General features: G+C 44.5%; 1 long non-coding RNA gene across 1 annotated transcript; it reads left to right on the top strand.

Moving 5' to 3' along the window:
- The first annotated feature begins 15,429 nt into the window (after nt 1-15,429).
- Nucleotides 15,430-57,353, top strand: LOC117365212. Its single transcript, XR_004540382.1, has 3 exons — nt 15,430-16,121; nt 36,979-37,110; nt 57,051-57,353. It is a non-coding gene; the product is annotated as an uncharacterized LOC117365212 (long non-coding RNA).
- The last annotated feature ends 14,736 nt before the right edge of the window (nt 57,354-72,089 follow it).

Raw genomic sequence — 72,089 nt, 5'->3', positions numbered from 1 at the left:
ACTGCTGCTAGGAAAAAGAAAAAAACATTTTAAATTAGCAGCAACCTCAAGGTCACTTAGAGCAAACTTTGTCCATGTTCCATTCAGGCTGACCTGGACCACATGTCTGCCACCTGGGTCCCACTGCACTCGGAGGAGTGGGCACTGCGGTGCAGAAGTCAGGTGCAGGCTAGATTTGTCTTCTTTTGTCTGCACTGTTGTGTCCTGGCATTCAGAGGCAAGGGGCAAATTCCGAAAATCATTAGTCATGTCTAGGACAGAGAAAAATGCACATTTAGGGTTAAATTTCACAGTAATGTCAGAGCAAGAGGCAGCCACTGGCACTACAGGCTTTGAAATCTTAGTTAGGGCCTGAGAGTGTATAGTGAGCCTAACAGAGCCCTCTGATTTAGCAAATGACCCAGTTGGAGAGCCACATGCTAAAGAGATAGGTCCACTCCGACCCCTCTCCTCCATCTTAGGCACCAGTTCTGTTGCTGGAGGAAGTACTGGATGCTGTGTTTGTGGTTCAGGATCTTTGCCCTCAAACAAAATTTTTGTGTACCTTTTCTCACAATCTTGTTCCCAAACTGAAACATCTGCAGCCTCTGAGTGAGGTACACTATGATCATGCTTCTGCACTGGCAGGCAACACTGTGTGGCTAACTGCACAGGAATAACCTCGTGAACCAAAGGTTTAGAAGCATTTAGAATTCCTGTACCTAATGCAAGACCAGCCACCTCAACTATTTCTTTGCCTGTATTCTCACTCATGCTGGCAGTAGTTTCTACAATGTCTTTCATTTGTTCCTTTTGTGGGATAGACACACACTTTGAAGCTTTGTCAATTAGACCCTGAATCTCAAAAATTTCCATATTTTTCTGATCTCCATTAGGAGGCGCTCTATCTGTGAAACTGATTCTAGCCCCTGTATCAATCAAAGTTAATTTATCCTGACCCTTTATGGTAGTATTACCATTGGGGCTGTCGGAAGTGTCCAAAATCAAAGGTGCAACATACCTCAAGCTGAATTCTGAGTCTGACATCTTTCCCTTATCTTGCGTCTCCAAAAGTGAGTCCACAGGTAAGCGAAAGGAGTCTGGCTGAGCTGTGAAGGCCTGAGTCACCTTGGCATTCGGACAAAGAGAGTCAGGACATCCCTATGGACTAGCACTGTTGTTCCTAGCTGTCAAATCACTTTTTACCCTGTCCAATTCTATCTGCATTGTGTGCCGATCCTGTTCCCATTTCCTTTTCTCTTTCTCTAATGCTTCTGTCTGTGCTCTGAGCTCATGGAAAGGAATGTAAGTGGAGGAATTTCTGTAACTATCTCTGCCATGCCCTCTATTTCCTGTGTGAGGTGTGTTCTTGTATTGGGGTGCTCCCTCAGCACGCCACCTTCTAGCTTCTGAGACTGAAATAATTTGAGCTGGCTGGGTCTTCCACACAGACCCAATCCTGAGCAGTAAAGTGTCAAAAGGCGTAGTTTTAGGGTCCTCCGAGAACAACAGAAGGTGTTTAGTAATCTCGGGAGATAATAATTCTAATAGGAATTCTTTATGTTCTCTCTGGCCATAATCTGAGGAAATGGGCCAATGTTCCTGTTCGTTAAGTACCGCGTTGATTACCCACACTCTATATGCAAACTGCTCTGGTGTATCCCTTGGCAGGGGTGAAAGAGTTCTAAGTACTTGCAAAGAAGTGCAGTGAAATAGTTGTTCGATGCCCATCTTTACAAATTGGTATGGATGAGCAAGAGATCCAAATTTATAATAATGTGGACCCAGGGCTAGGTGCATAAGCTTATCAAAATCTGCATTGTTCCTTTTGTATTTCTCTAGACCCCAGTGAATCAGTATGTCAATAGCCCATTTGCACCATTCATTTATGTTAAAAGGCATAGGGCCCACTTTCTCCACTATTCTTTCAATGTCACTATCTTTCATATGTCCCTGCAGCACTACAGTTACTGGAGCTGTGTCACTTATAGGGGTACTATTGGTATTGCTCTGGCCTGGTAATGAATTTTCCTCACTTTCGTTTGTCGGGTCTTCTTCCTGTTCTACATCTGTAGCTAGTTTACCCTTTCTCTGACCTGCTACAAAAATGGTTTTCTGTTTCTCTATAAACTGACTACATGGATTATATGGTGATGGTGGCACAGGTGCAGACGGCAGAATCTGTAAGGCACATTTTGACTTTAAATACTTTAATTCTGCCTTGGCCTCTTCTAATTGTTCATTTACAGTTAAAAAGGTATTTGTGGCCTGAACAATTTGAGTTCTTAGCATGGATATATTAATTTGTGCCTCATCTAAGTCTTTGGACAGCTGATGGCACTGAGTGTTCAAGTCAGTATTATCTTGTCTTAGGCTAATAAGTCCTCTACATAAGCCCTGAATGAAAAGGCATTTGCGTTTATCTGTTTTCTTTCTAAACTCCTGAGAATGAGAAACCATTTGTTTCTGAATATCGTGCCATGTGTTTTCTGGAAAATTACCCTCATATGGACCCCCTTTCTTGTCAAAATATTTGTGTACAATATCTGTGAGTTCTTGAAAATCAAAAGGGTTCATATTTGAGGCTGCAGAAGTCTGCCTTGGTTCGTGGGCCTTGCTCATATATTTCATGAGAGAGTATGGGCTTCTAAATGTCCCTGTCTGTGTGTAGCCTTTGAGATTGAAATGCTCCCACTTATGAAGGAGGGAGAGTTTAGTTAATAGGTGGAAAATCGAGGTAAAGCGTGTTAGGCAAGAGTCATTGGCATAAATAATACACTTATGCCCACACTTGCCCACACTGGTTACTACCTGAAATTTACAGGCAGAAGTTTAGCAGGATAAAATATAGAAGAGCAGAGGTATCAGCTGCCAGTTCCAGTCCAGTGTGCACTGGGCTTTTCACCAGGGCAGAGACTGACAATAAATAGAATTAAAAGCACAAGGTAAAAAAAGTAAAAGTTAGTACAGATGTGGCGTGTCTTAATTGAGTAACTGTTTTCACTTTGAACCCTGCTTTTCTTCAGAGCAGCTCAAATATTCTTACATGCAACACCCTAGCAAGCATATAATAGCAAATCATACAATGCAAACTGGCACAGGTAAACTACAAAGACTTTTGATAGTAAAATCTCACCAAATATAAAACCCAAAATATTACTGAAACTTTTCACAATTGTGTCATCCAGTCTAAAACAATTTAAGGGTTCCAAAAGGACTTTTGATTTCTATCTCACTCTGTCTATCAATCAAAAATTGAAATAAAATCTCACCAAGTATAAAACCCCACAATATTACTGGAACTTTTCAACAGTGTGTCATCCAGTCTAACGTACAATCAATCTAAGGGTTTTCCAAGGACTTTTGATTTCTATATCACTCTGTCTATACATAATCCTATTGCACAGTGCATTAAAAAAAAACTTAAATTCTACTTACCCAAATGAAATCATCAGGAAGGACCGAGACAAAGCCCCCAAAATGTCAGTTTGAAAGTGGTCCCCACAATATTAGGTGGTAGGGGTTAAGTGAAATGCGCACTGACAGACGCCAGGTCTCAGGTTCAGTTCCTTCACAGAAGTTTCATTAGGGATAGAATCAAATAAGAAGCACAGCCAGGGGTGATTATATAAAGAATATATTATAGAAATAGTCTTACAGAAAAGTAATATTTATAAGCATTACAATTAAGCAGAGAGCATTACACTTAAGCAGAGAGCAAGCAGTCTCACTGCCTTACAGAGGTCAGAGACAGAGAGGGACATAGAAGCTTGCAGTTCTAGGAAGCTTCGTGTTCCATAGATAAAGGGAAGGATAGACAGAGAGAGGGGGAGCCAAAATGTCAAGCCAAGAGCCAAGAGATAGCTAGATAGAAAGAGAGAGAGAGGGCCAAGACCCCTCTCCTGATAGCTCCATAGAAAAAGAGAGAGAGATATGTGTGTTGCAGAGAGCAGGCTTTTATACCTTGACTCAATATAGAAACCTGTATGCCCCAGTATCTTTCTGTTTAGAATTTGTAAACTGTTTGAAACAATGGTTAATTTAATTGCTAAGGAGGGTGAGATACCTGTAAGCATGGTGATGGGATTAAGTCTCTGGCTTGATCTGTGCACCATTGTCCTAAGCACCCTCTTAATCAGACATTAACACCTTTTAGCTAGCCATGATTCAATCAGGGCTACTTGAAACTTAAAATATATCAATCAGGGCTACTTAAAACAGTTTCCCTGCACTAAGGGTCTATCTGCCTTCCCATGCCAGGGTCAGATTGATATAATCTCCCAGAGGCCTCTAGGCTGACAGCTTTCACCCCCAATGTAGGGCGTGCATCTCCTCAGCATCTCCTCAGTTCTAGTTTTTCCATGGAGCTGAGAAGCAATCGTTTTTCGGTTCTGTGCGAGTGTTGAACTAGTTCATTTTTCAATTTGCCTTCTCTGCCGCGGCTTTCGTTTCATTTTGTTTCTCGAGCGTTATTGCATTAAAAAAACCCACATATTCTTTTTTGCCTTCTACAACGGGACCTGTTTCACTGCCTAAACTCACGGACTTCGATTTGTCTGCGGCCATCTTTACTTCGATGTCCCATCCGTTCACAGGATTCAAGAAGTGTACGCGGTGCCAACATGCGATCTCCATCACTGATCCCCATCATTGATGTATTCAGTGTCTGGGACCAGATCACTGTATGGAGTTGATACTCTCGCTATGTTACACTTCAGAAGAGATCTCTGAAGAAGTGTCAGGTGCAGCAAGAAAAAATATTCAGAGGCATGAATCTAACCTCAGACAAGCCATCTACCTCGACCTCAACTTCGAGTAAATCTTCCTTGATGGTAAAAGCCTCGCTCTTGTCCTCGACTCCGATCTCAGCCTTGACTAAGCTATCCTCGATGGCCAAGTCCTTGACCTCGGGGAAGTCATCAAAGACATCACCGGACGGGACTCTGTCCAAGTTGATGTCTCCTCATTCAGGTATGCTCCCTAAGAAGCCATCAGTCCTTCAAGCAGAGTCTCCGGCCATTCAGGAAGACAGCCAGGCTCTGCCGGCCACTCAGAGACTCTATGCACACTGTTCTTCCAGGTTAAGAGACCCTTCTTCATCGACGTTTTCCTCGCTGGAATGTACAACATCACCAAACATACTAACTCAATTGGTATCGGTGCCTATTTTTCAGGAAATGCTGGAATCTCTCCTGCAAAAGGAGTTTGTTAATATGCTGTCCAAGTTAACTCCGACCTCGTCTCTGTTGCCTGCAGTCAAGCCTGAGCACTCGCCTACTGTGCAAGGAGCCGAGTCCTTGAGAGTGTCTCGAGACCAACGTGAGCACACGACTAACATACAAGGAGTCCAGTCTTTGAGATTGTCTCAATCTCGATCTTTGAGTCATTCTTCCTATCATAGATCCCAGTCACCGAGGTCTCGAATACCAGCTCTACTACACCGTCAGTCATCGAAGCATGCATCAAGGCAAGTCTCGATGTCACCTCATCAGATTCGAGGCTCTTCTGAGCATCGTCATTCAAGGCAGAAGCAACAGGATTTTTCACGTTCCAGTTCTTCGAGGTGCAAATTGTCCTTGCCAAAACATTGTTCCTCGAGGCGCTCCTCCTCTTGAGACCATCAAGTCTCAATGCCTCGTTCACCATCGCATTGAGGTTCTTCGAGGCCACACACCCCTTTGTCGAGGCAATCTCCAAAGGAGTCTCATCTTCAGCTGGTGCATGGTTCTCGTGGATCAAAACCATCTTCTCCAGCTCATTCCTCTCAAAGGAAATGTTCTGCTTCTCCAGATCCTTCTTGAAGCAGGTATTCTTCTACGTCCATACCACCTGAATCAGATCTTCAGTACCAGTATTCACGTGAGGCTTCCCCTTCTTTTTCTGCTCTTCAGAAATCTCATCCATCTTCTGCTCAGGAAGATCATGCCTCGGTTGATATGGTATCCTTCACAATATTCCTTTGCCAGATGAGTAAAGATCTGGACATTTCTTTGGAGTCCAACTCCAAATACTCTAAAGAAAAGTTGGAGGAGCTTGAAATGCCTCATCCTCCTAGGGACTCTCTCAGATTACCCATGAATGTCATTCTGGACCATACTTTTGAGCGTAATTTAGATACACTATCTTCCATTCCTGCGTTGCCAACCAAGTTGGAATCTCGCTACAAAACAGTTCCTTGTAAAGGATTCGAGAAACCACAACTATCCCATCAATCTCTTGTGGTTGAATCATCTTTGAAAAGATCTCATCCTTCTAAAGTCTACACAGTAGTTCCACCAGGCCGGGAGGGACGCTCCATGGATAAATTCGGTTGTAGACTGTATCAAAATTCAATGGTGATGAATCGAATTCTGAATTACAACTTTTGTCTTCACCAAATATAAGAACATAAGAATTGCCGCTGCTGGGTCAGACCAGTGGTCCATTGTGCCCAGCAGTCCGCTCACGTGGTGGCCCTTAGGTCAAAGACCAGTGCTCTAACTGAGTCTAACCTTACCTGCATACGTTGTGGTTCAGCAGGAACTTGTCTAACTTTGTCTTGAATCCCTGTACATGGTTTCCCCCTATAACAGCCTCCGGAAGAGCGTTCCAGTTTTCTACCACTCTCTGGGTGAAGAAGAACTTCCTTACATTTGTACGGAATCTATCCCCTTTTAACTTTAGAGCATGCCCTCTCGTTCTTTCTACCTTGGAGAGGGTGAACAACCTGTCTTTATCTACTAAGTCTATTCCTTTCATTATCTTGAATGTCTCGATCATGTCCCCTCTCAGTCTCCTCTTTTCAAGGGAGAAGAGGCTCAGTTTCTCTAATCTCTCACTGTACAGCAACTCCTCCAGCCCCTTAACCATTTTAGTCATATCTTAAGTATTGGGTTAAGACCATGCCCTCTTTCTTCCAGTACTTACCTCCGCATCGTCTGCCTGATTTTCAACACATGCATCCGACACTCATCCAACAGCGCATTCATATTGTTCAAGCAACATGTCCTCAAGGGTCACTGCTTTTTCAGTAGCAATGCGATGGCTTGGCTGCATATTTTAGACATGGCCCCAAATCTGCAAGATAGGCTGGCAAAATATTAAATGCCGAGACAATGAACTTTTTGATGAGTCCATAGAAGCGGCTACCAAACACTTGTCTGAACATGAAAAATCATTTGCTGCTCACATTCGTCCAAAGCCTAAAACTCTGGCTACTAGGGGTTTCAAACCTTCTACTTCTTACCAAAGGTGTTATCAGCAAAAAACACCGTATGCTAGCCCACTCTCAAGAAACCACCACAACAACAGTGTCAGCGGAAGCCTTAGACTCCAACTGTGGCCAAGTCCACACAGTATTTTTGACCGACTCAGCCAGAGCATAACCAGCATATCTCTGCCTCTGTCTTCCCCTCTTCCCATCGGAGGTCATCTCCAATTTTTTTCATTAACGATGGGAACTGATCACCTCAGATCTTTGGGTCTTGTCAATCATCAAGGAGGGTTACTCCCTTCACTTCCATCAGATTCCACCAGGTCACCCTCCAAGAGAGTGCCCTTCTAGTTCTTCACAGACCTCTCTTCTTCTTCACGAAGTACAAGCTCTGCTGGTCCTCAATGCCATTAAGACAGTTCCTCTGGACCAGCAAAACATGAGATTTTATTCCCGTAATTTCCTTGTTCCAAAAAGACGGGGGGGGGGGGGAGGGGTGTCTGCGACCCATATTGGATCTCAGAATTCTCAACAAATTTCTCGTGAAAGAAAAATTTTGGATGCTGTCACTGGCATTCTTGTATCCCCTTCTGGATCACAATTGGTTATGTTCGCTGGATCTCAAAGAAGCTTACACTCACATTCCTTTTCATCCAGCATCTCGCAAGTGTCTGATTTCGGGTGAAAAATCAGCATTATCAGTACAGAGTGCTACCTTTCGGCCTGACCTCTTCTCCCAGAGTTTTCACCAAATACCTGGTAGTGCTGACAGCAGCTTTGTGAAGCCAAGGTCTCCAGCTTTTCCTGTATCTGGATGACTGGCTTATCAAAGACCCAACATGCAAGGGGGTTACTGTAGTGACACAACAGACTATCTGGTTCCTGCAAAGTCTGGGATTCGAAGTCAACTTTCCAAAATCACAACTGCAGCCCTCTCAGACTCTGCTGTTTATTGGAGCGGTACTGGACACTGTGCAACTCAAAGCATTCCTTCCTCAACAACGTCAGGATGTGCTTCTGCAACTTTGCCACAAAGTGTCGACCCTCACTTCACTATCATTGAGACACAAGATAGTTCTCCTAGGTCACATGGCCTCTACAGTTCACGTGACTCCTTTTACCAGACTTCACCTCAGAATTCCTCAGTGGACCCTGGCATCTCAGTGGGCGCAGGCTTTCAACCCACTCTCTCAGCACATTACAATGACTCCTTCTCTTCGGCAGTCTCTTCACTGGTGGATGCTTTCGTCCAATCTCTTGAGAGGTTTGCTGTTCCAAACACCCCCTCATCAAAAGGTTCTCACAACAGATTCTTCAACTTACACTTGGGAGGTTCATCTAGATGGCCTTCGGACTCAAGGGCATTGGTCCACCGAGGATTATTAACATCACAACAATCTGTTGGAACTCAGAGCAATCTTCAATGCTCTCAAAGCTATTCAGCACCTTCTTCATGATCAGGTAGCACTCATTCGTACAGACAATCAAGTCGCCATATACTACGTCAATAAGCAGGGATACACAGGGTCTCTTCCTCTGTACGAAGAAGCTCAGAAGGTTTGGAATTGGGCAATTCTTCACAACACTTTTCTGAAAGAAGTATACATTCAAGAGGAGCAGCATGTTCTAGCAGACAAATTGAGTTGTCTCCTGCTACCTCACGAATGGACACTCAATTCTCCTTCTCTCCATCACATTTTTTCTCAGTGGGGGACTCCTCAGATAGACCTGTTTGCGTCTCCACAGTTATGCCCCAGTTATGCTCCAGGATCTGCTCTCCTCATCGGCTGGAGGCAGATGCCTTTTTCCTGGAATGGACGAACAAATTTCCTCCATTTCCTGAGTTTCCTCCATTTCCTCTAACTTTCAGGACACTTGTCAAACTCAAACAAGAACATGCCACCATGATTCTGATAGCTCCTCGGTGGCCCAGACAACCTTGGCAGTGTTCCCTCTAAGCTGAGCAGGTGTCCTCCAGCTGCATTGCTACCACTAGGGGGTGGAATATTTTCAGTCGCTAAGGACAGGTATGTTCCCTGGAGTCCTGCAGAACTTGCCTGTCCCTCACAATTGAAAAATGTGACAGTAAAACAGCACCCTCTATTGGTGAGACTGTGGGTGGAGGACTCCTGCTCAGCTTAGAGGGAACAGTGCTTCAACTCAGCAGCAGGGAGCCACTACTACTAACAGTTTTTCCGTTTCTGCTTATACAGTCAGAGTTCTCTTCTTCATCCCATCCTGCAGTCTCTACATCTGACAGCTTGGTATCTCTCGACTTAACTTCAAAACTGCAGTTTTCTCAATCTGTCAAGGACATTTTAGATGCTTCATGAAAACCTACCACCAGGCAATGTTACAACCAAAAGTGGACTAGGTTTTCTGCTTGGTGCCATCTTCATCACAAGGAGCCTCAGTCTACCTCCTTATCTTCAGTTCTGGATTACCTTCTTCATTTGTCTAAATCTGGCCTCAACTCAACCTCCATTAGAGTCAATCTCAGTGCAATTGCTGCTTTTCATCAGCCGTTGGAGGGAAAAACCTTTAACTGCTCATCCTGTGGTTTCCAGATTTATGAAAGGACTTTTCAATGTCAAACCACCTCTCAAACTGCCTCCAGTAGTTTGGGATCTCAATATTATTCTTGCTAAGTTGATGAAGCCTCCATTTGAACCAATGTCTTCAGCTCATTTAAAATATATCACTTGGAAAGTGGTCTTCCTTATTGCTCTCACGTCTGCTCAAAGAGTCAGTGAGCTACAAGCTTTAGTAGCGAATCCACCTTTCACAGTATTCCATCATGACAAGGTGGTACTCCAAACTCATCCTAAATTCTTACCGAAAGTTGTTACAGAATTTCATCTCAATCAATTGTACTTCCAGTATTTTTTCCAAAGCCTCATTCTCATCCTTGTGAAACAGCTTTTCATACTCTGGACTGCAAGCGTGCTTTAGCTTTTTACTTGCAAAGGACTAAGCCACATAGATCTTCACCTCAACTCTTTGTTTCCTTCGATCCAAACAAGTTGGGTCATCCAGTTTCCAAGAGAACACTCTCCAATTGGATGGCAGCTTGCATTTCTTTTTGCTATGCTCAGGCTGGGCTGCATCTACAGGGTCGAGTCACAGCCCACAAAGTTAGAGCCATGGTGGCTTCTATAGCTTTCCTTAGATCTACTCTTATTGAAGAAATCTGCAAGGCTGCCACTTGGTCCTCGGTTCATACATTCACCTCTCATTACTGTCTGGATTCCTCTTCCAGACGGGATGGCCACTTTGGCCAGGCAGTTTTACAAAATTTATTCTGCTGAATTGCCAACTCTCCCACCATCCCATTCTGGTTAGCTTGACGGTCACCCATATGTGAGAATATGCTGCCTACTTGTCCTGGGATAAAGCATAGTTACTTACCATAACAGGTGTTATCCAAGGACAGCAGGCAGATATTCTCACAACCCACCCACCTCCCCTGTTGGCTTCTTAGCTAGCTATCTGAACTGAGGAGACGTTGAGGAGACGTGTGCCCTACTTTGGGCGGGAAGGCACTCGCTCATGCTAGGTGCGACAGTCGCAAACTTTCTAAAAGTTCTCCAAGCAAGTCTGCTTGTGAAGCTGTCCGCATCGGGGCTCTGTGGATGACGCCACCCATATGTGAAAATATCTGCCTGCTTTTCCTGGATAACACCTGTTACAGTAAGTAACTATGCTTAATAGTAGTTGCATCTTCCAAAAATTTCCAATTTCCTCAGTTTTGTTTCTTCTTCAGTAATCCCTTCCATTTGTCACATTCGCAATCACTTGATCCAAGGAAGTGGGTTAAATGCAGTAAGGATATATGAGGCTGAGGAAAGAGAGAGAGAGAGGGAGCGTGAGAGTTGGAGACATAAAGCTGCTAGATAAATGAGAGGTGAAAATAGAAGATTGAAGCCTGGAGGGTAAAAAAAAGGAGAGTAAGGGATAAACTCTAGATATGAGTATATGAAAAGGCAGCAAAGAGAGAAATGGAAAAAAAAAGAAGAAAACATCAATATCTCAGGGAAGGAGACAGGAAGTATGGCTAGGGGTGGAGCTGGAGGCAGAACGGGGCAGGGCTTCCTCTTTTTTTTAAGAGGAAATCTGGCAACCCTAGGGAGGACCCAGAAATAGGTCATCCTAAAGAAAGAAACATCCTAGTCTAACAAGAAAGTTTATATTCAGTCCTGTTTCAATAATGTCCAGAAGTACAAAAAGGTGCTCTGAGTGAGCAGCCAACCACTGGAGGGATTAAAACATGACTCATCATGAATCCCCCCAGTGGTTGCTGTCCACTCTCAATCTCCCTTGAAAGTGAAGCCAGAAAGGAATACTATTCTCTGTGACAGCATCAGGTATTGTGGGCATTCTAAACAAAATAAAAAGCAGGTCTCGGGAGTAGTGTAGGGATGAGTGCACTGGCCTGTATTTCTGTGGATGCAGGGTCAAGTCCCACCTCAGCTCTCATTCTTACCCCCTTTAAATTGTGAGCCCTCCAGAAACAGACATGTTCTCAATATTTAAGACACCTGAAGGCTATTCGGTTGATGTATAATAGGTATTTCCCTGTTTGAAAATGGCAGCTTCCTGGGGGGGGGGGGGGACATTATCCCATGGTTTGTTTGTGGGTTGTTGTTTTTTTTGTTTTTTTTTTAACATTATCAGTATGATGTTCCATTCTGATGTGGTTGTCTTTTTGAAAATACCCCTGAATGCTGTCATGTTGCCAGGTACCATCTAAGCAAACTATAGGAATGCAATCATACAAGAATAGAAACCATTGGATTAGATGAGTATGTATGTTTCTCCCAAGGGAGCTCAGAATGGTTTACATTAATTTATTCATGGATTTATGTTATGTTGGAGGAGAGTGCAGCACAGTGGTTAAAGCTACACTGAGGTTGTGGGCTTAAACCCACACTGCTCCTTGTGACCATGGGTAAGTCACCTAATCCCCCATTGCCCCAGATACGTTAGATAGACAGCAAGCCCACCAGGACAGACAGGGAAAAATAATTGAGTATTTGAATGTAAACCTCTTTGAATGTAATCACAGAAAGGCAGTATATTAAGTCCCATCCCCCACTTATGTTGTTTGTGGTCTTATATACATTCAAATCTTCACAGAGCAGAGTTCTAGATGGGTTACAGATTGCATACATTTTACACAGACTTGTATACATACCAGAGTTACAAAGAACATTATATACTGTATATACAGTAAATGATAAAACATTGATTATACCTGCAGTAAATTTTAAAAAGCCAAGTACATCTTTATACATATTTCAGTAAGCTTTGTTTTACAAATACATTATTAGAGGTAGTGGGTTCTAGGTATCATTAGTGTTTGCATTGGGTCTCTCAGAGATTTATGAAGAGCCATATCTTCAGATATTTGTGAAATATAGTAGACGAGGGTCAATTGAAAAGTTTCTGACCTAATCAAGTAAATAAATTTGGGGGGGGGGAGGGAAATGAAATTTATTTTTCAACATAGTCTCTGCTCCAATGCTTTTCCAGACTTTCCATGCCTTCAGTAAAATATGAAACATCTAAACTGGAAAAATAGCTATTTACAGCATCTATGACCACAGAATCTGAAGAAACTTTCTGCCCAGACTAGGGTTAACAGACGTCCGGATTTCCCTGGACATGTTCTCTTTTTGAGGACATGTCCGGGGATCCAGAAGGCTTTTCATAACCCGGCACTTTGTCCGGGTTTTAAAAAGCACCCCTAAAAATCACCGTTGGGCAGGAGGGCAACACAATGATGTCACGCATGATGTCATCGCGTCGCATGTGCGGATGCCCTCCTGCCTGACCAGAGCAGGCAGCAGGGGGGCGGGGCTGGGTGTAGGTCTAAGGGGTCTGGATTGTCCAAATGGAAAATCTGGTAACCCTAGCCCAGACAGCCATTTTTTTTAGATTCAGAAACAGAAAGAAGTTGCATGGGGCCAAATCCAGAGAGTACAGTGGATGGAGAATTTATTTGAACTGCAATGCATGCAATTTCACCAGAATTACGTACCGGCTCACACATCAACAATATCGCATATTTCCTCCCTGACCGATGCGATTTGAGGAGGCTTTTCAAAACTCGGACAAAGTGCCGGGTTTTGAATAGCCATCCAGACCCCCCAGACATGTCCTTAAAAGGAGGATATGTCCAGGGAAATCTGGACGTCTGGTAATCCTATTCATAGGGCTGCCAGATTTTCTTTTTGGAAAATCCAGGCCCCTAGCCCTGCCCCCAGGTCCGCCTAGTTCCGCCCATCTCTGCACCCAAGACCGCCCTAGCCCCGCCTCTGGCTGCCTGCTCTTGTTGGGCAGGGAGGATGTCCGTGCATGTCATGCGCATGCATGCATGCATGTGACATCATCACATGATGGCTGTGCATGCGTGGATGTCATCGTGTGATGGCCACTCATGCGCGGATGTCCTCCCTGCCCGACACAGCTTTTCAAAACCCGGACAAAGTGCAGGGTTTTGAAAAGGGTTCATAGACAACAGCGCGAAAGACAAAAGCGCGCGCCGACAATTGAGTGCAGCGCGGAGGTGCGCACCGCACAAAATTACAGTTTTTAGGGGCTCCGACGGGGGGTTTTGTTGAGGAACCCCCCCAGTTTACTTAATAGACATCGCGCCGGCGTTATGGGGGGTTTGGGGGATTGTAACCCTCCACATTTTACTGTAAACTGAACTTTTTCCCTAAAAACAGGGAAAAAGTTAAGTTTTCAGTAAAATGTGGGGGGTTACAACCCCCCACAACACCCCCACAATGCGGCGCGATGTCTATTAAGTAAAGTGGGGGTGTTCCCCCCACACCCCCCTGTCGGAGCCCCAAAAACAGTAATTTAGAGCGGCGCACGCCTCTGCGCTGCGCTCAATTTTCTGGGCGCGCCTTTGTCACGGCGCGCTTTTGACCTGACACCTTGAAAAGCCATACAGACCCCTGGACATGTCCTCAAAAGGAGGACCTGTCCGGGGAAATCCGGATGTCTGGTAACCCTACCTATTCATGCATAAATATTCATGTAGGATGGTGTGTGTACACATTCTGATGAAATGCAAGCAGTCTCTACTATCTCATTTAGGGTCAATCAGTGATCTTCCATCACGATTCGGTGAACTTCATCAACCAGTTTGTCGGGTGTTGCTGTTTTAGGACATCCAGAGTGTTCTTCATCAACAATGTTTGTATGGTCACATTTAAACTCAGTAGCCCATTGAAAATGAAGGAGACGCATCACCTTACACTTCGTCTAACTCAGATTTTATTTCAGAAGACGATTTTCCATTCATATGAAGGAGTTTTATCACAGTGCAATACTCAATTTTGTCCATTATATATAAAGTTCATGTCAAAAGGGTGACAAGACAAAACTAGAAATCAGACTGACTTAAATATCTTGCCATAGATGTCTGTTCTGTTAGCACCAACTGTGATGCTAATGTTGCTCTTTCATGGTCAGGCTGGAAACTTTTCAATTGATCCTCGTACACTTTGGTAACTCAGATCTTGGCAGGAAGTGAGTTTCAAACTTCTACAATCGGATAGTTAAAAGATTTGCAGTGTTTTTTTTTGTATTTTATGCCTTTCAAGGATGGCAATGATAGAGTTGCAGTGTCCTATCAATCTGCCTAATAATTCAGTGAATCTGAGGAAGCTGTCAGAAGTATCTCCATACACTGGCATAGTAAGGGAGATAATGGGGGGGGGGTTCCAGTCTGGGGCTTGGGGCATGCTTGGGGCACTGGCACCCATCCTCCTCTCCGCCCTCTTCCCGCTCCTGCCCTTGCCGTGTGCGCACCCCTTCCCTTCTCCTGTACCTTTTTAACTTCGGCATGAGCAACTACCAAATTGCTGCTTGCGTTGTCTTCGGTGCGGTCTCTGATGTCATTTCCGTGACCTCCACCTAGGAAGGGATGTTATAGAGAGCACCAACACAGGCAGCAAGTTGGTGGCTGTTTGCACCAAAGTTAAAAAGGTATAGGGGAGGGGTGTGTGGGGAAGAGGGTGGGGAGGGGTACCACTCACCTTCGCTACGCCAATGTCTCCATAGAGGATATTAAATGCACTTATAGCTTGAACTCAATGTGTTTTTCATTTAGTACCTCACAATGTTTTCGTAACTGTTTAGATTATTACAAAACTTGGTGTTAAGGTACTTTTTATTATAGGTTTTCAATTGGATAATTTAGACATGAAGTTCTCTAACCAGAGTATATAAAACATAAAGAGAGACATAATCAGGGAGATGATCCAAGATGGCTGCAAGGATAGATGTGTGCTGCTGAGCTCCGCGTTACCGCCGCCTAATCATTCCTCTCCCCACTGTTTGGCAGAGTTAAGCTTCATCGCGGCGTGGATATTTACCTGGTTTTACCACTCGATATTTTTTGGTAGCGAATTTGCCATTTTCATGAACCTACATGTTGTTTTGAACACGCTTTCGATATGAGGAAGAGGAAGGGTGCCTCTCAATCTGGACCTCCGGCGGTCGGAAATACCAGAAATCTGATACAAATGACACCGGACGCTGGGATAACGTGGCAGCTACAGGAGACGCCCAGACTTTGGGAGGGACGCCGATTTCCTCAGCGAACCTCAGTTTTGATTGAGCTTCATTAAGTCCGATCCAGTGACAGGTTCCTCTCCAGCCTGGGGGTGGGTGCAATGCAGAGGAGGAGGCAATTCAGTTTGTTAGTACAGAAACACAGCTGGTGAGCCCCGGAAGAGCAGTGAGAGCAGAGGAACTGGAGTGGCAGGCACCCGCTGAAGTTCGACCAACAGTGCCCAATGCAGAAGCTAGTGAGACCTTACCCTCTCTAGATGAACAGTTTGGAGAGTTAATTAAGCCTGCTAAAGTTAATAAGGAGGATTTATGGAAAGCAATTGCTACCATGGACTACAGGCTCAAAAAAGCTATGTCCATGGTATGTTCTCACTGTTCCTCTATTAGTTCTCAGGTCAATACACAAGGTCAGTGGCGTACCAAGGGGGGGGTGTGGGGGGAGGTCCGCCCCGGGTGCCAAGCCCCGGGTGCCAAGCCCTGAGGGGATGCTCCCGGTCCGGTCCGGTTCTCCCCCCCCCCTGCGCCTGGTGTCGCGCCTGGAAACAGCCTGCAGCAAGATCACGATGCCAGCGATCTTTGCCTGCTTCGGCTGTTTCCTCCGCCACGGTCCCGGAGGAAACAGCCGAAGCAAGCAAAGATCGCTGGCATCGCACGATCTTGCTGTAGGCTGTTTCCACAGAGAAATGAAGCGGGGAGGCCGGGGAAATGAGCAGTGCTTCATGGTGGGGGGCCGAGCGGTCCTTCGAGGTAGTGGGGGGGGTCAGCAGGCATTCAGGGTGGGGCGGGCAGGCAGACCTTGTGGAGGGGGGGGGAGACAGGCCTTCAGGGGGACAGGCCTTCAAGGGGGACAGGCAGGCCTTCAGGGGAGGGGTGCAGACCTTCGGGCGGGGGGGACAGGCCTTCAAGGGAGGGCACAGGCCTTCAAGGGGAGGACAGGCCTTCAAGGGGGGAAAGGCCTTCGAGAGGGTGTAGGTCTTCAGGGGAGGTGCAGGCCTTCAAGGGGGGGCAGGCCTTCAGGGGGGGCAGGCCTTCGAGAGGGGTGTAGGCCTTTGGGGGGTGCAGGCCTTCGGGGGAAAGACCTTCAGGGGGGAGGGGGAAAGGCCTTCAGGGGGTGCAGGCCTTCAAGGGGAACAGGCAGGCAGGCCTTCAAGGGGGGGACAGGCCTTCGAGGGGGGTGTAGGCCTTCGGGGGGGTGCAGGCCTTCGGGGGGGTGCAGGCCTTCAGGGGGGACAGGCCTTCAGGGGGGGGCAGGCCTTCAAGGGGAACAGGCAGGCAGGCCTTCAAGGGGGGACAGGCCTTAGGGGGTGCAGGCCTTCAGGGGGGGTGCAGGCCTTCAAGGGGGGGACAGGCCTTCAGGGGTGGGATGCAGACCTTTAAGGGGGGGACAGGCCTTCAGGGGAGGGGGCCCTGGTGTAGAAGTACATAGAGAGAAGGGGGAGGGGTTCAAAGAGATGTAAATATGCCGGACTTTGGGTGGGAAGAAATAATGGGTCTGAAAATAGAGGAGAGAGAGGTGATGGACATGGGTTTTAGGGAGGGAAGGAACAGAAAAGGAGAGAAGTTGGACACGAGGGATGGTGTGGAGGGGGGTAGAGATACTGATTAGGAGGGTAGTTGGGAAAAGAAAGGGAGAGATGGTGGACCCTGGGGTGGTGGGGAAGGAGGGAGAGCTGCTGGATGAAAGGGTAGTTAAGAAAAGGTGGATCTGTGGAGGGAGACAAAAAAAGGAAAGATGCCAGACATCCGGGGGATGTTGCATGTGTTCCCAATGATTTTTGCCAATGCAGTAAAGTGTACTAGGCTTTTCCCACAAGCTTGCTAGGCTTTAATCAACAATTTTGTGTGCAAATATGTAAAAAGCACAAGCAAATCATGCACAAAGCTTAGTGCATACACCAGCACATTTAAATCCATGATAATAAGGCTATTGGCTATTCTACACAGATGCACAGAAGTACACAGAAGACCAAAACGCACACAGCAGCTTAGAATTTTGTGTTAGCAATAATGATATCATGCCTATTTCTTTGTATTGTGAGCATAAGGATCTACTACGTTTTAGAGAAGGGGTGTTCAAGGAGGTCCGCGGACCACTCCGGTTTTCATGCTATCTCTGATGGGTATGCATGTGAGAGATTTGCACGTCTGTCATCTCCATTGTATGCAAATCTCTCATGCATTTTCATTAGGCATGCAGATCTCTCTCATGCATGTTCATTATGAATATCCTGGGGACCTGACTGGCCTATGGACCCCTGGGACAGGTTTGGGTAGGAGGTGGGAGGTATGCTAGTTACAAGTATAAAGTACTGGACTATGGGAAGACATGGATCTGTGCACAAAAAAAATTGTAGAAGCACTTGAGCTGCATGTCCATGTACCTGTGCAGCTGCTTGGTAGCCATTCTGCACATTAATAGTGGTACTGATAGTGCATAGACTGGCGTTCTAGCGCTTGAACAGATGTGTGTACATGCCACTCCATGTGACAATTTGTGTGCAAGATGGTGACCTGTCAAATGATTTTATTTTCAATTTAGTGATCAAAATGTGTCCATTCTGAGAATTTATATCTGCTGTCTATATTTTGCACTATGGCCCCCTTTTACTAAACCGCAATAGCGTTTTTTAGCGCAGGGAGCCTTTGAGCGTCGAGAGCAGCGCAGGGCATTCAGCACAGCTCTCTGCACTAAAAACCGTTATCGCGGTTTAGTAAAAAGGGAGGGGGTATATTTGTCTATTTTTGTATTGTTGTTACTGAGGTGACATTGCATATTTTAAAGTTATCTGCCTTGACCTCTGACCCCCCCCAATACAAATGATAATTAACATTTTCTCTGCGTACAGTGTGCTTTGTGTTTTTTAAAATTTTATTGTTGGTAGATCATTTTGACTTGGTCATTTTAAAAAGTAGCTTCCAAGCCCAAAAAGTGTGGGCATCCCTGATGTATTTGGATTTTCAAAAGACATTTGACAAAGTACCTCATGACGGTTTTGTGGTCAAAAATGGCAGATAAAATTGGACATCCTGGCGGCCTAGACTTTCTGGCGGCCAAGATGTACAAGTAGGTGATTTAAAATAAAAATAATTTTGGACCTCCAGCATTTCATCTTTTGAAAATGGCCATTTTCCTACTGCTGACTTTGGACATCTAGTAGAAAACATCCAAGTCAGATTTAGATGACCTATTCCAAAAAGGGCTTCCAAATATATAATATGATATATCGGAAAGGTTATAGTACAGACAAGAGAGAGCTGAAAGGCAGATTGAGCAGTTGTTCCCAGCACCAATAACCCATAGTGGCAGTGGGCAAAGTGGTAGCTTTATGACCAAAGATGTCCAGGAACAGGAAGATTTTCAGTTCACATTTAAACATTATTACTCCTGCCCTGATGCCTCCACTTTTGCCGATTGCAGCCTTCAAAGAAAAAATTTATTCAAAATTGTGAGGAACAGGTGGAGTGCTTATTCCCTCAATGCAGTGCTGCAGCTGGAGTGGTCTAGCTCACAGTTCTTCAACCGCCGGTCCGCAGAAAATTCCTGCCGGTCCGCGCAAGACCGGCGAGATGGACGCTGTTAAATTTCCTGCCCCGGTGGTGTTCGCAGAAATCTTCTGTTCCTCCCAGCCTTGGGCGATCAAGACAGGCTGCCGACGTCGGGCATTCCCTCTGTGAGTCTCGCCTATGTAGAAACAGGAAGTTGAAACAAAATAGGCGGGACTCAGAAAGGAAAGATCCCGATATTGGCAGCCTGTCTTGATCGCTGCCCCTGCCGAGTCGCCGAAGAGGGCCGCGGGGAAAGTGCAGGCAGAGAGGAGATGGTCAGCGTGTGCGGGGAGGTCAGCGTTTCGATTGGGGCCATCAGCAGTGTTTGTGCTGAGAGTCTGTCCACGTGCAGGATGCGGCAGGTAGGGGCCTCCGGCTCGTCTTGGGCGGCAGGGCCTGCAGTGCAAAGCTGTTTTTGCCGGCTTGGGGGGGGGGGGGGTCGCGAATGTGCAGGGAGCCTTCAACAGTGGCTGTCTCCTCTCTTAGCAGCTCTGTACTTACCAGGGCAGTGATTCACTTTGGCAACTTCCTCTTTCCTCAGAGGCGGCAACGGACCCAAGGCTGCCTAAGTAAATCACTGCTGCAGGCAAGTACTGAGAGCTGCTGGAAGGAGAGGAAGCCACTGTTGGAAGCTAGGAAGCTGCTGGATAAAGGGAGATCTACTACTGGACCTGGAGGGAGGTAGAAGGAGAGATGCTACTGGGAGGGGAGGAGGGAAAGGGATAGGAAGAGAGTTAATGTTGGATAGGGGGAAGGAGGGAAGGGAGAAGGGAAAAAGGAAAGAAACAGCTGGCAGGGAGATTACAGGAGGGGAAGGGGATCAGGGTGGAATGGAGATCAGATGAGGGAAAGGGGAGAGACAGAGGAATGAGAAAGTAGAGAGAGATTGATGCTGGAAAGAGGGTCAGCAGAGAAATGAGAGAGGGGTAAAGATGCTAGATCTGGTGTAGGAGAGATAAAAATGAAGAAAGCAGTGAAGCTGGAATGAAAGATGTAAAAAGGAGAGAGGAGGCACAGGCTGGATGGAAAGGGGAGAGGGGCATAGAAAGAAGTCAGATACATATGGAAGGGGGAGAGGCCAGACAGTGGATGGAACGGGCAGACGCTGGAAGGAAGAGTGGAAAGAAGATGAAAGCAGAGACCACAAAATGTAGAAAAAAACATTTTATTTCTATTCTGTCATTACAATATATCAGATTTGAAATATATATCCTGCTAGAGACATAACTGGGGACTGCAAAGCCTAACACTATTCCTATCATGTGTGACTGCAGTATTCTGTTAGCATGATATTTCTGTGTAGCATTCTGTAATAATTTGGCTTGTTCCGTTTTCTTGATAGTAGAGGGGATATATGTGAAGGGGAGGGGAGACAGGGGTTTTGTTGGTCCTTGCTCTGAATATTTATAAAATGACAATTGTACAGAATATTGTTTCTTTTTATACTTTAATAAAATACGTTCAATATAAAATCATAACTGAGGCTTGTGCAGATGGGATCAGATGGTTTGTGGGGACCGAGCTTGCGGAGATGGGGCGAAAATGTGTTTTTTTATTTCGGTCTTAGTAGTTTGCCGGTCCACAAAATAATTATTTTATTTCTGCCGGTCCACGGGTGTAAAAAGGTTGAAGAACACTGGTCTAGCTGAAACTGCCCATGTCCTGCCTAAAATATATTAATCAATGCTAAGGTTTGAAGGGGGCTTGGAGTCAAGGTCAGCAACATTAGTGTCCATTTCCTGTGCATCATGGGAGGAAGCTTCACTGAGACACCAGAAATCATTACAGTAGACAGCTTGGCCATTTCCTCAGGAGTCAGAGACAGGCAGAAACTCAGACTTCTCCAACTGAGTTATTTTTTCTTTAGTCTGAGAAAGAGCGCTTCTAAGAGCCTGAAGAGGAACCAGAGAGCTTCTCAGATGAGAGGTCCATTGGACTCCCTTCAGATCCCTCCCCTGCACATGAGAGATATAAATCCCCATTAGGGGAACTGTCTTTCATCGATTTTACATGGGAGATGGCACAAAGGAGGTTGTGATAATGTTTGCTCACAGGATCTTGAAGGATATACACAGTGGCATAGTAAGGAGGTATGGAGCGGAGGGGTACGGTTTGCCCTGGGAGTGGGCTTCCTAAGGCCATGGCATCCCTTCTCCTCTCCGCCCCCTTCCCACTCCTCCTCCTGCCATCGTGTGCCCCTTCCCTTCTCCCATACCTTTTTAATTTCAGCATGAACAGCCACCAACTTGCCTCCTATGTTAGCTTTGGCGCTCTCTCTGACGTCACTTCTGGGACCCGTGCCTAGGAAATGACTTTAGAAAGATCGACAAAGCTGATGCCGGAAGCAAGTTGGTGGCTGCTCAAACTGAAGTTAATAAGGTACAGGGAAGGGGCATGTGTGTGCAGCAGGTAAGGCGGGAAAGAGGGCAGGAGAGGGGCGCCACTGCCTTGGACGCCGCTCACCCTTACTACGCCACGAGAATGTTAGTGACCCCTCTCTCTGTACTCCCTGTTACTAAGTTGGTCAGTTTTATGGAATCTTTTGGGAAAATATTTTTTTAAAGTTATGTGCTATCATCTCGTACCAGATCTGATGGATGTTGAGACACTTCCTAGCAATAAGTCTGATGAACTCTGCTCGCTACAAGTCAAAGGGAAGGAATGTGGAACATACATAGTGCACGTGAAATAATATTTTCAAAATGTCATCAATATCTTTAATTATAGAGATTGGTATTTGCAGATTCACTTGGCTGTAGGCATCACATTTCAGACAAGATGTACAGGATAAGCTTGCTGATGTGCTATGCTTTGACCTGGAGGGAATCTCTTCAAAGTTCAAGAAATGTTTCCCTAACCAAGCAGCAGAGTGACATCCTTAAGAGCCTTTCCAGGACTACTTACAATCCAGCCTCCTCATCCAAGAGATATCAGAATAGAGGGTAACAGAAGTCCTATTACTCTCATAGGATCCTACTCTTTTCCTCTCTTCCCACTCTCACCAAGATTATCATTCTTTAAAGGCAAGACAGGAGAGGGTCCTAAAGTCTCAGCATGCATCTCTGCCAAAACCAGAGACAGGATTTTGACTGCTTTCATGAGGACATGGCCATAGTTCTTGCATCTATCCTGGATGGCCTCCCTATAGTAGAGAGACTAAATATTTTTGCAAACAAATGCCCCCCTTATAACCTGGGATCTAAAAACAGAAATAAAAAGCTGGATGGACTTTCTATGGGCTGTAGTCTACTCCAGATAGAAAGCCAAAGCTGTCTTGCAGTTCACAGTGTGCAGTGCACTTCACCTTTGTAGGCATGTGGTTTAGTGGAAAAGGTTGGAAGGACTATTGACTGATTAAGGTGGAACTCTAAACACAATCCATGGAAGGAGCTTTGGATAGACTCAAAGAATCACTTGACTATTAGAACATAGTATATATTAGATTAGTTACTAGGCCTGGGGCTCACTAATTGTGCATGCCAAAGTGAGAAATCAACCCTGTGATGTTTCATGGCAGAGTACAGGAATGGTTTGCCATTGCCTTCTCCTGTGCAATGTACAGCTCCACTATGTCACTGTTGCTCAACATAGGGCCCCTCAGCCTACAGTACCTGATATTCCCAGGTGGTCTCCTATCCAGATACTATCCAGGCCTGACTTTGCTTAGCTTTCAATAGTAAGAGCAGGCCTACTCAGGACAACCAGAGTGTAGGATTTGCATGCCAAAGTAACTGCCATGAAAGTAAGACCTTCCAGATCAGGTACTTCAAGTGGCAATATCTAGTGCCTCAAAAGGTGCTTTAATTGGCTAAGTAAGTACAATGTAGAACCTGGGATAGGTGGATACCATCTTCAGTGGCTGATCAGACTCCATATTGCCCACCAAGAGCACCAAGATTATGCTTTCAGCCTCAGGAAATACTAATAAAGGAACTCTCTTCTCTCTTACAGGCCAATGAAGTTGAACCTGTTCCACCATGGAAAAAAGGGCAAAGGTTTTATTTCAAGTATATCCTGATAACAAAAAAGTCAGGAGAATATTGCCTAATCTTAGACCTAAAGGCTCTGAACATATATCTCACAAAGCAAAAGTTCAGAATGGTTTCCTCAGATTCCCTTATTCCAGTCATGCAAAAAGGAAGCTTTGCTTTGTTTTTTGGATCTGAAGGATACTTCCAACTCACAGGACGTATCTGTAATCCATCACCATGTAGCCTCATGTCAGCACTTTGAGTGTTAAAATGTTTAACAGTCAACACAGCATATCTAGGCAAACTGGAAGTATATGTGTTTCTCTATTTGGATGACTGGTTTGTCATGCTGTTTAGAAAGGAGCAGAAAGATCTGTTTGTTCAGTCATTCAGGTGTTAGACTAGGGTTCATCATAAATTATCCCTAGTCATATTTAGATTCAACACAAAAAAATTGGGATTCATAGGAGCCTTTCTAAACATGACTCAGGAAACTGCCTCTCTTCTACAGCAAAGGATAACCAGCTTGATTTTCACTATGGAGAAAGTTCAGGAGAGTTAGCAAGTATCAGCTGGTTAGATGTTGAGGATGCTAGGCCAGATGTCTAACACAGAAACATAGAAACATGATGGCAGATAAAGGCCAAATGACCCATCCAGTCTTCCCATCCACACATCCGCTATCTCCTCCTTTCCCAAAGAGATCCCATATGCCTGTCTCATGCTATCTTTGAATTCAGATACAGTCTTCATCTGCACTATCTCCGTCATGAGACTATTCCACACATCTACCATCCTTTTTGTAAAGAAGTATTTTCTTACATTACTCTTGAACCTATCACCATTTAACTTCATCCTATGCCCTCTCCTTCTGGAGTTTTCCTTCATTTGAAAAAGACTCGCCTCCTATACATTAACACCACAGAGATATTTAAACATCTGTATCATACCCCCCTTTCTCCCATCTTTCCTCCAGTTTATACATATTAAAATATCTAACTCTATCCCCATACAATTAATGACAAAGACCACTAACGAATTTTGTAGCAGCCCTCTGAATCAACTCAATCCTATTATATCTTTTTGAAGGTATGATTTCCAAAATTGTACACAATATTCTAAATGAGGCCTCACCAGAGACTTATACAACAGCATTATCACCTCCCTTTTCCTACTGGCCATTCCTCTCATTATGCACCCAAGCATCTTCCTTAAGCTCTTGTAAACCGTGCCGAGCTCTATAATTATGGAGTGGCCATGGTATATAAACTTAAGATTTAGTTTAGCCTTGACCATTGCCTTTTCTACTTGTTTTGCAAGCCTGATATCATCAGATACAATCATAAGAACATAAGTACTGCCATCTCCGGATCAGACCTTCGGTCCATCAAGTCCGGCGATCCGCACACGTGGAGGCCCAGCCAGGTGTACACCTGACGTAATTTTAGTCACCCATATCTCTTTATGCCTCTTGTAAGGAGATGTGCATCTAGTTTGCTAATTTGGTTGGCTCATGGCTCATCAGCAATGCATTGCACACCAAAAGGGAAGACTTAGAATCGGTTCCCAAGTTTGGCCTCTTCTGGGGATGCCACAGAAATAGTAGAAAGCAGCCCTAGCTATCAAACGACAGTGACATTTGCTGGCTAGATTCAGAATATGAATGCCTCATCTCCAATTATCCAGACTTATGGCGTCCCACAAGGTTCAATCCTCTCTCCACTACTTTTAACATCTTCCTAGCCCCACTTCTGACCTTAGTGCAATCCATTGGATTTACCGTCTTCGCTTACGCTGATGACATCCAACTACTGCACCCTATCAACCCCACAATCATCACTGAAATACGGGAAATATACACCAAACTGGACAGTATCAGCTCATGGCTCAGAATCAATAAACTATCCCTAAAAGTAGCTAAATCGCGAGGCATACTATTCCCAGCTAATAACAAAGAAACTTTAAAAGGATCAAAATGTATCGAATCTAATCCCATACAAATTTAGCCCAAAATTAAATCGCTAGGAGTCATCCTAGACAAAGACCTCAACTACCATGATCAAATTAGTGCACTAACTCATAAATGTTTCTACAAACTCAGACTAATTCACTCATAGACGGATGTTATTGAGTGAATTAGTCTGAGTTTGTAGAAACATTTATGAGTTAGTGCACTAATTTGATCGTGGTAGTTGAGGTCTTTGTCTAGGATGACTCCTAGCGATTTAATTTTGGGCTAAATTTGTATGGGATTAGATTCGATACATTTTGATCCTTTTAAAGTTTCAGTTTGGTGTATATTTCCCGTATTTCAGTGATGATTGTGATCATCCCCAAGCCCCGCTCTTCTTCCATGCACAGAGGTACTTTGCTTCCTGAACTCGACATCCATCTTCACCCAAAAGACTTAAACATAACAGACTCCCAGAGAAACTGGCATACCAACTTTTCTTCTTCCTAATACCACCATGGAATCAAGTGTTCAGCTAGCCTCTAGCTAATGACTGCAACAGACACTATCTACCTCATGACTCCTTTCTCTGAATCCTCTAGCTCTCTTGTTGTAAATAATCTCCCCTTAATGTTCTTTCAATGTACCTTCAGCAGATCCACGGAATTGTACTAAACTACCTCTTTAATTGCTTAATAAGGCGATCTCTATCTCAAAGATTCCAAAAGGTCTTAATATATCTCTAATGCATCGTTGAACTGTAACAACTATCCTTACCTGTTTTGTATTTCATATCTAATTCTTCAACTGTACTGCAAGTCACCTTGAACCTCTGTAAGCATAGCACAACTCATAAACCCAAGATTAGTTTATACCATTCTCCTGGATTTTTGCAGCCCAAGTGCATGATCCTGCATTTTACTGTTTATTTTTAAGAGCGGGACTTAGGCTATGGTTCACTGCCTAGCACTATATGCTTGAGTATATGAGATCTAAGTTTAAAACTGTCATGAATGGCTGCCAAATAATGATATTTTTTTGAAAAACTGTCATGTTCCCCTGGGAAGAATCAATATACTCCAACATACTGTAGGAGGATAAAGATACAGATGTTTCTGGAATAGGAGGGGAAGAATGAACACTGAAAAAAACAACACATTCATAGATTTGCTGAAGTGCATTATTATCCCTTTAATGCACATTATTAGTAAAGAGAAACCCATAGCATAAAATGGAACCAGTGATAAATAGCTCATCTTTTATACATTTTGGGGTATATTCGATGTAACATGGCACAAATTTTAGGTGCACTCATTTAGGCTAAGGAAAACCAGGAATGTAGTAATTACCGGAGCCTAACTTGTGTTCATATCAGTCATATTCTATCACAGTATGAATAAATTTTAGGAACATCCACAATCTGCCCAAGCTTCTCCCCTGGCCACTCCTTTTCAGATTCAACTTGAAAGAATATGTGACCAAGTTGTGCACTCAGCTTCTAATTAGTGGCAATTAGTGTAAATTATGAGGAGTCAATTGCCAATTATTGGCTGTGCACATTCATTTGCGTACACAACATAAGGTACCAAATACAGTATAAATGTAGCTCTCTATCCATTTCTGCATACTGTTCAAACTCTTCTTACTGACCTACAAGTGTATTTGCTCTGCAGCTCCTCAGTATCTCTCCTCTCTTATCTTTTCCCCACCCCCAAACCCCACGCCCCCAGTCTCTCTTATCTGTACCCTTCTCCTCTACAGCCAACTCCAGACTCCGTCCCTTCTATCTTGCTGCACCGTATGCCTGGAACAAACTGCCTGACTCAATATGGCAGGTTCCATCTTTGACAGTATTCAAATCCAAACTCAAAGCCCACTTCTTTGAAGATGCTTTCAATTCCAAGCTCCAACCCACCTTCTAAGTACCAATATCACTTATCACTCGCTCTGTAATTCCACCACCAGAGCACAGTGCGTTGATACACCTTCTTGTCCAGTTTGTCTCTCTTGACTGATGTAAACTCTTTTAAGCAGGATCGATCTCTACTGTGTTTTGATGTACAGCACTGTGTATGTCTAGTAGCACTATAGATGATTCATATGGTAGTATGAATAGCACATTTTACTTAAGTTTGTCCTTATTCTCTGAGCCTTCTCTCCAAATTGGATCATCAGGAGACTTTGCCGGTATGTATAACGAGTGAGAGGATGCGGTCTATATGTTATATTTCACTGGTCAGATCCACATAGCAATATAAAAAATTTGAACTATTATAGTAAAAACAAAGGTCCACACGTAACCTTTTATTAAAAACATAAGAATAGCCTTACTGAGTCAGACTAACGATCCATCAAGCCCAGTAACCTGTACTCACGGTGGCCAATCCAGGTACCTAGTACCTGGCCAAAACCCAAGGAGTAGCACTATTCTATGGACTAACTTAATTAATTAATTGATTTGGTTTTATATTCTGTCCTCCCAGGAGAGCTCAGAACGGGTTACAAGTTTACATACATATTAAAGTGTATTTATACGAGGTGATGACAAACATGGCAGCTCACCCAAGGTTGTGGATATGGGTTGGAGGGGGTGGGGTGGAGAGAATGTCTTCAAATCTCCAATAATCAAACCCTGCAAAAAACAAATACATCAGACCTATGTACAAATTCTGAGACTGAGGGTAGTGAGGATGACTGGGGTTTATTTTTATTTTATTTTTGCTTTATTTTTGTTGGGCTTGTTTAATTTTGCTATTTTTTCCTGCTTTTGTTTTTAGGATTTTTCTTTGGGGTTCTATGATATTGAAGTTTCCCCTTCTGTTGTGCCTTTTGTGCACCCATAGTATTGAATTTATTGTGTTAGATTGTGAGCCTTTTGAGACAGAGAGGGAAATTCAAAGTACCTGGTTAAATTTTGGGCCATTACTTAAGTCAATTTAATTGTTTTGTAAATCGCTTTAAATCCTTAGGGAGATTTAGCAGTATATAAGACACCATATTAAATTAAATTAATAGAAATTCAAACTGAAATGCAAAACATCAGAATTGAACATTTACTAAAGCTGACAAATTACAATTAATACATTCACGGGTGTGTGGGGGGGGGGGAACTGTTGTTTTCTACCTTTATTCTTTGAGCATTGCTCTGATCGCAGTGTCTTTCTGGGGCTTTTCTTTTTCCCTCCACAACTATGAGCTGCATGCATGCATGTTGGAAGTGGAGAAGCAGCATGTGGAGGTAAGCTCCTTTCAGCTTTGGGTGCACAGCAAAATTCAGAGGTCTAAAATGTCCCTGGATACGTCCAACAAGCCGTTTCAATTATTGACACGTGGATGACCTGTCACTTAGGATGACCAAGTGCTGACTTGGACGGGTTTTCTGGACGTGTTTAAGTTTTGTTTATGAGCCCCATAACTACTAGTACTCTATAACCTGCATGCATAAGTGTGCACCAAATGTACAACTGCACATGCAAGTTTATAGAATTAGGGAGATTATGACAAGTGGCATAGCAAGGGTGAGCTGATGGTGCCCCTCCCCAAACCTCTTCTCTGCCCCCACCCCCATCCGCTCCTTCCCCGCCCTGTCCTGCCGCTCGTGCACACCCCTTCCCTTCTCCTGTATCTTTTTAATGTTCCCGGAGCGAAATAGCAACTCCAACCATGCCAGTGTCGGCTCTTCCTCTGATATCATTTCCTAGGCATGGGTCCAGGAAGTGGTGTCAGAGGAAGAGTTGACGCCGATGCGAGCAGCATGTTGGGCTTCCTGCTTACGCTCGGAATATTAAAGAGGGGAAGGGAAGGGGCGGGCAATGGGGGGGCTGGGAAGGAGCAGGGGATCAGAGAGGAGGACAGGTGCCAGCGCCACCACCAAGACAGCGCCCTTGCCACCCCACCCCCTTACTATGCCACTGATTACGACAATTTAGAATGGCAAAAGAAAAAGGTAATCAGTAGATGTGGAGTGAGTGTGTGGCACAGTGGTTGAAGCTACAGCCTCAGCACCCTGGGGTTGTGGGTTCAAACCCCGCGCTGCTCCATGTGACCCTGGGCAAGTCACTTAATCCTCCATAGCCCCAGGTACGTTAGATAGATTGTGAGCCCACCGGGACAGATAGGGAAAATGCTTGAGTACCTGATTGTAAAAACCGCTTAGATAACCTTGATAGGCGGTATATAAAATCCTAATAATAACAATACTTTTCGGTTTGATTGTTAGCTATTCTGTTTGTGGGTGAGAAATCATTCTGCTTAGAACAGCAAATTACCTGGAGAAAGACGACACCTGTTCTTTACTCAGTTGGAAGAGCAGTTGATCAATAGACTGATCAAATGATGACTACAGTGTACTGACCAGGTCCACTGCAATCAGATCTACACTGATTGCAGTGGACTGAAAAATTCCCATATCCACAACTGAGGGGGAAAGAGCAGATCTGCAATGAGTAAATTATGAATATTTTGTGAGGTCTGCAAAAGATTTGTGTTGTGTAGAGTATATAATAATAATAATAATAATAACAGCTTATATACCGCAATACCGTGAAGTTCTATGCGGTTTACAAAGATTAAGCAAAGGTACAAATTGATTGACTTTAAGAGGGGAGGTAGAAAGAGGGTTAATAGGACAGGAAATCCATTTTTGAGGAGAGAGTGATCAATATAACAAGTTAATCGCTATAGAGGGGAGAGAGAAGAGAGGATCAGTTTTCTAGATACTTTAGGAACAGGTGTGTTTTTTTGAGACGTTTCCTAAATTCCTCATAAGTCGTGGGCGAAAGCAATTGTTCTAGGTCTTTACCCCATGATCCTGCTTGGTGTGAGAGAAGATGTTCATGGTGTTTTTTCAGTTTACAACCTCTCACTGGGGGGGAAACGAAGTTGGAATGTGAGCTTCTCTTGTGTCTGTTGGCTGAGAAGACGAAAAGGTCAGTTATATAATTAGGGGCAAGTCCGTGTAGTGCTTTGAAGCAGAAGCAGGCAAATTTAAACTTTACGCGCGCCTCCATTGGAAGTCAATGCAGCTGCCGGTAGTAGGGTGTCACGTGGTCAAACTTCCTCAGCCCAAAGATCAGTTTGACCTTGCATTTTGCATTAATTGTAAACGCTGCATGTTCTTTTGGGAAATTGCTAAATAGGCGATGTTACAGTAATCAAGTAGACTCAGTACGAGGGATTGGACTAGGGTTCTGAATGCCGCTGTATCGAAATAAGCTTTAATGGATCTGAGTTTCCAGAAAGTGAAAAATCCCTTTCTGATCAAGGAGTCCACCTGGTCTCTCATGGTTAGGCACTGATCCAAAGTTACACCTAGTATCTTTATGGTAGATTGGATAGGGTAATTAAGATTATTGAATCATAGTAGTGATATGGTGTCAAGCGGATGTGGCGAAGCAACAAAGAAAGTTGTCTTTTCTGAATTAAGTTTGAGCCTAAAGGTTGTCATCCAGTACTCCATCACGTTTATGGCTTCTGAAGCTTTAGGAATAGTTTCAGAGATAGAATTAACAAATGGGATGATGATCGTAAAATCATCTGCATAACTAAATAGTTTTATCCCTAACTGAGTTAGCTGCGTGCCTAGTGAGGACATGTAGATGAAGAGCAATGGAGATAGCGGAGACCCTTGTGGTACACCGGATGGATTGCTCCAGGTATCTGAAAGTTCATAATTAAAACGTACTTGATAAGTGCGGGACATAAGGAAGCCACAGAACCAATTCAGCACCTCGTCCCTGATACCAATGGCGTCTAGGCATTGCAGCAGTTTCCCGTGGTCTACTAGATCAAAGGCAGAACTCATATCGAATTGCATAACCAGGGCATTAAGGCCCTTACTAAACAGTAGGCACAGATTGTCTAAAATAGCCGCAATTACTGTCTCAGTACTGAATAACGGTCTAAAACCGGATTGAGTTTCATGTAGGAGAGAGAACTGATCCAGATAATCCATCAGTTGGGTGTGTACCAATCCCTCCATAATTTTTACAATAAACGGAATGGATGCTACTGGTCTGTAGTTGGATATTATAGCTGAAGATTCTTTTTGATTTTTTAGAATTGGGGTTATTATTATGTGACCATTATTAGAGAGGAACTTCCCAGTTTTTAGGTTATGAGCCAATTATTGCATCAACGATAGTTTAAATACTAAAGTTGCCGCTTTCATGATTTCTGGGGGGCATGAGTCCAGAACGCAATAGGATTTAGAGTATTTGTTATATAGTCTGTTTTAATTGTTCCACTCTAAATCTTGAAAGGAGCTCCAGATCATGTCTGCCATTGTATCATTTCCTTGGGTGATAGGTATCGGATGATCACTAGGATCGTTTGTTGAACAATGAATTCTAAGGTTTTTAATTTTCGAATCGAAGTGTAGTGCTAAGTCATTTGCAGAGGGTAACTTAGAGTTGTGTGTAGGTGTGGTGTAGCGAGCGGTGTTAAATAAATTTGTGATCAAGTTGAATAGCTCTTTTGTATTGATTCCTTGTGAACCATTACAAGATGAGTTGATGTTAATTGAGTAGAATGCTTTACGTTTGTCTTTTATCATTTGTTTGCAGATTTTTATGTTAGCTCTCCATTTGTTACGGTCTGTTAGTTCTGTTTTTTTCCAAGTTCTTTCTAGTCGTCTAGCTAGTTGTTTCAGTTTTAGAAGTTCGGTGTCAAACCATTTGTTATATTTATTTGCATTGCTTTTGCTATTGCGTATAGGGGCGATTTTATCTAAAATGGATGTGCTGGTTGTCATCCAGTGATCCCAGAAATCGATTCCTTCTTCTATCTCTGATTGCAATTCATATTGTGACCAGAAATCTATTGGATTAATATAGCCTCTGGTGTGATGTTGTTTTTTTATTATTGGGCGTGTTTTAGATTTAGAATAAGACCAGATTAGCTTGAAATAATAAGTAAAATGATCAGGCCAGATATCATGACACCAGGTGCCTTTACGTATAGAGATGGCAGGGTTTGGGATGTCCTTTGTGGACATGGCTACCATATCTAACTGATGGCCTTTTTCATGTGTTTGTGAGGGGAGAGGGAGGTTGTAATTGAGTAGGGATAGAAAGTTTTTAAACTCTTTCGCGTTTGTATTGTCCTCTTCATCTAGGTATATGAGAACCTTAAGGCTGTATTCAGTAAAAAAAAAAACCAACAACAAACATTCATGTTAATGTCAGTTTCTTAATACTTTCTACCAGTATCACAGAAAAAAAGTTTCTTCCTAAGAAAATGAATTGCCCTAAGTTTTAAATGTTTTTACAAAGTCCATCTTATCTGCCTATCTGCCTGGGGGCAAAATAACAGATAATTTAACAGAATTGTTTATATTTATATTCTGCTTTTCACAAGGTAGCTCACAACGAAACATTCACAATAAAACATTCAAAAGATAATCCATCATAAAACTACTACTTCTACTTATCATTTCCTTGGAGTGGTATAATAAAAAAATATATCCAAGTCTGTTTTGGGCCTAGGCCACTAGTTGCCTAAGGTCAGCAGTGTCTAAAGTCCATTCTGAGGGAGTGTATGGCGGGACTATACTTTGTCCCTGGGGTGGTTATCCAGTCACTTTGGATAACTTATGGGCACTTATGCCTGTTTTTAGATCGCCTAAGTCACAAAATATAAGTTCCGTCTAGGCAGTCTCGTCAAACTTTTGATTATCACTGCAGGACAGCTAAGTTTGGTCGGTCCACCTCCTGCCCTAACCACTCCTACAAAAATGTCCCTTTTTTGTTCTGGATGCATAGTAGCAGTCAGAGGCCTAAAATGCCTCTAGATACGTCTAAAAACCCATTTCGATTATAAGCACTTGGATGACCTGTCTTTTAGGTCGTCCAAGTGCCGATTTAGGTGGGTTTCTAAACTTATTTTCATTTCAATTATGAACCTCATAGTACTGTATATTAACATGTAAGAGACAATCTGTTTTCTGGTAGGAATGAATGTTGAGAAGCATACAGGGTGCTTTGTGTAGTTTAATTTTGTGGTTAACTATTATGTGTTAATAAGATTGTGTGTGTGTGTGTATATATGAAAAATGAAAGGAAAAAATGGTGTTACAATTAGTACTGTTATGGGGGCGGGGTTTGGCCCACGACTTAGCTCAGTGTTCTTCAACCACCGATCTGCGGACCGGTACCCGTCCACAAAATAATTATTTTATTTCCGCCGGTCCATAGGTGTCAAAAGGTTGAAGAACACTGGTTTAGAGGAAGACCTTTGAGAAGCAAGTTGCAGTAATCTAGATGAGAGATGATAAGAGTGTGGATAAAGGTTTTGGTAGTGTGCTCAGAAAGGAAATGTCAGATTTTTGTGATATTATAGAGAAAGAAATAACAGGATTTAGTAATCTGTTGGTTTTGTGCAGAGAGAGACAGGAGTCAAAGATGATCCCGAGTTGTGAGCTGATAAGAGAGGGAGGAAGAGAATGTTATTCACATAAATAGAAAATGAGGGAAGAGGAGAGGTGGGTTTAGGTAGAAAAATAAGAATCTCAGGGCCTCTTTTACGAAGCTGTTTAGCGCGGGCCGCTGCTGTATTGGCCCCAAAGCCCATAGAGATTTAAAGGACTTCAGGGCTGTTGCTGCGCGGCTTTGGAAAAGAGGCCCTCAGTCTTGACAATGTTCAGTTTTAAATGGCATTGAGACATCCAGGCAAAAATGTCGGACAGACAGGCTTAGGCTTGGGCCTGGATCCCTGTAAAAATTTCTGGCATAGATAGGCAGATATGGGAATTGTAAGCACAGAGGTTATACTGAAAATCATGGGAAGAGATCAAAGCACTGAGAGAATGAGTTTAGATGAAATAAACAGGAGGTCTCAAAACAGAGCCTTGAGGTACAATGACTGATAGTAGGATAGCAGTGGAAGAGGATTCACCACTACATACACTAAAAGTGTGATGGGAGAGATAAGAAGAAAACCAAGAAAGAACAGAGCCCTGAAATCCAAGTGAGGGCAGCAAATCAAGGAGAAGGTGGTAGTCAACAGTGTCAAAAGCAGCGGATAGATCAAGAAGGATGAGGATAGAATAGAAGTCTTTGGATCAGGCCAAGCACAGAATACTGGAGACTTTAGCAAGGGCAATTCATAGTTCAGTGCTTAGCATAATGTGCTTTGATGGTGCAGGAGATCCGGGTTCAGGAGATCTATGTTTGTCAAATTTTACTGTTTATTTTTAAGAGCGGGACTTAGGCTATGGTTCACTGCCTAGCACTATATGCTTGAGTATATGAGATCTAAGTTTAAAACTGTCATGAATGGCTGCCAAATAATGATATTTTTTTGAAAAACTGTCATGTTCCCCTGGGAAGAATCAATATACTCCAACATACTGTAGGAGGATAAAGATACAGCTGACAGATGCTTCTGGAATAGGAGGGGAAGAATGAACACTGAAAAAAACAACACATTCATAGATTTGTTGAAGTGCATTATTATCCCTTTAATGTACATTATTAGTAAATGGAACCCATAGCATAAAATGGTACCAGTGATAAATAGCGTATCTTTTATACATTTTGGGGTATATTCGATATAAGGTGCTCAAAAAATTGGCACCACCTAGAATGGCGATTAGGGCAATTCTATAAAAGGTACATGCAACTTATAGAATCATGAAAAGCACGAGTATGTGGCACAAATTTTAGGTGCACTCCTTTAGGCTAAGGAAAACCAGGAATACAGTAATTACCGGGGCCTAACTTGTGTTCATATCAGTCATATTCTATCACAATATTAATAAGACCATAAGAACTGCCGCTGCTGGGTCAGACTAGTGGTCCATCTTGCCCAGCAGTCCCAAATTCTGTATTTGGCACCTTAGGTTGTGTATGCAAATAAATGTGCACCAGCCAATAATTGGCAGTTGATTCCTCATAATTTACACTAATTGCCACTAATTAGAAGCTGAGTGCACAACTTGGTTCACATATTCTTTCAAGTACGTCGTGCCAGTTCTAGTGCTTGAATTTGAAAAGGAGTGGCCAGGGGAGAAGCTTGGGCAGATTGCTTTTCAACATCTTTATAAATGATCTGGACATAGGTACGACGAGTGAGGTGATTAAATTTGCAGACGATATGAAGTTGTTCAGAGTAGTGAAGACACAGGAGGATTGTGAAGGTCTGCAATGACTGATAGTAGGATTGCAGTGGAAGAGAATTCACCACTACATACACTAAAAGTGTGATGGGAGAGATAAGAAGAAAACCAAGAAAGAACAGAGCCCTGAAATCCAAGTGAGGGCAGCAAATCAAGGCGATGGTGGTAGTCAACAGTGTCAAAAGCAGCAAATAGATCGAGAAGGATGAGGATAGAATAGAAGAAGTCTTTGGATCAGACCAAGCATAGAATACTGGAGACTTTAGCAAGGACAGTTTTCATAGAATCCAATGGGCGAAAGCCCAATTGAAGTAGGTTAAGAACAGCTTGAGATGAAAGTCAAGACAACAAAATACAGAATATGGAAGCAAACTTGGCAACTGTGTGGGTCCACTATGGCGCATTAAACAAGTTTATGATCAAATGTACATATAGTGTAAGATTTCCTCATAAGCATTCATAAACAAGAAAGTTTTCAATTGCTTCCTAAAAGTGATAGTATCCAAGATTAATCTGAGATGCAGCAAAATTTGGTTTCACTCACCTGGACCAGCAATTGAGAAAACATAATCTCGTCTTTTCATAGTAAACAGTTGTGAAAGACAAAATAGATGGATACCGAGCCATCTCTGACCACTGTACACTTTCAAAATAGCTGTGAATTATCAAATTTTAAATAAAACTTGAAAGTTGAACTTAAGAATACTGAGTGAGATTCATTCTTCAATCGGTAACCAATAAAGTGGAATTAGAAAAGGTACAGAGAAGAGCGACGAAAATGATAAAAGGTATGGGACAACTTTTCTATGAGGAAAGGCTAAAGCGACTAGGGCTTTTCAGCTTGAAGAAGAGACAGGTTGGGGTGGGGATATGATAGAGGTCTATAAAATAGAGTGCGGTGGAAAGGGTAGATGTGAATCGCTTGTTCACTCTTTACAAAAATACTAGGACTAGGGGGCATGTGATGAAGCTACTAAGTAGTAGATTTAAAATAAACAAGAGAAAATATTTCTTCACATAATGTGCAATTAAACTCTGGAATTTGTTGCCAGAATATGTGGTGAAATCAATTAGCCTAGTGGGGTTTAAAAAAAGTTTTGGATCATTTCCTAAAAGAGAAGTCCATAAGCCTTTATTGAGATGGCTTGGGAAATCCACTGCTTATTTCTCGGATAAGCAGAATAAAATGTATATTACTACTTGGGTCTAGCTAGGTACTTAGGACCTGGATTGGCCACTGTTGGAAACAGGATACTAGGCTTGATGGCAATTCATTTTTTTAAATATATTTTTTTTGTGCAGTGAAAATTTTAATTAATATTTATATTCTGCTTTTTTCAGAGAGGTCAGGGCAGATGACTTTAAAATATGCAATGTCACCTCACTTACTGCTACAGAAAACTCCCTTCGGTGCCAAATAAGTACATCAAGATACATCAAAAAGTAATACAAAGCCAATAGCAGCACAATCAAACTGGACTAGCCCACTTGTTTCACTACATGAGCCTGCACCCAAAGCTCCAAGTGCTAAGAGTGCCATCATTGAAGATCCTGGGGATTCTGCATTCTCTGTACAAATGATTATTTCAAATGTAAAATACAATATCTGCTAATGAAAATCTTTTTTTTCTGGTAGATGGAACCTCACTGCTTCTTCCCGACAGCACAATTTAATGACCAGTAATCCGAAAGGTTTTCTTCAAATGCATTTCACTGCAGTTCAGCACCATGATCTCTGAACAGCTCCCATGACAGCACCTGTAACAGTGTCAGTATGGCAATTCTTATGTTCTTTTTTAAGTCAATATTTATTTAAAACTTTTATACAAAAGAAATACAGAAAACAGTGATGCTGTAACAATCAGTGAGATAACATGGTATAGTGATTGACAATGAAATAATGATTAACAAATTCAAATAACAGTGTTGTCTTTATCGGTACCATTAGAGTAATAAAGCATTTCAGTAAACATCAACCATTCATAGTCTATGCACATCATGAATTCAATGAGAATAAAATAAAATTGAATAGAAACAAAGGGGAATGAAAATGAAAATAATGACAATAAAAATTAACAATAATCAAGAAATCAAGATTCAAGTATTGGAGCTTTGCAAGTGAATTTTTAGAGAATTCCATCTTTTCTGAAATTGGTGAAAGTTATTGGATTTTTTTAGATAGATATGCTTCGAATCTATAAGTTAAACATACGAGCTTCCACCATTGCAAGTGAGAATCTTTAGACAAATTTTTCCAAAAGCTAAGGAGAATTTTGAGAGCTAGAGCAAGTAGAATATCAAACAAGAAAGCATCATCTACAGAGAGATCACCTGGAAATGCAAATGACTTTAACAATAACATTGATAATGTTGTATCAATATGAAGTAGGGAGCATATGGTGTCCCATATGGATTTCCAGTATGATTGTATCGTAAGGCAATAAAATAGCAAGTGTTTCAGATATCCAATGTCTTTGCCACAAGTCCAACAGGACACGACACATGCTTTTTCTCAATCAAGAACTTATGATTTCGCCATTGCGGCCGGGCCAGGCCCCGAGCAAGTGGAAAAACCTGGCTCGGACCACAGGTAAGATTTTTAGTGCGCCTTTTATATGGCTGGTGTAAGGAAAACCCGGACACTGGATTTCTTACAAACAAAACTTCACCGGGTTTATTATAAGGCAAAAGGAAAAGTCCCAAAACAAATAGTCGTTTCTCACAGGCACCTTCTACTTAGTTCCAGTGCATGCTATCTGTGGGTTAGTTCAAGGACTAGACAGTCCTTGTCAGTGAAAAGGTAAACCAAAATCAAAACAGGCTTTTCAGTCTCTCAATTGCCCCTAATTCTCCCTCTTTAGGGCAGCTGGCTTCTCCTACTCAGTTCTGGCCAGCACTGGCTGAGCACTGCAGGTGCCCACCCTTCTTTACAATACTTTTCCTAAGAAAGAGAAGAAAAACGTTTTCTCTGCCACTGCTTTTCCTCTCTAGCACCTTGTCCCATGTAAGGACTTTCACAGCCCTGCTTTGCAGGCTGTGTAGAGCAAGCCTCCCTTTGCACTAAGGTCTTCAGACACTCCCAAAATTGCCCCCAAAAGTCCTTCGGCTTGGTTCTTTGGAGACTGCTAGGTGAGGTTTTAAACACACTTGGAAACTCAGGCAAAGCTGCATTGTTATTACCTGTAGCTTCAATTAGGCTTAGGTTTCTTTGGCAACGACTTTTATTTTACTGTGAGGTAGGAAAGAGCTTCTCAGGAGTCATTCACATGTCCATGCCTTCCTCTAGCACACAGTTCTTCAACTGCCGATCCGCGGACCGGTGCCGGTCTGCAAAAAAATGTTGCCGGTCCGCAAAGGATTCAGGTCCCCGCCGCAGCAAAAAGTGCCGGCGTCAGCTGACGTGCAACTTCCTGTTGCCATCGCTATGCCGGCACTCCTGCCTTCCACCTCCTACTCCTGCCGCGTATGTCTCCGCACCCCCAGAAAAGCAGGGGCAGCTCTGTGTGCTTTTAACTTCGGCACACAGCTGCCCCTAAGCAGTATTTTAGCCGCGGTTTCATGAGGCAGCCTCGGGGCCTTTGGTAGGCCAGCCCACATGGCATCATCGAAGCGGGCCGGCCTACCAAAGGCCCTGAGGCTGCCTCATGAAACCGCGGCTAAAATATAGCTTAGGGGCAGCTGTGTGCCAAAGTTAAAAGCACACAGAGCTGCCGCTAGCCTACATAGAGGAAACATTTGCTAGAGAGGGAAGGAGGGAAGGGAGTAGGGGTGCTCCTGGACAAGGGAGGAGAAGGGGCTACTGCTGACAGGGGAGAAGGGAAAGGGAAGGGATGATAATTACTGTTGGATAAGGGGAGGAGGAAAGGTAGAAGGGGTACTCCTGGACAAGGAAGGGGAAGGGGCTACTGCTAACAGGGTAGAAGGGAAAGGGAAGGGACAAGAGTTACTGTTGGATAAGAGGAGGAGGAAAGGGAGAAGGGGTACTCCTGGACAAGGGAGGGGAAGGGGCTACTGCTGACAGGGGAGGAGGAACATTGGAAGGAAACAGCTGGCAGGGAGATTAGAGGAGGGGAAGGAGTCAGGATGGAATGGAGAGATCAGATGAGGGAAAGGGGAGAGACAGAGGAATGACAAAGTAGAAAGAGATTGATGCTGGGAAGGGGGGTCAGATGAAAAATAAGGAAAGAGGGACAAAGATGCTAGATCTGGTGTAGGAGAGAGGGGCATAGAAAGAACGCAGATACCATATGGAAGGGGGAGGGGTAGAGGGCAGACAGTGGATGGAAGAGGCAGATGCTGGATTGAAGAGACAGAGGGCAGACGCTGGATGGAAGAGAGTGAAAAGAAGATGAAAGCAGAAACCAGAGACGGCAAAAGGTAGAAAAAAATAATTTTATTTCTATCTTGTGATTAGAATATATCAGATTTAAAATATGTATCCTGCTAGAGCTGATATTAGACATAACTGGGGAGTGCAAAGCCCAGGCAGTGCATCTTTAGCTTCCAGCTGGCCTAGGGCTCTCTCTGACCAGGAGGCAGTTGCCCTAGTTCCATTCCCCTAACACCATTCCTGCCATGTGTGACTGTGGTATTCTGTTAGCATGATATTTGTGTAGCATTCTGTAATAATTTGGCTTATTCAGTTTTCTTGATAGTAGAGGGGATATATGTGAAAGGGAGGGGAGATGGGGGTTTTGTTGATCCTTGCCCTGTATTATTTATATTTATAAAATGACAATTGTACAGAATATTGTTTCTTTTTATACTTTAATAAAATATGTTCAATATAAAATCATAACTATTTGAGGCTTGTGCGGATGGGATGGTTAACGGGACCGAGCTCGCGGGGATGGGGTGGCAATGGGGTTTTTAAAAATTTCAGTCTTATTAGTTTTCCGGTCCATGAAATAATTATTTTATTTCCGCCGGTCCATAGATGTAAAAAGGTTGAAGAACACTGCTCTAGCACGCATTCCCCTGGGTTAGTCTCACTGTTTCTCCCCCACCCTGTATCACTGGGGCTATAGTCCATTAGGTCTCCTGTTTCATCTTCCACCTCCCATCCCCCTTCCTGGGTGTTGTGACAGATTCAAAGGAGGATTCCTCCTGGCTGGAGCTATCCTCTAGCCCAGGGATAGGCAATTCCGGTCCTCGAGAGCCAGGTCAGGTTTTCAGGATATGCACAATGAATATGTACGAGATGGATTTGCATGCACTGCCTCCTTGAGATGCAAATCTATCTCATGCATATTTATTGTGGATATCCTGAAAACCTGACCTGGCTCTGGCTCTTGAGGACCAGCATTGCCTACCCCTGCTCTAGCCCTACCTCCCAATGCATATATGGGGTATTACCATATCTCTCTGAAGGGAATATTCCTGCCCTTTCTTCCTGACCTGGAACAAAACTCCTGTTTTCTGCCCTCCTCCTTATGTGCCTGCCTCCTTCGTTAGAGTCAGCTGAGGGTAATTTATTCACCTGACTTCCTTCTGCTTGAGGCTTACATGACTGCCCAGCCTTGTAGCAAAATCCACCCCCTTCTGTGTTGACTCTCTGTTTCTCCTTAGCTCTGGGAAAGGAGTAATAGGGGATAGACTGTGTTTTCTGTGCCTTCCCTGCCTGAATTTCTGGCTGTGACATCACCTGCCTTTTCTCCCTTCCTTCTTGCTGTACTAAACTATTGCTTTTAGCAGGGTGTACAGGCTTTATCTTAGGGATTGCTGGTTTAAGGGCTGTACTTTTGACTGGGCTAGCAGTCTTTTTAACCATGACAGGAGCTTCCCTGTCACACCATAGAGGGAAAACGGCAGATTGAAGCCATGGGAATTCTAAATGTTTGTCTAATTCTAACAGGATTTTATGTTTAGTGTGTATCAGAGGATTATAAGGAAGATATTGTAATTGAGAAGATCCCATTAGTCTAAGGCAGTGGTCCCTGACTCTGTTCTGGAGGACTACCAGGCCAATCAGGTTTTCAGGCTAGCCCTAATAAATATGCATAAGAGAGATTTGCATATAATGGAAGTGACAGGTATGCAAATCTGCTCCGATTGGCCTGGTGGTCCTCCAGGACAGGGTTGGGGTCCATTGTTCTAAGGAGAGGAATGGGTTGCACTGAAGAGATTTCCAGGCTAACCAATTTGGAATGTCTGATAAGTCAGCAGTATGAAGCCATTCCGCTTCCTGTCTTAGTATGAACGCTTTGTGGTAAAAGGCTAGATCTGGAAAATTGACTCCCCCCAGGAATTTCAGGGCTTTCAATTTTTGCCTGCCCCATCAAGAAAGGTGTAAAGGGGACCATGAAGATAAGATGTCTTTTACCTTTGAGATGGATGTAGCAGTGATCAAGTTAGAAGTGGATTTAATATCTCTATCAAAAGGTATGCCTAAATACTTCAAACCTGAAGTAATCCATGTGAAAGGGTGTGAAGGCATGGTGAAGAGAGTACAGGCATCGTTAAGGGTAATGAGCTCTGTCTTATTCCAGTTTACTTTGTCACCTAACATGGTAGAAAATAAAGAAATTAGTTGAACCAGAGATGTAAGAGAGGCCTTAGGATCTGACAAATATAATTCTCCCTTGTTCTCCCTTGAAAAGAGGAGACATGATCGAAACATTCAAGATAATGAAGGGAATAGACTTAGTAGATAAAGACAGGTTGTTCATCCTCTCCAAGGTAGAGAGAAAGAGAGGGCACTCTCTGAAGTTAAAAGGGGATAGGGTAAGGAAGTTCTTCTTCACCCAGAGAGTGGTGGAGAACTGGAATGTTCTTCCGGAGTCTGTTATAAGAGAAAACACACTCCAGGGATTCAAGACAAGGTTGGACAAGTTCCTCCTGAACTGGAATGAACGCAGGTAGGGCTGGTCTCGGTTAGGGCACAGGTCTTTGACCTGGGGGCCACCGCGTGGGCGGACTGCTGGGCGCGATGGACCACTGGTCTGACCCAGCAGCAGCAATTCTTATGTTCTTATGATATCATCAGCATATGCTGATAGTTTAAATTTGATGTTAGCGATGGATATACCTATGATGGAATTAGATTGTCTTATAGCTGACAATAAGGGTTTAATGGGGACATAGGGCAACCTTGTCTGGTTCCTCTATGAAGGGTAAAAGGAGCAGAAGATTCATCATTGATTATTAGTTTGGCAATAGGTCGATTATACAGTAAAGCAGACATGTCAAACTCTGGCGTGCGGACCAAATCTGGCCCGTGGTGTGAGAAAAGCTGGCCCGCTGGACATTTTGCAGTTTATACTTAAGCTGGCCCACCAGCACGAACCACTGCCGCTGCTCTACAAAAGCACCTTCCTCTGCCTTTGCCTGGTCCTCCCTCCATCCTGGCCTCCTCTTCAAAGCAGCCTGCATAGGATTGCCGGTCAGCTGTAACAAACCTAGCAGGCTGCTTCAGCCTCCGTAGCAAGTTCCCTCTACTGCAATCCTGTACGTCAGAGGAGGGGTGGCACCACGGGAGAAGGAATATGCTGCGAAGGCTGATGCAACCTGCTAGGTTTGCTACAGCAGACCGGCGAGCCTATGCACGCTGCTTTGAAGATGAAACTGGGATGGAGGGAGGGTAGGAATGGCGGGCCTGAGGCTAACCAATAATGGGATCATTGGTATTACTTGAACCTTGCTTTTGTAGTCCTACTTCTTCTTGCTGCCTAAATGAATGTAGATCACGTGAATTAACAGCATCCTTCCTCAATCATATTTGTGATAAATCAAAAAGTTAGTCAATGAAAAATAAATAAATCTGCCTATCAACTTTGCAAAAAATGAATTTGCTACTTACAGTACCACCTGGACCCGGACTCTTGGCTCCTAGTCTCTCCCCCACCAAGGTATCAGAACTGGAGCCATTGACGGGTCTCGGAGGAACCAGAAAAGGACTGGAGCTATTATCTTTTAAGTTTGTAGACATGACACCGGGATCAGGAGGTGCCTCGGTGGAGGACCAGTAAAGCACTCGAATCTGTCAACCACCAGCAAATTGTCCTGTCCTTCTTCCTCTTTGATCCCATAATTTTTCTGTTCTCTTTTCAATTGTCAGTGCTTTTGATTTCTTCTTTCTTGTGGACTTTTTTTTAAAAATAAAACGTGGAGCAGTCTTAGGTGAGCATATACAAACTGGGCCTAAACCAACTCATGCTCCATTGCCAGGCAGTATTGAGAGTGGAAGGTAATTGTGGAACTTAGAAGCACAGCTCTTATTGGCTCAGTCCCAGGCCAAGGTGCTCTCAAAACCTGTCGCTGCTGACAGAGTCAAGCCTTGGATCAGCCCCTGTGTCACAGGAAAGTTGCATGGGGCTTGGAGTTTGAAGAGGATATAGAAGGTACGGGGGGTGTAAGTAGGAACGACCGGCAGAGATGGAAGATGGATGGTTAGCATGGAGAAAGAAGAAAATGACAAATGGGCAGAGCCTGGGACCAGAACCTGGGACCAACATGATTTGAACAACAAAAGACAGATGAAAGAAAGAGGGAAGTGATGAGAAAAAGGAAAGATGTCAGACCTCAGGGGAGGGAAGGGAAACAGAAGAGGAGGACAGAAATGGAAGATGAATGGTTAGCAAAGAGAAAAAAAGAAAGAAGGAGACCCTGGCAAGCAAGTTATCAGAAGACAACCAGAGCCTGGGACCACAATATGATTTGAATAATAAGCAGACAACAAAAGGTAGAAAAATAATCATTTTATTTTCTGTTTTGTGATTACAATATGTCAGATTTGAAATGTGTATCCTGCCAGAGCTGGTGTTAGACAGCAAGCATGAAGTAAGACCTAAAAGAGAGAGGAAAAATCTTTTTATTTATTTTGTCTATATCACAGAGTCGGCATGAGATTGGAGAGTTTGTAACTGTATACTTCTACTAAGACTAAGGGGTCCTTTTATTAAGGTGTGCATATAGCGCATGCTAAATCGGTTAGCGTACCTTAATAAAAGGACCCCCTACTTATCAATAAAAAATTCGGCCCGCAACAGCCTATGTTTTAGATTTCGGCCTCTTATGTGATTGAGTTTCACACCCCTGCAGTAAATAGATCATATTAGTAAATTGTTTAGGGAGACCAAAGTGATTAAGAACACAGAACAAGTACCTCAACTCTACCCTGTCAAAAGCTTTTTCAGCATCAAGTGAGGCTACCAACAGGGGATGGTGACTGGACAGGGCAGAGTGGAGAATGTGACAAAGTAGCCTGGTATTATTTGCCCCATATTATCCCTTTAAGAATCCGTCCTGGTCTCTATGAATTAAAGATGGAATAAACTTTTCCAATCTGTGTACAAATATTTTAGCAAAAATCTTATAGCCCAGGTTCAACAAGGAGATTGGACGGTAGTTTTTTACTAGTTGGTTATCCCTGTTCGGTTTTGGGAGCACGATGATATTCGCTTCATGGAAATGATGAAGACTGTCAGGAGAGGAGATGAGATTCTGGTAATATGACAGTAAATGTGGAGTCAGAAGTGAAGAAAATGTTTTGTAGAACTCAGATGGTAGACCAACAGGGCCTGGGGTTTTCGCTGAGGCCATGGAGGTAATAGCTTTGGTGATTTCATTAGCAGATATGGGTTGCTGTAGAGCAGGGGTGCCCAATACATTGATCGCGATCGACTGGTAGATCATGAAGGCAAAGTGAGTCGATCGGAGAGGAAGTTCCGGGCCAGTCAATTGCTGCCTGGCTGGCCCGGAACTTCCTCTCCGACAGCAGAATTGATGTCGGAGAGAGGAAAGCTTGGGTCGGCGGTGGCTTGGGGGCCTGTTCCCCGATGGCGGCGGCAGTGGCTTGGGGGAGGGCAGGGAGAAAGAAAGAAAGAGGGCAGGCAGGGAGACAGAAGGAAAGAAGGGAAACAGAAAGAAAGGGGGCATGAAGAGGGAAAAAAAGAAAGGGAGGCAAGAAGAAAGAAAGGGCAGGGAGAGAGGAAGAAAAAGTTGGGAGAGGGAATGAGGTCTGGAGGAGAGGAAGCATACAGGCTGAAAGAAGGGAAGAAATATTTGATGCACAATCAGAAGAAGAAAATGCAACCAGAGACTCATGAAATCACCAGACAAATGTAGGAAAAATGATTTTATTTTCAATTTAGTGATCAAAATGTGTCCATTTTGAGAATTTATATCTGCTGTCTATATTTTGCACTATGGCCCCCTTTAACTAAACCGTAATAGTGGTTTTTAGCGCAGGGAGCCTATGAGCGTTGAGAGCAGCGCTGGACATTCAGCGCAGCTCCCTGCTAAAAATTGCTATAGTGGTTTAGTAAAAAGGGAGGGGGGGTTATTTATCTATTTTTGTATGGTTGTTACTCAGGTGACATTGCATAGAGTCACCTGCCTTGAGCTCTTTGAAAAAACCCTGGAATATAAATGATAATTAACATTTTCTCTGCGTATAGTGTGCTTTGTGTTTTTTTTAAATTTTATTGTTGGTAGATCATTTTGACTTGGTCATTTTAAAAGTAGCTCGCAAGCCCAAAAAGTGTGGGCGCCCCTGCTGTAGAGTTTGACGCTGAGGCACAGATACTGATGGTAGATCTATGGAATGCAAAAAGTCCGAAATTTGTTGCTCAGAGCAAGATGATTCCAAAGTGTATAAGGTACTAAGGTCTTCCAGGATGTCATAGAAACATAGAAAATGACGGCAGAAAAGGGCCACAGCCCATCAAGTCTGCCCACTCAATTGACCCTCCCCCTTACTGTCCTCTTGGAGATCCCACTCTGATGACCCCTCCCTTTAACTCTACCCTCTTAGAGATCCAACATGTGCATCCCATTTATTCTTAAAATTTGGCACGCTGCTGGCCTCGATCACCTGTACTGGAAGCTCATTCCAATGATCAACCACTCTTTCGGTGAAGAAATACTTCCTGGTGTCGCCATGAAATTTCCTGCCCCTGATTTTCAGTGGATGCCCTCTTGTGGCCAAGGGTCCCTTTAAGAAAGAAAAAGTCATCTTCCACCTCGATACGACCTGTGATATATTTAAATGTCTCAATCATGTCTCCCCTCTCCCTACATTCTTCGAGGGAGTATAGCCGCAAGTTATTCAGCCTCTCCTCATACGAGAGATCCTTGAGCCCCGAGACCATCCTGGTGGCCATTCGCTGAACCGACTCAACTTTTAGCACATCTTTACAGTAATGTGGCTTCCAGTATTGTACACAGTATTCCCGATGAGGTCTCACCATGGTTCTGTACAAAGGCATAATGACCTCGGGCTTCCGACTAACGAAACTTCTACGGATACAACCCAGCATTTGTCTAGCCTTGGATGAAGACTTCTCCACTTGATTGGTAGTTTTCATGTCTTCACTGATGATCAGTCCTAAATCTCGTTCTGCCGTAGTCCTAGCCAGGGTCTCACAATTCAAGGCGTAAGTTCTGCACGGATTTTTGTTGCCAAGGTGCATGACCTTACATTTTTTAGCGTTGAATCCCAGTTGCCAGGTCGAGGACCAATGCTCTAACAAAAGCAGGTCCTGCGTCATACTGTTGGACAAGTTGCTGTCACTTACTATGTTACATAGTTTGGCGTCATCGGCAAATAATGTTATTTTCCCTTGAAGCCCCTGAGTCAGGTCTCCTACGAATATGTTTAAAAGGATCGGGCCCAAGACCGAGCCCTACGGCACTCTACTGGTCACCTCCGACGTTTTAGAGAAGGTACCGTTAACCACCACTCTTTGAAGTCTACCACTTAGCCAATCACTGACCCATTCAGTTAGTGTTTCTCCTAATCCCATCGATCTCATCTTGCTCAATAACCTGCGGTGTGGGATGCTATCAAAAGCTTTACTGAAGTCCAAGTACATGACATCCAGAGACTCTCCTAAATCCAGCTTTCTTGTTACCCATTCAAAGAAGCTGATAAGATTAGATTGGTGAATCCATGTTGGTGGGGATCAGTAGCTTCTCCTCGTTCAGGATCGTGTCCAATTTGAGTTTGATTAGTGTTTCCATGAGTTTACTCACTATCGATGTGAGACTTTTTGTGCAGAGGAACGATATTAGCTGTTTTCTAGTCCAAGGGGACTCTTCCCGTACTCAGGGAGAGATTAAAGAGCACGGATAACGGTTCCGCTAGGACATCGCACAACTGTATGAGCACTCTGGGGTGTAGATTGTCCGGTTATATGAAGAACTCCAGAGGAAGTTTTTTTATGTGTCACTCTTTGTTTTGTTCTTGTCCTTTAAGGCAGTGATTCCCAACCCTGTCCTGGAGGAACACCAGGCCAATCGGGTTTTCAGGCTAGCCCTAATGAATATGCATGAGAGAGATTTGCATATGATGGAAGTGATAGGCATACAAATTTGCTTCATGCATATTCATTAGGGCTAGCCTGAAAACCCAATTGGCCTGGTGTTCCTCCAGGACAGGGTTGGGAACCACTGCTTTAAGGTATAAGGCCAGAAGGTGGCCAACTTTATTGGAGTTGGCATAATACATGGTAGATTGCCTGAATAAGGAGGTAGAAGCATAATTACTGAATATCTCATTATACTGAATCTTGAGGTGTTGCAAGTTTTTGTAGAGTATGGAATTGAATTTATTCTAAAGCTGAGTTTCCTGAGAATTAATGTCCATTTCCAGGCGTTGTAATTCAAGCTTCCTTTGTTTTAGGTGAAATGCTGAGCAGCTGATAGATTCACCTCTTAGCCAAGATTTGTAGGCTTCCCATAAGATAGAATAATCAGCAACCGAGTTAAGGTTGGTGGAAAAGAAGGATAAAGATTCCTTAGCAATGTGAGAGATAAACTCATCATCTTGTAGTAATAGATCACGGGTGTCAAACTCAATCACATAAGGGGCTAAAATCTAAAACATAGGCTAAGTCACATAAAGGTCGGTAGCCATTTTTATTGCTCCTTTCAGCTTTGACCACAGTTTTTCCTCTTCCCATATGTCCTCTCATCCTATTAGCTTTCTTCAGATACTCTTCAATTTTACTAAAGTCCAGATGTTTGAAATCCAGGACTTTGGGCTAGATGCACTAAAGATACTGACTCGATCGATGTTGGCCAATTTTTTGGCCGATTCTCCAGCATTAATCAATGTTTGCATGCAAATGCAATCGATCACTCACTCAGTGAGCAATTGACACATGTGCAGAGCCCTAACAGCAGTGACAGGGGAAGCAGCCTTCTGTCACTGCTGTTAAGGCTTCTTTTTTTATGGTACAGATGGTGTGTGTGTGTTACACACACACACCATCTGTCTCCACCTCCACACCAGGCACCCCCCCAGCCTCCATCCCCCCTTAAACATCCAAAAATGGCAGGAGGGATTCCCAATCCCTCCTGCCATGCAGAACACCGGCGCGCAATGCACCCCCCCCCCTGCATCAGGCACTTTAGAGCCACTGCCTCACTCCCAAACCCGAAAAAATGGTAAGAAGGATGTCGACTCTCTCCTGCCACCAGACACCCCTCCACCCCAAACCTCCCCCTGAACTTCCCCGTACCTATTTAAAATGTTGGAAGCAGGAAGCCCACTCTCACGCTCCTGCTTCATGCCCGCCTGTCTACATGATGGGCCTTCCCCTCGATGCATCATGTGATGCACAAAACCCTGAATGGTTCAGATGCCTAAGGCCCTTCCCAAGGGGTGGTTCTTATGATCACTAAAATCCTTTTTTTTTATTTTTTTTTTATAGCCAAGTGATGTTAGTGCATTAATTGCTTGGCTATTTTGCATAGGATTTTAGCTAATTTACAGGGCCAGATTGGAAAATGGGCGATTGAGGGGAAAAACACACGATGGTAACAGCGATCATCGCCAAAGCTGTGAAAACAGGTTTAAGCGATGATCGCTGATTTTAGTGCATCTAGCCCTTTGAGTTTTGTGGGGCTGTCCACCACTTTAGCTGCTATATGAAACCAAACCATTTGATAATCACTACCACCCAGGTGGGTGCCTACTCAGACATTAGAGATACTTTCCTCATTTGTGAGCACCAGATCCAGTATCACTTTTTCCCTCATTGGTTCCATCATCATTTGTTTGAGCAGAGCTCCTTAAAGGGCATCCACTATCTCTCTATTTCTTTCAACTTCCACAGAATGGACTTTCCAAACCACATCTGGCAGCTTGAAATCACCCAGCAACAGCACCTCTCCTTTCTTCCCCAGATTTTGGAGATCTGCAATAAGATTTTTGTCAAATTGCTGCATTTGAGTTGGAGGTCTGTAGACATCACCCTCACAGATAGAAGTTCCATACAGTATTTCATCAGTGCCAGACATAGGGAGGATATTAACCGGAGGCATAGAGGACAACCTTGCAACAGTGAATGTGACGTTAGACATGATATACGTTCAGATTGACAAACTAAAAAATGACAAATCCCCTGGACCAGATGGAATTCACCCGAGAGTATTAAAGGAACTTAAGCTGGAAATTGGTGAACTATTACAAACCGTAGCTAACATGTCAATCAGAACAGGACAAATACCAGAAGACTGGAGGACATCAAATGTCATTCCGATTTTCAAAAAAGGATCAAGAGGTGATCCAGGAAACTACCGACCTGTGAGCCTCACATCGGTTCCTGGGAAGATAATTGAAACACTTATTAAAGACAGCATTGTGCAACACTTGGAGGATCACAACCTAATAAGGGCTAGTCAACACGGCTTCAGCAAAGGGAAGTCTTGTTTGACAAATTTACTACAATTCTTTGAGAAAGTGAACAAACATATGGATACTGGTGATCCAGTAGACATAGTTTACTTGGATTTCCAGAAAGCGTTTGACAAGGTCCCACATGCAAGGCTTATGAAGAAATTACTAAGCCATGGAATAGGAGGAGAAGTGCATAGATGGATCGGTAAATGGCTAGAGAACAGAATGCAGAGGGTTAGCATAAAAGGGAAATTCTCGGACTGGGTGAAAGTGACTAGTGGAGTGCCCCAGGGCTCGGTTCTTGGGCCTATTTTGTTTAATATTTTTATAAACGATCTTGAGGAGGAAACAACATGCAATATAATAAAGTTCGCCGATGATACAAAATTATGTCGGGCGGTTGGCTCTCAAAGGGACTGCGAGGAGCTTCAGAAGGATCTGAGACAGCTGGAATCATGGGCAACAAAGTGGCAGATGAATTTTAAGATAAATAAATGCAAGGTGATGCATCTAGGAAAGAAGAATAAAGAACACGAGTATAGAATGTTTGGGGTAACATTAGCAAAATGTGAACATGAAAGGGATTTGGGGGTACTGATTGACAGAACCATGAAGCCATCGGCGCAATGTGTGGCGGCGGCTAAGAGAGCAAACAGGATGTTGGGCATGATTAAGAACGGGATCACGAGTAGATCAGAAGAAGTCATAATGCCACTTAAGAACATAAGCAGTGCCTCCGCCGGGTCAGACCATAGGTCCATCCTGCCCGGCAGTCCGCTCCCGCGGCGGCCCAAACAGGTCACGACCTGTCTGAATCACCAGAAGGGGCTTCCTTGCCACCTTGGTTTCTCATTGAAGTCCTATCTTCCCATCGTAGTCCTAACCCTCCGGTCTTGCACATGCACGACCTGTTGGGTTTCTATACTTATTACCTGGTTAGCTTTCTATACTTGTGTTACATCCCAGCTCCTCCCTCAGTATCCCACGATCCCTTTATCCCTCAGGAATCCGTCCAATCCCTGTTTGAATCCCTGTACCGTACTCTGCCTGATCACTTCCTCCGGTAGCGCATTCCAAGTGTCCACGACCCTTTGGGTGAAAAAAAAACTTCCTTGCATTTGTTTTGAACCTATCTCCCTTCAGTTTCTCCGAATGCCCCCTTGTACTTGTTGTCCCCTTCAGTCTGAAGAATCTGTCCCTATCCACCCTCTCTATGCCCCTCATGATCTTGAAGGTCTCTATCATATCTCCCCTGAGCCTCCTTTTTTCCAGAGAGAAGAGCCCCAGCCTATCCAACCTCTCGGCGAATGGGCAGTGTTCCAGCCCTTTTACCAGTTTCGTCAGACCACACTTAGAATACTGTGTCCAACACTGGTCTCCTTACCTCAAGAAGTACATAACTCTGTTGGAGAAGGTGCAAAGGCGAGCCACTAGTCAAAGGAATGAAAAATTTGAGCTACGAAGAACGCCTCAGGAAACTGGGACTGTTTACACTCGAGAAGAGAAGACTGAGAGGCGATTTGATAGAGACTTTTAAAATATTAAAAGGATTTGATAAAATAGACCAAGAAGCAGCATTACTAACATTTTCAGATGTGACACGGACAAGAGGTCACAGCCTGAAACTGGCTGGCAGCAGGTTCAGGATAAATGCCAGGAAGTTCTATTTCTCACGAGTGGTGGGTGCTTGGAATTCTCTTCCTGAGAATGTTGTGGCGGAGAATATTCTACAGGGTTTCAAGCACAAGTTGGATATACACCTTCTTGCAAATCATATTGAGGGATACGGTAATTTCAGGTTTTCATAATAGAGAACCTAAATGGGCCGCCGCGTGAGCGGATCGCCGGACTTGATGGACCTCGGTCTGATCCGGTGAAGGCATTTCTTATGTTCTTATGTAGCATTCTCTTTTCAAAGCTATCCATATCGCTTCTTCCCTTGTATCTGGATTTTCAAAAGGCATTTGTCAAACTACAGTACTGCATGAATGACTCCTGAGGAAATTAGAAAGTCATGAGATTCACAGGGTAAGTTTTGTGGGAGGGGATGAATAAGTCAATTTGCGACTGACTTTTTTCAGTCTGGAGATACAGTAGGTGAGGACAGGGTCAATATAAAAGAGGAGGAAGACTTACTGAGATCCAGGCAGAGACAGAGAGACTGAGGGGACAGTGTGGAGCTGCTAGCTAAGTTAGAAATTTTTCAATAACTCAGATACAAAGAAATCCTTGAGAATATTTTCTCCTGCATATAAAGAGCTTACAGTTGGAGGAGAGCAGTGCACTGACAGATCTGGGTGAAGCAGAAGTGGTATAGCAAAGATGCTTAAGTTAGCATTGTCCCAAATTTTGTGTATTGGGTTTTTGCTAGTTAAGTTCCCGACGAAGTTGAGTGCTGAGCAGTTATGTGAAAATGAACTCCTTGAGAAGATTAACCAGGTCTGTGGCAGGGAACAGAAGAAGAGGCTTTACATGTATCATGACATTCTCTTAAAGAGAGAAGAGCCTGAGGGAGTCAAAAGGAGCGGTAAGCACTAACCCTCTATAGAAAGATGTCACTTTGCCCATACATGAGAACTTACCACTTACCCAACTAATTGCGAAGCCATAGTAGCGAAACTGCCACGGTACATGCACCAAAGCTCATTAAATTCCTATGAGATTCGGTGCATTTATTGCGGCAGCAACACTATTGTGACTTTGTAAAAAGGGCCTAAGAAAGTCATTGGGCTAGATTTACAAACCTGCATGATCGGGCCCGATCTGGGCAAGTCCGATGAATTCTCGAAACCCCAATATGCAGATGAGGGCGATCGGAGGAATGACCCCAACTGCCTTCCCAGATCGCTCGATAGTGATCCCAGCGCATGCGCAGACCATCTGTAGATAGTCTGTGCATGTGCTGGACCTCCGGGCCCAGCATAGATTTTTTTTTTCCCTCATCAAGCCCGTGCATAATAGATTTTTTTTTTCCTTTCTTTTTTTAAGGAGCCCGTGGTTTTAACCCGCTTAAAGCCCATAGGTTAAAACCACATGCTTGCATTGTGGGGAAGGGTGGGAGAGTCGGGGCAGGCAGTTGTTCAGGGTAGGCAAGCGATCCGGGGGAGAAAAAGTAAGAGAAAGTATATCTTAGAAAACAGAGGAGAAAATCATGGAAAAAAGGAGAAAAAAATCATTTGGATACAGAAAAGGAAATCAAAAAATACATAAATATAGGATCCGGGGCAGTGGGAGAGTCAGGCCTCGACTTAAAAAAAAAATCTTCTGCTTTTTTCATTGGGGCAGAGCAGGCAGAGAAGAGCATCGGTACGACAGGCAGGAGAAATTCGGGACAGCAGAGAGCAGGGTGTGCAGAGAGCAGTGCTTTGGAGCATCGGAAAGATGTTTTTGACTGGTCCCCAGCAGTCGCTTCTTGGGATGATCGACTAGCCCAGTCGGTTTGGAAAATTTGAATCATGAATCACGTCCCTGTCTACTTTACATGCATTTCTCCCCATTTGCATGCACGGATTCGAATTGGATTGCAGGAGAGGTTAGTGAATGGGGCCCGAGAGAAATCTGGTTGCAAAGGGGTCGCAAACTGATCGGTACACAATCAGTTTTCTTTGTAAATCTAGCCCATTGTCCTTAATCCTCCGGTTTGTATATCTCACTCAGCAGGGTCGCCATCAGGGCAGTACTACCAGTCCTGCATTCAGGGGCCTGGAGCTGACAGGGGGCCCATGCTCCCCCAGGGTTGCAAGCATAGTCTCCTCTCCTTCTCCTTACCTGCCCTGCCGCAGCACACAGCTGAACAGAAGTCTTCCCGATGTCAGCGCTGATGTCATAGGGAGGGCTTAAGCAAAGCCCTCCCTTCCTCCGACGTCAGCGCTGACATCGGGAAGACTTCCGGTCGGCTGCTTGCGGCAGGGCAAGTAGGGAAAAGGCAGTCGTGTACCGAAGGGGGGGGGACGGTCCGCCCCGGGTGCAGCCATGGGGGGAGTGTGCACAGCCGGTCAGGTCCCCTTAGCCTTGTGGCGCTTCCCCCGACCGACCGACAACAGGCCCGGCTGACAAACCTCCCTGCCCTGTAGCAGCGAATCTAAATTACCTTCTTACAGCAGCTTCAATACACAGGGGAGGTAAAAAGAAGGGAGAATGGATAGGAAAAAGTGGCTAAGGAGACAGAGAGAGAAAGAAATAAAGACAGACACACACATATATTCTAGCACCAGTTAATGTAATGGGCTATAAAGCTAGTAATGAAATAATTGAAGAAAGGATGATTCTCTGCACAGCTTAAGTTGAGTACTTTGTTGTTTGTTTATGTTTAACACAGACTCTAACCTATTTCTCTGCTCATTCCCTCAGATCATCTCAGGCTTCACTTCTTTCTTTCCCCCACCATCCACCTATGGCTTAATAGAAACATGGAAAATGACAGCAAATAAAGACCTTATGGCCTGTTCAGTTTGCCCATCCATATCATTCTCTCTCTCTTCCTCTCCCTAAGAGATCTCACATGCCTGTCCAATCCTTTCTTGAATTCAGATTGTTCTCATCTCCATCTCCTCCACAGGGAGGTTGTTCAGTGCATCCACCACCCTTTCCATAAAGAATTATTTCCTTAGATTATTTTTGAGTCTATTCTCTTTCAGCTTCATCTTATGCTTTTTGTTCCCGAGCTTCCGTTGAGTTAAAGCAGACCCGCCTCCAAAGTATACATACTAAGGTCTATAAGCCTGTCTCTGTAGCTATATGATGAAGAGCACTGACCATTTGAAGAGCCACCCTCTGGACATGCTCCCTCCTGGTTATATTTTGTTGAAGGCTTGGTCTTTAGAATTGCACACAATTGCAACTCTAAATGGAGCCTCACTAGAGACTTATACAGAGGTACTATCACCTCCTTTTTCCTGCTGACCAATCTTCATCCTTTACACCCAATCATCCTTCTGGCTTTGGCTGGCACTCTTTCTATCCGTTTGGCTATCTTAAGATCATCAGAACCAATCACCCCTGTGCCTCACTCTTCTTCTGAGCAGAGAAGTATTTCTTCTCCTAAAAGGTAGGTAAATTACTTTTGTGCTTGATATCACTCATGAAACTGCATTTTGTTATGCTGGATTGTACTTGTGGCACTCACTCCCTATCAAAATTTGCACTGAGCCTTCTTTTATGAAATCAAAACTTTACTAAAAACCTGGCTATCACTTCCTGGCTGGTCAATGATTCCTCCCCTTGTTTCTTTTATCCTTCACTCCATGCCACTCTTGCTTCTTTCTGTGTGTCTGTCCCCCTTTATTCTGTTGGTATGATCCATTTTTCGATCTCATTTGTGTTTGTTTGTTCCTTTTTGTTATTTTTTACTTGGATTGTAAACCATCTAGTGCAAGAGTTCTCAAGCCAGTCTTTGGGACACACCCAGCCAGTCGGGTTTTCAGGTTGTCCCAATGAATATGCATAAGATATATTTGCATACAATGGGGGTGGGGCATGTAAAGCTATCTCATCAATATTCATTGGGGACGATATATTCAGAGCAATTTAAGTGGGCAGGAGAATGGGACAATTCATCGCAGCCATTTCAGAGCAGGATATTTATCCATCCCCTACCAGCGCCTCTCCTCCTCTCCACCCCTTCCACACACCTCCACCCACCAGGGCCTCTCCTCCTTTCTGTCCCTGTAGCACACCTATTCAAAGGTTCGCCAGCACATCTTCCACCCTCTGCTCAGCTGGCCTTGGCTCCCTTCTGATGTCATTTCCTAGTCACAGGAGCAGGATATGATGTCAGAGAGGAGACAAGGCCGGCGTGAGCAGGGGTTAAAATATGCTGCTCACGCTTGCAAACTTTTCAACAGGTATGCGAGCTGGGGGTGTTCCTACCTTGGGGGATGTGGAAGTCCTCCTTCTTGTGGTGCGGGTATAGCTCCCACAAGAGGTTAGGTACATGGGGGATGCGGGGGGTGCTCCCATTTTGGGAGAGGTGTGGGGGGCATAGGCCCTCATAAAGGTCAGATGATTCATTATGGATGATTCAGCGATGAAAAGGCCACAATGAAACAGCTGTGCTGAATCGGCTGCAATGAATCTGCCTTGATGAATCATCCTAGAAGCCTCTTGCCCACTTAAATTGCTTGCCACCACCTAAGCAGGGATATTTAGCAGCACAAAAGTGGAGAGTGCAGCTGAATATCCCCTCAGACCGTCCAACTAAAAATTGGGCAGGTCAGGGGTGGCACTGCAGAGGAGCACCAGGTTATACAGGTGCTAGCATATTGAGTGCTGGCATCTGCATAGCAACCTCCTGGAACATGCCTCCCACTCTCCCCCCTCCTAACCCTCTGAACATGCCCTCCCCCCTCAGATGGTGACCCACCCCTATGGAAGGCATCCCAACCCCCCAAAACCATATGATGTGTAGATAGTCCCCCCAGGCCTATCTTTAACCCTGGTTGTTCAGTGGGGGGCATGAGTGTAGCCCCTTCAAGATAGCTGTCACAACCTCAGCATTGAATATCACTAGATAATTTAGTCAGGGGTGATTAGCATATAAAGACATGCTGACTACTGCCAGTTGAATAGCAGGGGGGGGGGGGAGGGTTAGTGGATATCCTGAAAACCTGACTGGCTAGGTGTGTTCCAAGGATTGGGATGAGAACCTCTGATCTAGTGGCACAGGAAGGATGAATAGCACAAACAGACCAGGTTTTTAGGATATGCTTAATGAATATGCATGCGATAGATCTGTATGAATTCTACTTCCATCATATGCAGATCTATCTCATGGATATTTATTAGGAATATCCTGAAAACCTAGTCAGTGTGTGGCACTTGAAGCCTGAACCCCTGCATCGTTGAGAAAGAAGAAAGTGTAAGAAAAGTGGGACAGGATTCACCATGTCATGTGAGCTTTGACAACATCCCACAATATACAGTCAGTAAGGTTTGTGTCTAAATCTTTCATGATTATGGTACTTTGTTGAACATTTGCAAAATGCACCTCACCAGTAACCTTGCACACTGTCTTTTCTATATGAATTTCCAGTTTGTACTTTTTTTTCCTTATCTTTGTTCATGTTAGTGGTTCTTTAATTCAATAGACTATGCTGAGGAAGCTGTACAGAACACATGGAGAAAAAGACAAGATATTCCTCCCTTGGGATCAAATATGACTTTTGTAAGACACGCTGGACTAGTATCAAAGTGCTGTGAATCTGGCTGTGAGGAGACGGAGCTCCTCATTTTCTGCGAAACAAAGCTTTAAATCCAGTGACAATTTCCACTCATTATTGCTTATTACTATATGTGAGATCAATTTTTTTTAAAACCAGTTACTCATATAAACTGGCCAGTCTTAAAATTTCCCTCTTTAAAATGACAACAAAGCACACCTGGGTTTCAGAATGTGTACACTTTTAACCAAATTAAAAATAAATGTTCTTCTGAAGAGTTTGTATGCTTTATTTGAACATTAGTACGAGGGGGGTTCTTCAAAAAGCTTCTGCACTTTCATTTTTTTTTTTATTATTTTCAACTTAAATTTCAAGTATTACACTTGTACAGAAAGCAAGAATAGAATAGATATCAAATACAATAGTAATATAATTCCTAAGTTAACAAATATACTATTTATGCTCAAGTCCACAAATTAAGATCCAAGAATTAAAGAAGCTTGGCGAAATTATATAGAAAAACAATAATAATAACAAGAAACTGAGAGCTATAGCATTGAGATGGGGTCACAATATCCAAATTATAGGGCTCAAGGATTGTTAACATTCAGACGAGACATAGCCACGAAGTTGGTCAGTTGTGATGGTTCAAAAAACACATATTTAAAAGTACGGTAATATACAATACACTTACACGGGTGTCTCAAATAAAAAGTTGCCCCCAGAGATAAAACCCCAGGTTTCAAAAGAAGAAACTCACGGCAGCGCCTTTGCGTCTCCCGTGCCAAACCTGGGAACATTTTGTATTTTATATCCAAGAAAGCTTTTTTGTCTATTTTTAAAGTAAAGTTTTAACAACCATGTTTTATCAATTGGCAAAGCTAAAGTAATAATCATAGTGGCTGGTGATGCTAAATCCTTCTCAGATGTTTCTAAAATCTGTGAAATGTTTAAGGGTTCTTGATCTGAAGATTTTACTTTTGGTTGTTGATTTTGTTCTTTATCAGGCAAATAATAAACCCTTGAAAATGGTGGTAATGAATCCTCGGGTATCTCTAAATTCTCCATTAGATATCTCTTAAGCATATCTCTAGGTGTTACTAACTCGAGTCTTGGAAAGTTAATTAACCTTAAATTATTGCTACGTGAGTTGTTCTCAAGCATTTCAATCTTCTTCCTTAGGTTAATATTGTCTTTAACTAAGGTCTCTTGAATTTGTTTCGATGATTCAATTTCTTTTTCTATTTTTTGAATAGATGAGTTAGAAGTATTCGTTTCTTCTCTTAAGTTCTTCAGTTCCTTATCGTATTCCTTAATTTTCCCTTCAATTTGTTGAAATGTGGGAGTAATATTTTTAACAAAACCAGCCATTAAGTCCCAAATAGAGTCTAAAGTCACTTCTGCAGGTTTAATCAGTACAATTGGAGTTTGTGTAAGTGTAAATTGCTCACCGTCCTGAAGTCCTTCGAGGGGTGCCTTCTGTCCTTCCCCCTCATATTGAGATGGTGTTCCCCCAGACATCTCCATGGGGGCCCTGGAAAGGTGGGCCCCAACCTCCGAGCTCTCCAGTGAATCCTTCCTTGCCTCTGGAGAGGAGAAAGCCAGTGAATCCGGGGTTTCCCCGCCCCTGGGAGAGCTGGTCGTCTGGGGCTGCGGGGGCGGTGCCCTAACGTCGGGGCTCAGTGTAGTATCGGGCCCAGGAGCATCCACAATGGGTTCGCCTCCCTGTGTCCTCTGCGGGCCGCCATCCGACGTCGTTGTGACCTCCTGCATGCGCCGCAGGAGTTTGTGTATGTTCCCGAGACCCGGGGCTCCAGGACGCCGCGAGGCAGAAGCGGCACTCCGGCCCCGTCTCTTCGGCATCGCGGTAAGTGAAAACCGCTAGAAAAATTCCAGCGAATGCGATCCTGGGACACGCAGCTCAGCGCGTCCTGCTCTCAGATCGCCATCTTGGATCTCTGCACTTTCATTTTTGTGGGAAATGGTTAGGGCGGGAGAAGTGGTAAGAGGATGTTTCATAGAATCTCATGTGACTAGTCAGGTAAACCATCTTACCTTGCAGGTAGTGATAGAATTTGCTTTTGAGAGGCTGGAAGAAAGAATGAAGGCTTTTAAAACCTCCTTCTTCCGTGAAGCTTTTGGGAAAGACTCAATTGCATCTGAGTTAATCCATATTTTTTAATGGACTGCAGGTTTTTAGTTTGTATTCTGTGATTTGACATTGGTACAAGATGTATTTGTATATTACTTAAGTGAGTGAATGTTGCTTTGTATGTTTGGTTTTGAGTCGTATAGGTATGTCCTGTTTTTAGATGGAGTTCTTTTTCGTTTGTTGTATATCTGTCGTAAGAACAAGTGGTAGAACAAGTTTTAATATAACATAAAACATTTTTTAATAAATAGTGTTAAAAAAAATAAAAGTGCTAAAACATTTGAAGATCCCTCATAAAATAGTGCAAATGATGGGAGGGGTGCACTGCTATAAATCTGGGTCGACAGTTTCAACAGAGACTTTCTGGAGGCTCCAGTGCTGCCTTGAGTACAGCTCTCTAAACCGGGGATGGAGAAGACTCACATGAGGTAAGAACTGGCCAGATTTAAAGGAGCCTCATCCCATATTCAGAGTCTACCAACTCATCTTCCTCTTCCACTAAGGATCACAAATATGAGCTGTTGGATTACAGTGGAGTCAGACTGAACAAGGACTGTGGCCCTAATTCTGTACACAGTGGCTAAAACATAGGCACCAAGGAACGTGACACAAAGCACATGTCAGTCTTAATTTAGGACTCTTTCTCTCCTACTCAATAGGGAGATAAATCTTAGTATTCTGTGACGAAAATTAATATATAGTATTATTTTCACAGCTATAATTTACTATTAATGGTATTACCATCCCTCTATTACTTTAAATATTATAGTGAAGTGCTCAGACCAAGTAACCTAAAATATAGTGATGTCACTACAATGAGGTTAACAAGGGGACCATCATCGCCTTCACCTGTCCCCTGCCCTCCCTTAATAACCACAAATATTTTCAGATAAACTTGATGTACTTATCTGAATAGGGGAGTAGTTGTTTTTCGTTAATTCTCATTGATGACTATGTGTCCCTCTCTGATGAAGAGGTGAAACTCGAGTCGGGGGGACGGGATTGGACGAATGAATGAACAGTTCTAGGATTTTAACGGAGCACATGAAATTTATAAGCACATAGTCATCAATGAGAATTAACGAAAAACAACTACCCCCCATTCAGATAAGTACATCAAGTTTATCTGAAAATATTTGTGGTTATTAAGGGAGGGCAGGGGACAGGTGAAGGCGATGATGGTCCCCTGGTTAACCTCATTGTAGTGACATCACTATATTTTAGGTTACTTGGTCTGAGCACTTCACTATAATATTTAAAGTAATAGAGGGATGGTAATACCATTAATAGTAAAGTCTTAATTTAGGAGCCATTTATAGAATCACGCCTAAATCGGGACCCCCTAGACCCATCTCTAGGCCCACTCAGTTCTGCCCATCCCTGCCCTGTAATGCCGTAATCCCGCCCTTAGTCCTGCCCCTGCTGCTATGAGTGTCAGGAGCAGTGCAAAGCATTCAGTTTGCCAGCCTGTGCTATAAACCACTTTAGTGTTTTTGTAAAATGGGAGGGGGGAGGGGGGTTGTAAGTGATTTGTCCAGGGTCACAGGGAACCATGAGGGAGTCATGATCCTAGGTGAGCACTTCAGATTACACATTGAGAGAAATTTATATTAAATGAGAAGGGTGGTAGATAGAAGCCAACTGAATGGGGCTGCTACCCCAACAAACACGTGACATTATAGGGAAGAAATATCAAAGTTAATATCTTGGACTCTGACCTGGAAGGGACTGGAAAGAGACACTTTGAATGGAACAGTGGTTCATAAAAAATACAAGTAGAACGAGAAATTAAACCGTGTTTCAATATGTCAAACCTTTATCATCACTATCAGATTTGAAAGGATAGATTTTACAGTTGAAAGGATAGATTTGACATAGGTTGCCATGTCCTTTGACAAGAGAGATTAGTTGGCAGTAAACAAAGAAACCATTAAGAAATCTGTATAATTTAATAACATTAGCATTCACATTCCCATCACCTGCTACTGAAAGCTAATCACCATCCTATATAATAAAACGCTAGCCGCGTATGCGCACTCAGACCTGCGTGATCTGTAATCCCTGATCTGTGATCTGTAGGTCCATGGCCAGAGTGCGTATGCGGCGGCTAGACAAAGCGGGAGAAACAGACTCGAGCGCTGTGGCCGACTCAGGATGGGAGGATGCGCCGCAGCAAAGTGCTGCACTGGTACTGGAGGGGGAGAGACATATCGCTTCTGCACATACCGGTACAAACCTTCCTCCAGCGTTGGCAGCCGCAGCACATTAAACAGGCTGCTTCGTGACTTTCTCCTGCAGTTGAGTCCCTTTGCCGCATCACTAATGATGTCATCAATGACGCGACAGAGAGACTCAACGGCAGAAGAAAGCCGCGAACCAGTCTGTTTAGCATACTGCGCCTGCCAACGCTGGAGGGAGGTTTGTTATTAAAATCATCTTGCCGGGAAGGTCGCAGAGTCAGCGGGGGTTGGGCTGGGAGGGGAGGGTCGCAGAGTCAGCGGGGGTTGGGCTGGGAGGGGAGAGAAGCGTCTGCCTCGGGTGCTTCAGGCAGCAGCAGCGTTTACAATTCGCTGCTGTTGCGGCTTCAGGCCTTCCTCTCTGGCCGGTCCTGCCTACTTCCTGTTTTCATGAACACAGGACCCGCCAGAGAGGAATACCTGAAGCCAGCAACAGCAATGAATTGTGAATGCTGCTGTTGCCCGATGAAGTAGTTGAAGGAGGAAAGTGAGCAGACGGGGAGAGAATGGCTTGGAGGGAAGAACAGATGGCAAGGCATGGAGGGAAGGAGGAAGGTATGCCAGACCAAGGGAAAAGGAAAGAGGAGATGGAGAGAGGCCATATGAGACGCAGAGAGAGGGGGCAGACACTGGATGGAAAGCGAAGAGAGGGCAGTGAATGAAAGAGGCAACATAGAGGGTGAACAGTATTCTAGCACCCATTAATGTAACGGGCTTAATGACTAGTCAATCAATAATCATACAACTCAATTTTATTGGAATAAATATTTGGCTGCAGCTTTATTATCTATCTTAATATTATCTCCACTTACAATACAATCCGTGTCCAAACCCAACAAACCCACAATGCATATTTCACACTCCCCCAAGGAGCTTTTTGGTGTTCAAACTAGCTCCCGTTAAGTCTTTAAACTTATAACATTCCCCCAAACATGACCCACGGTGATGCCAGGTCATGCTTCCCCTCCCTCCAAATATGACCCATGGTGACGCTAGGCCATGCTTTCCCTCGCAGTGGTGTCATCTACAAGTGTTACATTTATTTATTTATTAACCACTCATCTCCCAGATCCAACTAGGCCAAACCCCATTTTCCACCCCGCCCAAAGCGTGACCACCTCCCCCAACTCCATAAGTTCAACCAAACCTACCCAAGTCCAATATAACCTGTAATAACACCCCCTTCCCAACACTGACACAAAACATACAACCAGCACACATGGTAGGGAGGGATAATTTTTTCTGAAGAGACTGCTCTACTCTTCCCCTTTCCTCAAAGAACTCACTCCAACCTGCCACAATATTCAACCAATCCCGTGACTGCTCCACCCCATCACCTCAGAAACCTCCCCAATCCTTTTTCTTTCTTACAAGTTCTGTCTATAAACCCTTATAATCCTTATATCCTCTTATAAATTTGTCAATCCTTATTCTACAGACACTTGACATCACCTCATATATTCCCCTCACCCTCTGCTCCTCCCATTTCACCCATACCACCATACAATAAATATTACCAGCAATAAATATTACCAGCAGGTGATATCAGCTCAGCTAATGTTATATCACACCAGATAAATCTGGTGTTCTTCTTTAGTAGTTTTCACAGCAGAATTTTACAACAAATAATATTAAATATATATCTAAATACATATCTAAATCATTTAGCCCATCAGGGACAAAAAGTGTATGTGTTTGTATGTATGTGTATGTGTGCATATGCACATGCATCTAATATAATAAAATGCTAGGCCGCGCATGCGCACTCAAAAGTCGTGTTCCCTGATCCGTCGCGGAAAAATGAGTGCGCATGCGCGCTCCTGGCTCTCACTGTGCACTATGCTCAAGCTGCCGCCACGGCTCCTCTCTCCATTGAGCAGAATTGAATATCTGGGGAGAGGGGGGGGGTTGACTGCTATTAATTTAGTTGGCTAGCTAGTTAAGTTGCATGACATAGCGAGATAGTGGCTAGCCACTAACCATGAATATTCAGTGGAATCAGTGGAGATAACCAGCTGTCGCCAAGTACATTAGTCAGATTGTGAACCCATCGGGACAGATAGGGAAAAATACTTGAGTACCTGAATGTAAACCGCGTTAGCCTATTAGTGGTGTATAATTACTAAAATAGATAAATAAATATTAGCTGGGCAATTTAACTGCCCAAGAGCCATTCCTGGACATTTAGGCCCTTTTATACTAAACTGTGGTAGAGACTTCTACAACGGCCCGGGGCATTAAATGCTCTGACACTGCTGTGACACTCATAGGAATTCTTTGAGCATTGGAAGTCCAGTCTCAGAACCCGATTCTCTAACCGATGTCCATGTTACAGACGCCAGTTAGAGAATTGGGATGTAAGTAGGCGTGGTCGCTAAGCTTATCATGGCATGGTATCTGCCGTTAGTCCCCCCCACCCTGCCAAACAAATGCAGCAGGAGGGATGCCCAGTCCCTCCTGCCCCAAATACCCCCTTCCCATCTCCTGAATGAAAGCAGCAGGAGGGATGCCCAATCCCTCCTGCCAGAACCGCCCCACCTCCCCTGTAGATTGCAGGCAGGAGGGTGCCTAATCCCTCCTGCCGGAACCACCCCCCCTGTAGATCGCCGGCAGTAGGGTACCCAATCCCTCCTGCTGGAACTCCCCCCCGTAGATAGCGTGGCTACCCACCTGGATACCCCCACTAGAACCCCTCCTAACCCCTCCCCTTCCTCGGACCCCTCTCTAACCTGTTATGATGGCTGGACGAATGGGTCTTCCCTCCGGCTGGCCGACAGGCCTGACTCTGTCGGAATGAGGTGGGCCTGTCCCTTCCTATTGTATTGTGGGATGCACTGGGGAGGGGCCTAAGGCCTGATTGGCCCAGGCACCTAAGGCCCCACCCATAGGAGGGACCTTAGGCACCTGGGCCAACCGGAATCTTGGTGCAAAACCAAAATTTTTTTTTACTTCCTATCTTGAGACATCTGGAAAAATTTGAATTCTACCATGCAAAAAAAAATGTTTCAGATTCTGCAAAGGACAAACATAACAAAGCCTCTTTATCTTGAAGAAGCACAAATGAAACAAATATCCTCCCACCCCACCCCTCTTTTACGAAGCTCCGTTAGGCTTTTTCATCACTGTACGCTGCGGTATTAGCTCTGACACTCATAAGAACTAATACTACCATTGCTGGTGATAAAAAAAAAGCCTAACGCGGTTTCGTAAAAGTGGAAAAAGTTAGCTCTGCTCACTACTTTCTCTTCAGACTTCACCAGCAGGGCAGAAAGGCAAGGCTATCAGAAGAAATGTCTGCTACTAATATTGTTACCATATGGCTCCAGAAAAAGAAGGATGGATTGAGACATTTGGGTTTTACTTTCATTGAAAACAATGGAAGTAAGGAGGACAGATTGAGACACCGTGGGAATGCGTGGTGCAGTGGTTAGAGCACCAAAAAGAGAGCCCAATGAGGTCTCAACAATGAGACAATCAACAATGAGACAACAAAGGAGTCATGAGGATGAGATGTCAATAATTCAGGCACGGGTATAAAGTTCAAAGTTCATTTAATTGATAGTAGCACTGCGAGGACTCGAAGACTCAACACTGACAGTGTTTCGACATCTACCGTGTTTCCCCGAAAATAAGACCTACCCCGAAAATAAGCCCTAGCATGATTTTCGGGGTAGGTCTTAATATAAGCCCTACCTCCTCAAAATAAGACCTAGTCGCCGGCAGCAGCAGCAGCCGCAGTGCTTCCCCCTCCCACCCCCACCCCCCGCCACCCCATCTCTCCCATCCAAACCGCGAGACAGAAATAAATACCTTATAACAAACTGGCAGTGATGGCAGCAATCTAGATAGGCTGCTTCGCTGCCTGGGCTGTTCCTCTGTCGCATTGATGTCAGGCCCAGGTCGCGAAGCAGCCTGTCTAGATTGCTGCCAATGCTGCTGGTTTATTCCAGGACAAGCAGGCAGCCTATTCTCACATGGGGGTGATGTCATCCATGGAGCCCGGATTCAAGCAGACTTGCTTGAAGAAACTCAGAAGTTTTGAGTCTGCCGCACTACGCATGAGCAAGTGCCCTCCCCCCCCAGCACAGGGCGTGTCTCCTCAGTTCTCAGTTTTCCGCAGAGCCAAGAAGTCTGTCTTTGATGCTCTGTGCTGAACTTCATTCGCTTCGTGCCTTCTCTCACCGCAGGCTCATGTTTTATTTTCTTAGTACCGTGTCGCTGTGCTTTTCTTTTGGTCATTGTTAAAAAAAAAAAAAAAGTTGAATTTTTTTGTCGAGTAACGGCGGGGCCTGTCACACACCCTCAGCCTGCAGGCTTTGGCTTTGCGGCGGCTATTTTTCCTTCTATGTCCCAGCCTGTCACGGGCTTCAAGAAGTGTAGCCAGTGCCAGCGTGTGATCTCCCTCACTGAGCCACATTGCTGGTGCCTTCAGTGCTTGTGGCCTGACCATTGCCCGGATTCATGCGTTCGTTGTGCTACCCTTCAACCTCGAGCCCTCAAATGTCGTCGAGTTCAAGTGGAGAAGATTTTCGGTATGGAAATCCCTACTACACCCTTGACCTTGACCTCTGATTCGGTCAGGCCTGCTAAGGGATGTCCTCCTGCCTCCACGACTTCGACCTCGACTCTCATCAGACCTTCTTCGTTTGGAACATCCTTGACCTTGAGTAAATCTGCCAAGTCTTCTCTTGAGCTTCCTTTAGGTCAGATACCGCAGCAGACAGTTCCAGCTTCGTCCTCGGAGCCTTTAGCCTCAGCAAGTGGTCCAGTTTAAGACTCGGATCCACAATCGCAGGCTACCATCCAGACTATTTTACAGCGGGAATTTGTTCAGTTACTGACCAAATATAATCCTGCCTCGACTCTGCTTCCTGCAGTCTCACAAGAGGTCGAGTCCTTGCTTGTGCCTTGAGCTGAATCTACACACTCTATGCAAAGAGTCCAGTCTTTGTGAGTGTCTGGTATGGAATCTTCACACTCTATGCTCCTCCTCCGCACTGTTTACCTTCCAGCTGGAACAGCCTGCAAGCAAGATAGAAACATAGAAACATAGAAATAGACGGCAGATAAGGGCCAAGGCCCATCAAGTCTGCCCACCCCAGTGATCCTCACTATCTATCTTTGCGGATAGATCCCACATGTCTATCCCATCTGGCCTTAAAATCCGCCACACTGGTGGCCTCAATAACCCGAAGTGGAAGACTATTCCAGCGATCAACCACCCTTTCAGTGAAGAAGAACTTCCTAGTGTCACTGTGCAGTTTCCCGCCCCTGATTTTCCACGAATGCCCCCTTGTTGCCGCGGGACCCTTGAAGAAGAAGATGTCTTCTTCCACCTTGATGCGGCCCGTGAGATATTTGAATGTCTCGATCATGTCTCCCCTCTCTCGACGCTCCTCGAGTGAGTAGAGCTGCAAATTCCCCAACCGCTCCTCGTACGGGAGCTCCCTGAGTCCCGAGACCATCCTGGTGGCCATTCTCTGGACCGACTCCAGTCTCAGCACATCCTTGCGGTAATGCGGCCTCCAGAATTGCACACAGTACTCCAGGTGCGGTCTCACCATGGATCTATATAGTGGCATAATGACTTCAGGTTTACGGCTGATGAAACTCCTGCGTATGCAACCTATGATTTGCCTTGCTTTGGATGAAGCTTGCTCCACTTGGTTTGCCGACTTCATGTCTTCCCTGACAATCACTCCCAAGTCTCTTTCTGCTACAGTTCTTGTCAGGATCTCGCCATTTAGGGTGTAGATCTTGCATGGATTCTGGCTTCCCAGGTGCATGACTTTGCATTTTTTGGCATTGAAACTGAGTTGCCAGGACCTAGACCAGTGCTCCAGCAGCAGTAAGTCATGCACCATATCGTCTGTCATTGCTTTTTTGTCTGTTGTGCTTTTGCTCACTACATTGCACAGTTTGGCATCATCGGCAAACAATGTTATTTTACCTCGAAGCCCTTCTGTCAGGTCTCTTATATAGATGTTGAACAAGATCGGGCCTAGGACGGAGCCCTGTGGCACTCCACTTATCACCTCCGACATCTCGGAGGGAGTGCCATTCACCATCACCCTCTGAAGCCTACCTCCAAGCCAGTTCCCAACCCATTTTGTTAAAGTGTCGCCCAAACCTAAAGAACTCATCTTGTTCAGCAACCTGCGGTGTGGCACGCTATCAAATGCTTTGCTGAAATCCAGATAGACGATGTCCAGGGACTCACCAACATCCAGCTTCCTCGTCACCCAGTCAAAGAAGCCGATCAGGTTGGATTGGCACGATCTCCCCTTAGTAAATCCATGTTGGCGGGGATCCCGCAGATTCTCCTCGTCCATGATCCTATCCATTTGGTGTTTGATTAGGGTTTCCATTAGTTTGCTCACTATTGAAGTGAGACTCACTGGTCTGTAGTTTGCCATATCCACCCTGGAGCCTTTCTTGTGTAGTGGAATGACGTTAGCCGTCTTCCAGTCCATCGGGACGTTACCTGTACTAAGGGAGAGATTAAAGAGCGCGGATAGTGGTTCCGCCAAGACATCTCCCAACTCCCTGAGTACCCTAGGGTGTAGGTTGTCAGGCCCCATTGCCTTGTTGACCTTGATTTTTGACAGCTCGCAGTAGACGCTGCTGGGTGTAAATTTGAAATTACTAAACGGGTCTACTGATTTAATCCTTGTATGTGGTTGAGGGCCGATTCCCGGCACCTCGCGGGTGAAGACTGAACAGAAGTATTCATTTAACAGTTGGGCCTTTTCCGAGTCCGTCTCCACATGGTCTCCGTCTGGTTTTCTGAGTCGTACTATCCCGCCTGAGTTCTTTTTCCTGTCACTAATATACCTGAAGAAGGATTTATCTCCCTTCTGGATATTCTTTGCTAGAGACTCCTCCATGCGGAATTTGGCCTCTCTAACTGCCGCTTTGACGGCTCTTGATTTGGTCAGATAATCTACTCTGGAGTCCTGTGTCCCTGATTGTTTGTAAGAGATGAATGCTTTTTTCTTCTCTTTGATGAGGTCTGAGATCTCCATAGAGAACCACTGTGGCTTGTTGTTCCTACTTCGTTTGCTTACTGATTTAACATAGCGGTTTGTTGCTTCCTGTATGGTGGTTTTCAAAGTTGACCACATTTCTTCCACGCTGTCGGTATCTGCTTGGGTTTGTAGCGCCTGGTGAACGAAGTCTCCCATGTCCTGGAAATTTGTGTCCTTGAACTTGAGAACCTTGGTCAATGTGGTAGATTTCGTGAAACCTTTCCTGAGATTGAACCAAATCATATTGTGGTCACTGGAGGCCAAAGTTTCACCCACCGAGACCTCTGTGATACTTTCTCCGTTGGTAAGTACCAGGTCCAAAATTGCCTGATCCCTTGTTGGCTCAATTACCAGTTGCCTGAGTCCTGCTCCATTCAAAGAGTTTAATAGCTTCCTGCTGCTGCCGGAAGCAGAGGAAAGCGTGACCCAATCCACATCGGGCATGTTGAAGTCACCTACCAATACTGTGTCCCCCCGCAAGGTGATATTCTCTATATCTCCGATTAATTCCAAATCTAGGTCTTCTTGTTGTTTTGGGGGTCTGTATACCACGCCAAGATATAGGCATTTGTCCTTCCCTCTGGCCAAATTTACCCAAAGGGATTCCCCAGTGTACTGTACATCTGTGATTCTGGTGACCTTAATGTCATCTTTAGTATATAATGCTACCCCACCTCCCATTTTGCCCTCCCTGTCCCGACGAAGCAAGTTGTAACCTGGTATGACCATGTCCCACGCGTGGGAGTCTGTGAGCCAGGTCTCAGATATCGCCACCACATCCAGGTCGGCATTCCTCATTTCTGTCTCCAAATCTAGGATCTTGTTTCCCAGACTGTGGGCGTTGACGTACATAGCCCTCCATGTTGTGTGCTTGTTGTATCTCAGTGGGGACAATCCCTCTATATCAACTAGACCACCATTAGTATTTTTCGCTTGTCTCTTACACTCCCTAGACCCAGAGCTACAGCTTGTACCTATCCCGGACTCCCCATAACTGCAGTGCGCTCCTATCAGAGACTTGGTAATGTGTGTACCCTGTGGGGGTATTCCCGTTTGGGCTACTTGAGCTCCTTTAGTGCAATTTGCAGCGTGTGCACTCTCGCTGGTCCCAGAATTACAGTGTGTACTCCCTCTAGACCTAGAATTGCTACGTGTACTCCCCTTAGACCCAGAATTGTAATGTGACCCAATGCAGTGTTTACTTAGTTCAGTTCCAAAATAGTATTGGTAGCCCGTACCCTCCCCCAACTCACCTAGTTTAAAGCCCGTACCCTCCCCCAACTTACCTAGTTTAAAGCCCTGTGTAGTAGGCGGGCTAGACGGTGTCCAAGGACGTTCTTCCCCCTCTTGGTCAGGTGTAACCCGTCTGGTCCAAGCAGTCCCTGCAGTGCCTCTCCGTGGTGCAGGAACCCAAAGTTCATCTCCCTACACCATTCCTGCAGCCAGTCGTTCACCCTCCGGACACGATCCTCCCTGGCACTGCCCTTGCCCCTCACTGGGAGGATCGAGGAGAAGACCACCTGCGCATCCATCCTCCTCAGCTTCTCTCCTAGGGCTCTGAAGTCTTCGGGTATGCTTTCTAGGGTGCCCCTGGCAGTGTCGTTGGTTCCGACATGGATGAGAATCATAGGGAAGTGATCTTGGGGCTTGATGAGTCTGCCAAGGCTAGCAGTTACATCCCGGATCTTGGCCCCCGGCAAGCAGCAGACCTCTCTTGACTGCAGATCTGGTCTACAAATCGGTCCCTCGGTGCCCCTTAGCAGTGAATCCCCGATGACCACAACTCTGCGCTTCCTAGGGGTGGGCCGACCTGTGGACTCTGGAATCGGAACCGTCTGTTCAACCACTTCTTGTACCTCGTTGTCAGGACCTTCCTGTAGCAGCTGGTATCTGTTCTTAAGGGGGATATGTGGCGTCGATGTAGAGCTGCCCTGTATGTGAGAGAGAGAAACAGAATTAGGTTTTCTGCGTTTACCTGTGGATGAAGTCACCAGCTGCCAGGTATCGGCGTCTCCAGTGACTTCCTGAATTCCGACGGTAGGATTCAAGTCTGAAGTTCTGGAAGCTCTGGGTGACTCAAGGATGGTCTTGTCAGGCTCTGGTTCGGCGATCTGAGACAGTTCCTGGATTATTCCGTCGATGAAGGTCTCGTCATCACGGATGCTCCTTAAGCGTTGGATCTCTTCTCTCAGACTCCTCAGCTCTATCATAAGGCTTTCATCTGGTTGATCAATTGGTTCTGTCTGAGTGGAGGCTGAAGACATCTTTGAGGGGATGGCCTCGGTCTGTACAGAGACCTCTGTCCTCTGTCCAGGCTCCCCCTCAGTCTGTACGAAGACCGTAGCCATCCCCTGGGCACTCTCGGCGACTGAGCTGCCTGTCTTGACTGAAGTCTTGCTGCCTCTAGTTCTGCCTGCCATATATAAAGGTTTTTGTATTATTAATTATTTATTTATTTATGTTAAATTTTTTTTTTTTTTTTTTTTTTTTTATAGATATGTCAGAATGTGTTGAGGTTGGAGGGATAAGTTAGGATAGAGTGGTTGGTGTGGTCCACTTGTTAAGTGTGCTTGTTAGTTAGGTAGGAGTAGAGAGTTGAAATTTGAAAGACCTGGAAGAGGGAAAGATTGAAGAAAGACTGACGTTGATTGGTAAATTGGCTAGTTGTAGGATTTTAGAGACCAGCTGAAATAGATAGCCCTTCCTTGATGCTCTTCTTGAGGCCCTTCGCAAAGGCGCTCTCGCTAAGGCGAGCGCCTTTGCCGCTCGCCTTCGCCGCGCGCCGAACGGCCGTGCGCCGTTGGCTCGAGCCCTTTTATGGGGGGGAGATCTGCTGTGACGTCGGGGAGGGTGGGCGGAGTTACCAGCGCGTCCCGTCCGCCTCCTCCTCCGACTCTGGTGATTTCAGCACTCCTCTCCGCTGCCCTGCTTTGCCTCCTCCGTCACTTTTACAGTCCTCCGCTGCTTTTTCTCCCCTTTCTCTGTCTCCTCCGCTTCCGTATGCTCTCCGCTCCCTTTCTCCGCCTTCACGTCCTCTCCGTGACTCTCCGCCCCTTTCTCCGCCTCCCTGCACGCTCTCCGCCCCTTCCTCCGCCTCTCTCTATGCACTCAGCTCCTCTCGCGCTGCTATGTGCCTCCTTCCTCTCTCTCTGTTAGATCAGCCTGCCTGCCCTCTCTCCCTGCAAGCACCCTCTCGCCTCTCCCACGTGCTTGCCTGGCTGGTCTAGTGCTGAGGACTCCTCGTTGGCTCGAGCCCTTTTATGGGGGGGAGATCTGCTGTGACGTCGGGGAGGGTGGGCGGAGTTACCAGCGCGTCCCGTCCGCCTCCTCCTCCGACTCTGGTGATTTCAGCACTCCTCTCCGCTGCCCTGCTTTGCCTCCTCCGTCACTTTTACAGTCCTCCGCTGCTTTTTCTCCCCTTTCTCTGTCTCCTCCGCTTCCGTATGCTCTCCGCTCCCTTTCTCCGCCTTCACGTCCTCTCCGTGACTCTCCGCCCCTTTCTCCGCCTCCCTGCACGCTCTCCGCCCCTTCCTCCGCCTCTCTCTATGCA

This window comes from Geotrypetes seraphini, chromosome 1, assembly GCF_902459505.1.
Source record: "Geotrypetes seraphini chromosome 1, aGeoSer1.1, whole genome shotgun sequence".
NCBI lineage: Eukaryota > Metazoa > Chordata > Amphibia > Gymnophiona > Dermophiidae > Geotrypetes > Geotrypetes seraphini.
This window is presented reverse-complemented; position numbering and strand designations above follow the sequence as displayed.